Here is a 72,089-nt window from a genome sequence, read left to right on the forward strand (position 1 = left end):
AAGTGCATATCTGCAGTGCATACCTGCCAGCACTCATATCATGTTCTTCACTTGCTTTAGTCTTGAAAGTATATAAAGGAATTATGTGAACAGTCGTATTCCTTTGTTCTTCAGTTCACTTCAGTTCAGTTACTAAGTTGTGCTGGACTCTTTGCAATCCCATGGACTGCAGCATGCCAGGCTTCCCTGTCCAGCAGCAAATCCCCGGAGCTTGCTCAAACTCATGTCCATTGAGTTGGTGATGCCATCCAACCATGTCATCCTATCTTGTCCCTTATCCTCTCTCTTTCAGTCTTTCCCAGCATCAGGGTCTTTTCAAATGAGTCAGCTCTTCGCATCAGGTGGCCAAAGTATTGGAGTTTCAGCTTCAGCATCAGTCCTTCCAATGAATATTCAGGACTGATTTCCTTTAGGATTGATTGGTTTGATCACCTTGCAGTCCAAAGGTCTCTCAAGAGCCTTCTCCAACACTGCAGTTCAAAAGCATGTTTCTTGGAGCTCAGCTTTCTTTATAGTCTAACTCTCACATCCATGCAATGACTACTGGAAAAACCATAGCTTTGACTAGACAGACCTTTGTTGGCAAAGTGATGTCTCTGCTTTTTAATATGCTGTCTAGTTTGGTCATAGTTCTTCCAAGGAGCAAACGTCTTTTAATTTCATGGCGGCAGCTGCTATCTGCAGTGATTTTGGAGCCCAAGAAAATAAAGTCTGTCACTGTTTCCATTGCTTGATGCCATGATCTTCGTTTTTTGAATGTTGAGTTTTAACCCAGCTTTTTCACTCTCCTCTTTCACTTTCATCAAGAGGCTTTTTAGTTTCTCTTCACTTTCTGCCATAAGGGTGGTGTCATCTGCATATTTGAGGTTATTAATATTTCACATAGCAATCTTGATTCCAGCTTGTGCTTCATCCAGCCCAGCCATTTGCATGATGTACTCTTCATATAAGTTAAATAAGCAGGGTGACAATATACAGCCTTGATGTACTCCTTTCCCAATTTGGAACCAGTCCGTTGTTCCATGTCTGGTTCTAACTGTTGCTTCTTGACCTGAATACAGATTTCTCAGGAGGCAGGGGAGGTGGTCTGGTAACCCCATCTCTTTAAGAATTTTTCAGTTTCTTGTGATCCACACAGTCAAAGGCTTACCAGTCAAATATTTAGAGTGACTGTATATATTTTGACTGTGACCTTGTGGGCTGCCCATGATAGATTATCAGTCTTCACTCTTGTGTTGGTCAGGAAATATTAAAGTATGCCAGGCATTTTAACCAATATCCTGTTTAATCACTCTTCATCATCTCAAGAGTAATGTGGATCTTGGATAATTGTGGCCTGATTACTATAACATAGTAAGAAGGATTCTGAGGCTCTCTCTATCCAGGCTTCAGGAAAAAGAAAACTGGATTAAATGGCGATGTATGCTACGGTCAAGATAAAAGGAATGGTGAGGGGGTGAACCACATATTTAATATCCCTATTTTTAACAGAGTTGTTCATGTGTTAATTATGAGATGGGCAATTCAGAGTTCTAACAGGTTATTTCTTTGCTTTCTTTGCTCTCTGTCCTACCTCACCCTACCAAACAATACATGTCCAATTACATCCTAGAATATTTAGAACTCTAAACAATATAGCTTGAAAATCACTATTCTAGTTAAAATGACCTTATTTTATAGATGAAGGGACTATTTTATGAAAGTTAAACCACAACAACTATTTGCATGAAGAATGTACTCAAAACTAGGGTTGATGGATTGTTTGTAACAGATTACTTTGCAATGACAAAGGATACTAGGTGAAAGATTTTTCATTTCAGTGGTTTTAAGAACAAAGCTTCTGACTAATGAAATATCTTACAATTTCTAATTGGATTGGATGTCCCTAGTCCATCTTAGGTGAATAATATCATTTAAATATTTTCGGTAATTTTCCTTCCTTTAACAGGCTTTTAGACTTAATGTTTCTGCCTTGCTTCAGGACAACATCTTTTAATTGCTCTAAATTATCAGTGATGTTTGTGGCATTTTCACTGAGCATGGATTGATTTCAATTAACTCTCTCATGCTTTTGCATAAAAGCAGTCTTTTTCAATTTGCCTAATTGGATCACACAACCTCTTGGAGCTGAGGAATGACAGTCATTAAAAGGTTGGGAAAAGAGGACACAACCAAGGTTGTTTATTTCCTAATATCTCCATTTGGAATTTTCAGTTGTACTTGATCAAATAAGATGATTGGCTAAGATTGGGTTAGAGAATTGAAATAGACTATCCCCCCAGTGGAGGCCTTTGAATTCTCTAGGATTAAAGTTTACCTGCATAGGAATAACCCAATAAAATTTGTTTAAAGCCTGTTCAGACACCTCTACCACAATAAAAACACTATCTTTTTCCTTTTATCATCTCTTATGTATATGGTACAAGTGATAAACTCTCAATACCTGTGACCATGTACACTTCAGGTTGTGATTAGAAATATTTTGGTACTTTTATGCAAATTGATTCCATTGTGTGAGAGATTTGAGGTAAGCAGTCAGTGGAGAGCAATTGTGAAAACACAGGCAGTAATAAAAAGCAAGAGACCCAGAATCTTGGAGGTCACCGATATTGAGACAATACAATTCAAGGTGAGACAAGGGAGATGGTACAGAACCTAAAGAGTGAATGAAATATAGAGGAAAAGAAGTGAATGGAAAAAGGGTGAAGGGAGCTATTTTTTACTGGCATATTTAATAAACTCAAGACAGCCAACTTTAAAATACTAACAAGTTAAGAAAATTAACTTAGATGACTGGTTAAAAAATTATTGTTGTTGTTTAGTAGCTAAGTCATGTCCAACTCGTTATGACCCTATGGACGGTAGCCCTCTAAGCTCCTCTGTTCATGGGATTTTCCAAGCAAGAATACTGGAGTGGGTTGCCATTTTCTTCTCTAGGGGATCTTCTGGACCTAGGGATTGAACCCAAGTCTCCTGCATTGCAGATGGTTTCTTTACCTCTGTGCCACCTCAGAAGCCCAGTTACAACATTAGTGTGGGAAAAAAATCAATTTCTTAAACAGAAAACCAAAAGAATAATACAGTAGTGATAAAGATATCCTATTTACCTTCCCATGAAAATATAATACTATGAGTAAACTTTAAAAGATGTGGAAAATCTATACAACTGTAAAAGCCACACTTGGATATATTAAAAGACAATCATAACTTGAGGGTAAAATTCAATATTAAAAAAATATTCTCCTTAAATTGATGTAAAAATTTAACAAGACTGTAGAATCAGTAAGACTTGGTACTTTGAGATAAAATGGCTGATTGTAAGTAATAAACATATAAGAATAGAAAGAAAAACTTAGAAAAAATAATATGGGAAGAACTCATATTATCAGATAATAAGAAATTTAAAAACTACTATACATGTATACATATGTATCTACATATATGCTAATTAGCTATTTTATTATATGTAATATGTATTTAATTATATATGGTATAATATATACATATAATAAATTAGGCAATTTATACACATCCATTCTTACACTAAATTCCAGATTGATTATGGATTTATGTTTAACTAAAATTACAAATATTAGTAGAATAACTATAAATTATGTTCCATAATTGTAAACAGTGAAGACTTTCCTAAATAAGAAACAAATCCATAAAGTCATTTAAGAAAGATTGATAATGACTACATTAAAAAAAAAAAAAATCAACATTTATGTTTGGAAGGACAAACATGCCAACAGAGCATAAAGCTGAAAAATTCAATAGAAAGTTAAGAAAGTATCTCATTTTTGTTGTTCCTAATATATGATGAGACACATAGTCTAAATCAAAATTAAAGGAAAAAATATAACCAAAAAAGAAGGTATCATTTTACCACTTATTTATAAAGGCAATCCTCTTTGGTGATGATACAATAATCATCAATGCTAATTTAGATAGACTCAGTAATTTTTTAATAAAAAATAAAAAAATAATTTATTCTAACATTTTATCAAAATAATGGCATGTTTTTCTAATGTTTTTTTTACAACTGGGGCCTTACTAACCATGAGAGATTGCCCTCCTACTGTTAATCAGATACCAGAAATAGTAAAGAATTCACCTTTGAGCACATCTTTAAATACAAACTAACCAATCCAACGCCAACACTTCAGACCACACTTGGGCTCTTAATGTTACTCCACAACACTATTCCCCAGCCCAATGGCTCAAGGGTCAGGTACCAGTCAACTGGTAACCTTATGCCTCAGAACCCATTGAAATTCAAGCTAGCCAGTCATAAACTCTCTTACCTGCTTTGCTTTACCTTTCCATGGAAACTGCAATAAAAGCTCTTACCCACATTTTCTCCCACTCCTGCCCCTGATGACTCTAATGATTTCTCATGTGGCCTAGCGTTCAGTAATTTCACTTATAGAAATACGCCTATCGATACATTGTAATGTGCAGAGATGTCTTAATAACCTCATGCAATTTATTTTTTATTTCTGTACTTTTGTAAAGGTAAGAGTCTGTGTATTAGTTTGCTATGGCTGTCATAACAAAATACCATAGACTAAGGAGCATAAATAAGATAAAATTATTTTCGCACAGTTCTGAAGGCTGGAATCCAGGATCAAGATTCCACAGGTTTGGTTTCTTCTGAGGCATCTCTCCTTGGCTTGCAGGTGACCACAGGTGGTCTTTCTTCTGTGTGTGATCCTAGTGTCTCTGTGTCCAAATTTCCCCCCTTTTTTAAATATTTTAAGTCAAAATCACAAGGATTATACAAAGGTTTCACATTTTAAAAGTCAGTGTAATATAGCAGGTTTACAATCTTATATTAATTTTAGTGTTTAATATAGTAATATTTTTAAGATTCTATACCATAAAATATTATTATAAAATATTGATCAGATTTTGTGTGCTGTCCATTACATTTCTGTGACTTATATAATTTATAGCTTCTGGTTTTTACCTCTTAATCCCCTTCACCTATTTACCTGTTTCTCTCATCCTTTTCACATGTGGTAACCACTAGTTTGCTTTCTGTATCAGAAATCAGAAATAAGACAAAGATGCCCACTCTCACCACTTCTATTTAACATTGTATTTTAAGTACTAGTCATAACAATCAGATAAAATAGATAAATAAAAGGCACCCATATTGGAAAGAAAGAAGTCAAACTGGCACTATTTAGAAGTGACATGATACTATACATAGAAAAACCCTAAAAATTCTACCAAAAAACTATTTGAATAAATGATTCCAGTAATGTTTGTGGGATACAAAATAAATATACAGAAATCTGTTTCATTTCTATACACTAGTAAGAGACAATCAGAAAGGAAAATCAAGAAAATAGTCCCATTTAAAATCAAATAGAAAATAATAAAATACCTAGGGAAATATTTAACCAAAAAGGATAAAATTTGCATATATTGAAGAATCCTTACATCTCTGGGATAAACTCCACTTGATCATGATGTATGATCTTTTTAATGTGTTCTTGGATTCTATTTGCTAAAATTTTTTTGAGGATTTTTACATCTATGGTCATTAGTGATACTGACCTGTAATTTTCTTTTTTTATGGTATCTTTTCCTTGTTTTCATATCAAACATTGCTCATTATTAGAGAAATGCAAATCAAAACTACAATGAAGTATCATCTCACATCAGTCAGAATGGCCGTCATCAAAATGTTTAAGAACAATAAATGCTGGAGAAGGTCCAGAGAAAAGGAAACCCTCTTGCACTGTTGGTGGGAATGCAAATTGATACAGACTCTATGGAGAACAGTATGGAGATTCCTTTAAAAATTAGAAACAAAACTACCATATGACCCAGCAATTCCACTACTGGGCATATACCCTGAGGAAACCAGAAATGAAAAAGACACATGTGCCCTAATGTTCACTGAAGCACTAATTACAATAGCTAGAATATGAAAGCAACCTAGATGTCCATCGATAGATGAATGGATAAAGAAGTTTCGGTACATATACATAAGGGAATATTACTCAGCTATAAAAAGGAATGCATTTGATTTGATTCTAATGAGGTGGATGAACCTAGAGTCTATTATAAAGAGTGAAGTAAGTCAGAAAGATAAAGATAAATATAGTATATTAACACATATATATGGAATTTAGAAAGATGTTACTGATGAACCTATCGACAGAGCAACAACACAGATGCAAACATAGAGAACAGATTTTTGGACACAGTAGGGGAGAGAGAAAGTGGGATGATTTCAGAAAGCAGCACTGAAACATATATATTACTAGATGTAAGGTAGCTAGGCAGTGGGAATTTGCTGTATGATGCAGGGAATCCGAAGCTGGTGCTCTGTGACAATGTAGAAGGGTGGGATAGGGAGGGAGGTTTAAGAAGGAAGGGACATACGTATACCTATGGCTGATTTATGTTGATGTATGGCAGAAATCACTACAATATTGTAAAGTAATTATCCTCCAATTAAAAATAAAATAAAATTTAAAATAAAGGAGAAAGAAACATATTGTGAAAAGTAAGAGATTTATAAAGGTAACTGAAGATGATACAACTAAATGGAAATATATTCTGTGTTCATGGATTGAAAAAAATAAATATGATTAAAATGTCCATATTACCCAAAGCAGTCTACATAGACAATGCAATTCATGGTATTTTTCACAGAAACTAGAACAAATAATTCAGATTTCCTCTTCTTAAAGGTACACCAGTCAGGTTGAATTAGGGCCCAACCTAATGGTCTCATTTTAACTTTATTGCCTCTTTAAAGTCTCTATCCATAAAGACAGTAACATTCTGAGGAAACTGCATGAAATTCATGTTAACATGTGAATTTGGGGAGGGCACAATTCAGCCTATAACAAACTGTAAGCAATTCAAATAGCCATCAGTAGGCTACGATTTAAATAAATCATGGTGCATCTCTACAATAAATAATATATGGTTAATCTATACACGTTTACTTGAAATACTTCCTAAGAGACACTAAATAAGGAAAAGAAGGGGTTAAAAAATAAAATATGCTAACATTTTATAAAGAGACAGAGCCTCACACACACACACACACACACACACACACACACACGCACACACTATTATACTTTTAGCTTATCACAGGAAGGATAGATAAAGGGCTGATGATGGTATTTATTTATAGAGAGGACACAACTTAGTGCCTTAGGCATGATAGGGGAGACTATTTGGTATTGCTTATTATTTTTTAAAGTGTAAGCATTTTTTAAAGAGTGAAAATATTTAAGAGAAGGAATGATTCTAAGACTTGAAGCCTGTGTAAAAATTGATGGTGATACCCTTAACTAAGAAAATGAATGCAGAAATTTAAAAAAAAAAAAAAGTGTGGAAGTCAGCAGCCATGACACTCATGCTCTTCTTTCTAAAGACCTTTGCAATGATATTGTTATACCATCATCCTTCTGGTATTTCAAGTAATTAAATCTTCAGTAAGGTCATGCCCACATAATATTGAATTCCATAGTAACGTCAGTCCTATTATATTGAGCCGCCAATGTGTTACACCACTTGTGAGACCATATTCCGCTAGAATACACTACAGACACATTAAAATATGAGTGGAATATTAAATTGACCATCCCTCCATTATAGAGCATGCCTCTGTCTCCATTATAATGCAATGTGGCTTTCTTTAGGGGCCTGAAAAAGTTCTTGGTATTGTTAGTAAGTTTCTGCTGTCTCTTTGATGTCAGTAGATATTTAATTTAATTATCAGGGTTGAATGAACTTGGTGCAGCTAAGTGATAGCTAGCAACGCCATGGAACTGGAATAGTCCACAAACAAATTAGTTCTCCAAATGTGGAGACTTATAAATAACTACAGCAGCTATCTGTGGGTGTAAAGGGAAGACAGGCATTGGAATATTTTCTGAAATGGTGGAAACAGTATTTGGATGCAGACAGTAGTTCAGTTTTAAGTTTTGCATTTAGCGGAATATTCCTCAATTTTTTTTCTGTTTTTAACCTCTTGTCTAGTCACTCATTAATTCAGTAATTTTCCTTCATTCAATCTCTTAAACATGGCATGTGTCCATTTTCCAACCCACTGCTACTGTCCTCATTCAAGTAATTTCTTAACCATCTTCCCTTTCCCAGAAGCATCCACTGAAATTTTGCCACTAGATAAAAATTTATAATAAATACAACTAATAAAGTCATCCCTTTGCTCAAAATTACTTTGAGGCTTCTTGTTGGCTAAAGGAAAAAAAAAAAATTCTCAGCTCCTCTGACAGCTGTAAGATGCTTCATCAGTTCAGTCACTCAGTTGTGTCCAACTCTTTGTGACCCCATGGACTGCAGCATGCCAGGCTTCCCTGTCCATCACCAAATCCCAGCACTTACTCAAACTCATGTCCATCGAGTCAGTGATACCATCCAAACATCCTCTATCATCCCCTTCTCCTCCCTCCTTCAAGCTTTCCCAGCATCAGGGTCTTTTCCAATGAGTCAGTTCTTCACATCAGGTGGCCAAAGTATTGGAGTTTCAGCTTCAGCATCAGTCCTTCCAATGAACATTCAGGATTGATGTCCTTTAGGACGGACTGGTTGGATCTCCTTGCTGTCCAAGGGACTCTCATAAGTCTTCTCCAACACCACAGTTCAAAAGCATCATTTCTTCAGTGCTCAGCTTTCTTTATAGTACAACTCTCACATCCATACATGACTACTGGAAAAACCATAGCTTTGACTAGATGGACCTTTGTTGTGCTTCATGATCTAGTTCATATTTTTCACTCCATTAGCATCTGCTGCATTTTCTCCTTTATAACTTATACTCCAGAAATTCTGAAAAGTTTAGGTCTAATAGGAAAGGAGGAAAGAGATGAGATGTGGAATCAAGGTTCATGCTAGTCTTTCTTGGATGCTGCCACCCTCCAAGTAGAGTAGACCCTTGACTTGGAGCCATAAGTGGGAGAGAGATGAAAATAAATGAGCAGGAAATGAAAGTGTGAGAAGAAAACTTAGAGCTTGATATTTTATGCCTGGTATGCAGAGTTTCACTAACTTCTTACTTAACTTCTTATTGCCTCCCTACCTTCTCTGCATGATATTCAAAAGGAGCTTCTGGGTTTAAAAATAAATGAATTTCTAAACAATTTCATTTTCAAAAGAAAGCAGAGCAGATGGGTCAGTGGCAGAAGAACTTTACTACTGACAATACCACTGACTGAATATCCTCCTTGAGAAAGTTAAAACTTATTTACCTCATATGAAAAAAGGGTGTGTGTGTGTGACTAGATTAGATATGATAATGATTAATGATAGTAATATTACCTAAATACTTATTTGCTGCTTTCAATATGATAAAGACTGAACTAAGATTTTTAAACTCATTACTTAATTCTTAGCAGAACCCTTTGAGTCAGGTGCTGTTTTAATACGCTCGTTTTAGAGATGAAGAAATTGAAGTGGTAGTATTGGAATTTCAGCTAAGCAATTTTAACTTTGGAGCCTATATCTCTCTTTACAATCCACTCTGTGAACACTAATCATATATTCTTGTGTTTTTACAAAAATTCTGTTCAATTATATTCATTAGTCACATAAATATCAGACTTTTCACTGTTTGTATTTTGATTTTTAATTTGTTCTTGTTTTAACAACAGTGCCTCTGTTTGTATCTTTCTGTGCTTCTGACTTCTCAGAAGTGTCAATGGATAATGAGATGACTGATGACAAATCTATTAAATTCTTTTTTGGTGTGTTCATAAATTTTGCTAACATCTAGTTTTTAGTTAGACATTGACATTACTGATAATACTAATTACATAATCAAATAATAGAAGAAGCAGCATTTTAACTCAAGAATATTTTTGCCAATAGAATGCAAAACTGCTTTTCAACACTTTAAACATTTTCAAGGATTTTACATTATGTAACAGAGAATGATTTGCCCTCCATGGAGGGCAGATAAGGTGTTTAACATGAAGGCAAAGAGGCAGCAGAACTTAGAGTCTTGATTAAAAATCTTTCAAATGGATGGATTTTATCCAGTACTACTTCTGGTTCAGGGAATTCAAATACAGCTTTACAGGAATTAATTAGAAAGAAAATAATTTTAATCAGATGAAACTGATCCATTCTGGATACTGAAACAAACTTGGTTGGTATTCAGTAGACACAAAATAAAATGGTGAGGGTTCTTAGAAACTAAGCCCTTTGAGGAATTGTCAGAGGAAGAATGGTTTCTAACCTTCCAGTGGAACACAGAGGGGCTTAAGCAGACACTGGAAAACACTAGAGACAGAAAGTGCCATGTATCTGTGTGCGCTGAGTGATGTTCAGAGCAGGGTGTGTCAAGTTTGGCATTACTGATGTTTGGGATGAGAGAATTCTTTGCTGTGGAGTACTGTCCTGTGTATTTTACGATGCTCAGCATCAACCCTATCTCTACCAACTAGATGTTAATAGCACCCCACCTCCGATTGTTACTGTGACAACTCATTGTCAAATTTCCTTACAAGGAAAAATCTCTCAATGTGCCTGCAAACTTAGAGACTCTTAGTTAGTGATTCCTCTTTAATTTCAAAGCAACCTGTATCGATACATCAAATTTGGTAAGATATGCAGGATTTATATCAAACTAACAAGTGGGCCTTAGAAAGCATCACTATGAACAAAGCTAGTGGAGGTGATAGAATTCCAGTTGAGCTATTTCAAATCCTCAAAGGTGATGCTGTGAAAGTGCTGCACTCGATATGCCAGCAAATTTGGAAAACTCAGCAGTGGCCACAGGACTGGAAGAGGTCAGTCTTCGTTCCAATCCCAAAGAAAGGCAATGCCAAAGAATGCTCAAACTACCGCACAATTGCATTCATCTCACATGCTAGTAAGGTAATGTTCAAAATTCTCCAAGCCAGGCTTCAGCAATACGTGAACCGTGAACTTCCAGATTTTCAAGCTGGTTTTAGAAAAGGCAGAGGAACCAGAGATCAAATTGCCAATATCCGCTGGATCATCGAAAAAGCAAGAGAGTTCCAGAAAAACATCTATTTCTGCTTTATTGACTATGCCAAAGCCTTTGACTGTGTGGATCACAATAAACTGTGGAAAATTCTGAAAGAGATGGGAATACCAGATCATCTGACCTGTCTCTTGAGAAACCTGTATGCAGGTCAGGAAGCAACAGTTAGAACTGGACATGGAACAACAGACTGGTTCCAAATAGGAAAAGGAGTACATCAAGGCTGTATATTGTCACCCTGCTTATTTAACTTATATGCAGAGTACATCATGAGAAACGCTGGGCTGGAAGAAACACAAGCTGGAATCAAGATTGCCGGGAGAAATATCAATAACCTCAGATATGCGGATGACACCACCCTTATGGCAGAAAGTGAAGAACTAAAGAGCCTCTTGATGAAGGTGAAGGAGGAGAGTGAAAAAGTTGGCTTAAAGCTCAACGTTCAGAAAACTAAGATCATGGCATCTGGTTCCATCACTCCATGGGAAATAGATGGGGAAACAGTGGAAACAGTGTCAGACTTTACTTTTTTGGGCTCCAGAATCACTGCTGATGGTGACTGCAGCCATGAAATTAAAAGACGCTTACTACTTGGAAGGAAGGTTATGGCCAACCTAGATAGCATGTTTAAAAGCAGAGACATTACTTTGCCAACAAAAGTCCGTCTAGTCAAGACTATGGTTTTTCCAGTGGTCATGTATGGATGTGAGAGTTGGACGGTGAAGAAAGCTGAGCGCCGCAGAATTGATGCTTTTGAACTGTGGTGTTGGAGAAGACTCTTGAGAGTTTCTTGGACTGCAAGGAGATCCAATCAATCCATCCTAAAAGAGATCAATCCTGGGTGTTCATTGGAAGGTCTGATGTTGAAGCTGAAGCTCCAATACTTTGGCCACCTCATGCGAAGGGTTGACTCATTGGAAAAGACCCTAATGCTGGGTAGGATTGGGGGCGGGAGGAGAAGGGGACGACAGAGGATGAGATGGTTGGATGGCATCACCGACTCGATGAACGTGGGTTTGGGTAGACTCCGGGAGTTGGTGATGGACAGAGAGGCCTGGCGTGCTGCAACTCATGGGGTCACAGCGAGTCGGACACGACTGAGCGACTGAACTGAACTGAATAATGGCATTCCTCTACTATCCTCTCTTCTGTGTTTTTAAAAACTATTCCATAATAAAAACTGGCATTCACTTTTAATCCATTTATAAAACTAAGCAACTTAACAACTGTGAAATTATTGATTCAGAACAGAATGCACTTTGTGTAATCCTTAACAAAGTAACACTAATATAATTAGCAATAAAAAATGGAATGTGGGTAAAAAAATTTGAGTGCTAATTATCTTATTTGCATAAAAGGGATTCAATCCATACTGCCTCAAACATGTAGGGAAAATAATGATTCTAACCTTTTAATGATTTTAATAGTGTATTTTCTTAATTTCTTAGGGGTCTGCTAATAAATTATATTCCCTAATGTAAAAAAAAAATCTTAAACTTAGCGATTAATTTAGATTTTCTTCAGGTTCTTTTCTCTTTTCAATTCAAGTAGAATAAATGAAGTGCAGTTATTTAAAATATCAATCAGAGTAGAAACAGTCTGTTTCACAAATGTATATCTAGTCATCTTTGCATCCATCAGTATGTGCATCCATGAGTCTAGTCTCTATCTTCCTTTTGTCCTTCCAGTCATCCAACTATTATATATTTTTCTAACCATCCATCCAATCATCTTTCTATTTGTATGTATGGACAGACAGATGTCTGTTTAACCACTAATTTGTTCTACCACCATTGCTATCATCTAATCTGAATACTAGTCGCTTCCGGGTTGGTGTTATCCCTTGCTTTTGTCTTTCTGCTTTTATGTTACTTGAAATGTTAAATGAATATAAATGGTTTTAATAATATTAAAATGATAATGCTTTAATTGGGAAAACACATCAAAAAGAAGAAAATAGTAGTTGATATAGATTGCTGAGAATCTGGATTACAAGAACTATCTTTTGTCAAATTTGGGAAAATAATATTTCTTGAAATGAGAGATACAGGTGTTGTTCCTAAGTAGAATGAAAATACCTAGAGGAAACAGGAACTTTGAGCATTTTGTGGGTCTTTCACAATATTCAAACAAGTCGGGGTTTTGCATAATGCCCACTTAAATACATATAACTTCTATTTTTCTCTCTGTGCCTCTAAATCCCACAGTTCATATCACCCATTCCCTCCCTTATAGTCTTCCATTCCTTACAGTCTTGGCTCTGTTACATGACATACTCATCTCCTCTTGCCTCATTTATGTTTGATTTTCTAGATCCACTTTTATTTCCTGATTTTTGTTTGCTTGTTTCATTTTTTTAAGTAGAAAATGCTAGGTTTATTGCTTTGCCAGGCAAAGTGAGACACACTGGGCTCCTGTCTCGAACAAGATCTAGACTTTCAAAGATAACAGCCTGATCTCAGTCATGTAAGGGTGGAAATTTTGCACTTAGGGGTTACAAATGACTGAGTAAGAGGCTCTAGGAGTACATCAATGGATATATAATTTATGCATTTTTTATGTGGGCTCTGCTTCACAGCCAATATTATTTGAGGTAGCCTTTGTGTCCAGCATTGATTTTACACGCCCCTTCTTTTGGAGATCATGTCTTTTTTGCCTACACAATGCTGGCTTGTGGCATTTTAGTTTCTTTACCAGGGACTGAACCTGGACCCTTGACAGTGACAGCATGGAGTCTTAACCCTGGAATTCCAGGGAATTCCTTAGAGATCATCTGTACAACTAACATTGGTTTGTATCAGTTAAACTCTGGATGTGTGGGGAAATGTGGGAGAGAGTCCTTTAAGAATCTCCTTATCTAATCACTTAACACAAAATGGGATTTTTTTTTTTTTTTTTTAAGGAGTTGACACTGACACTTAATATACATGCTTTTTAAGGTCCCTCTTTCATCTTAGGCTCATTAACAGGGAGACCTCAAGGTATGTGGCATGAGATTGCTTCCTTCCTTCATTCCAGTGAAGATCCAAGTTTGTCTTTATTTCCACTTTCTTTGGATGTTTAATTTGGTTTTATTTGGATGGAAGCAGTGTACAGCTCTCCTGCTCCCACCTTTTACAAAGCTCATTCAGACTGTGTGCCAAGAAAAATAAATAACTAACTATGTGGTTTACATTTTATAGAAATAGGAAAGTCAGATCAACATGATATAAGACAATTTTTCTTAAAATTGTGTGTCCTTCCTATTCAAAGGGAGGATTATTTTAGTAAAAACTTAGATGCTATGTCATAAATAGGCAAACACTGTATTAAAATTAGCAAACATATCATTAAGGGCCCTTCTTTTAAGGAAACTAACTTGTTAGAGAAACTTACTTTTGAAAATGGAGTACTTAGAGAATAGGCCAGAAAAAAAAAAAAAAAAAATATATATATATATATAAAAAACAGAAAAAAAAATCCTGCTTAGATTTTTTTTTTTTTTTTTTTAAGAAAATTGTGGCATTCAGTGCCTGTAACGGACAGGACAAAGAGGAGGAGAGGAATTTGAGAAGAGAAGAAACAAATGACTATGTTGTAAGTCTGGAGTCAACAGACAAAGATGACTAGTGAAAAATTTTCAAGACAAAGTGGTTTCAAATTATTTGAAATAGGTGTGTTTGATATTTTGTTTTCTAGCATGTTTAGTCTTGTAACAAGATTTTAATGTTTTCAAACTTCAAGAAAAGGTCCCTACACACAAAGAACCCAATGGAAGAAGTATTTGGGTTAATGAATAGAGTCCTGAAGGTCACTGCAACTTTGAAAATGGGATAGCAGGTATAGAAAAACCAATAAATTATTTAATTCAGCTGAAGAAAGAAACTGTAGGCAGGAGTCTGAATGTAAAATTCAATCAATCCGTAAATGGTCAGGTGGGCACAGAGACTTGAATCTTCCTCTGAATGTGAGATGGCAGCTCAGTCTCATTTTAGTTGGATATCAAAGGACTGTTTGACCTAAGTGATATACAAATTGTATACAGCATCATTATTGACATTTTATAAATGTAAATGAAAGGAAAACTGGATCAACATACTGTACCAGAAACATCACCGAATGACAATTAGAAAATATGGATTTTAATTGATATTCTGGCACAAATTTTCTCAATGATTTTGATGAAGTTATTTGCCTTCTTTGATCCCCAGATGTAAATGGGGTTATATGACTAGGTGTTCATTCAAGGATTTTGAATATCTACAGAGGTTCTGAAATGTGTCAATTTTGACACAATCAACCTATCATTCACAGAATTCTTCTCCCTCTCAGCATCATCTCTGTAAAGATTTTTCTATTTAATTTGTAGCAGTAATTTTCATTATAATAGAGCTGTTATGAATCATGAATAGTGAAGCAATAAAGTAAATCATTTTCTATGTTTTTCTTTCTCTTACAGTAGCAATGGGTAAGGTTATGAGACCCATTATAAGCATATAATATTTTATGCTGCATTATCTCATAGCCATCATGTCTATGTGGAGGGTGAGTGAGTTTCATGAACTAAAGCCAACCTCTGAGTCTGGGAGCTGAACAGCTTTTCTCTAGTTTAAAGACATCTTCTCACTAGGCCACTGGTGTGAATGTCCCACTTACCTCCTTTGCTGCTACAACTGTCTAGTAACATGGAGCTTTCTGTATGGTAGCTCAGCAAATTCTGCTCATTTAAAAAACATCAGTCTCCTGGCTGGGTTTACCTTTCCTTCAAAGACTATAATTTGATTGTCTTTATGCTGTGAATTGATACATGGAATATTCACAGGGGTACTGGCGTTCTGAGTACAAGTGGAAGACTCTAACAGTATGGCTTTTGTCTGAAATGAGAAAACTATTAATTAGCTTGCTCTCTTTTCCATCATGGTTTCTTTCCCTACATTAATGAGAATCTTAAAAATGATGAACAGATGCAACAACTGTATCTAGACTAGGTCTGTAAGGCACCACTGCATGTTAAAAGGCAGTATTAAGTGATGGTCAAGGCAAGAAACCAAGAATTTGGTATTAAATAGAAGTAGGTTTATCTGTGCTTAGATGCAAGAGATGTGGGTTCAGCCCCTGGGTCCAGAAAATCCCCTGGAAGAGGGCAAGGCAACCCACTCCAGTATTCTTGTCTGCAGAATCCCATGGACAGAGGAGTCTGGTAGTCTGTGGATCATGGGATTGCAAAGCATTGGACATGACTGAAGAGAATTAGTACACACAGACAGAAAAGTAGGTTAAGTCTGGTTCCGCTACACTGTGTGACCTTGGTCAAGACACTTAGCCCCTTTAAACCCACTTTTTGGAGCAGCAAATCACACACCTCTGGCACCTGATTCACAATATAGTTTTGAAGATTAGATCACACAAAATATGAACAGTGTTCTAAAACAGTGCCTGCAACAGTGTGACTCATCAGTTAATACTGTTTATCATTATTTTTTCTGTCTTATGTGGATTGCACCATTCTATATAAGTGAATTATGGGAGGGTGTTAACAATTTGTGTATTTAAACACTCTTTGTATCTGCTATTTTCCCTTGGCAACAGACATCCTATTGCCTGTCTCCTAGTCAGCTGTTAATAGCTGCCCCAATCTGAGTTAGGAACTTTTTGCTGAGATTCAATTACATGCTTGATGTTAAATACCAGGTTGTTAGACTGTTCCTCTTGCAGATCTTACAGAAGCGTGTATTCACATAGACAATCCTAGTACATATCATTTACTACAAAGTGTAGATCTTTCCAAATATATCTTCTCTGATCCATCCAAATTCAGCAGTATTCACTGTGTTATCCAAATGTCTGTCCTTAATTAAATAAAATATTTCACAAGCTTAAATACTGTTATTAAAACTGCTCAGGACTTTTAAAAAGCTATTTTTAAAATAAAATAAAAAGGGGATAAGTCCTCTCAGGTATTATTTCTCTATTGCATAAATTATATATTTTTGTTAATTACATTTGTTTCATTTTAATGCAACTCTACATTATACAAAGTTGTCTAACTTTGATGTTCTTGAAGATCATAACAATGCTCTACTATCCTGAATCACCTATGCTAGTGTCTGGCTTACCATAGGTGCTGAATAAATGATAGCTTAATATATCAGAGTTGAAATAAACCTAGCTATAAAACTCTTAACTCAAAACCTCTCATTTTAGAGTTTTAATCAAATCCACTACTTTTTTCTAGGCCTTTTACGTATTTTACAGCGTGAATAAAGAAGACACTGCAGATGCATTTTGTCTGAAGAAGAAATCAACATGACTGTGTGTAATCAGTCATGTCCAAAAAATTCCATGGGTGTGACTCATCGTGGCTGGTAAAAATACCCTTGTCGCAGGAAGTGAAATAAAACTATTGAACTATAGAATACTTGAGAAGAAAGTTACCTTAAACTGCCTTTTCCAATATCTCTCATGCTAAAAGCATCAAGATCAAGTACTACTGAGTCAGAATACATTTGCATGGGGCTCAAGAATTTGCATTTTGAAAATTTCCCTTAGTGATTCTTATGCAAAATAAGTTAGAGAACTACTTGTCTTGTTCAACAAACTCATGATACAAATAAAGCCATGAATGAGACCCAGGGAAGAGAAGATACTTAGGTAAGATTATTTTGCCTAGTCTCTCTATCCCCAGCACCATTCGAATAAAATTTGGCCAGTAGGTATCATAAAATTGTTCCATCTTCTCATGTCAATTGCCTGTTGTGAGCTGATCTTTCAGGTCATGCGAACTGTACCCCAAATGTCAGGAAACATTTCTCAGTCATGCTGTCCTAGGATGTTAAGCAAACAACAGAATTCAGCATTATAAAAGTAACAGTCACTGTCTAGCCTTAGAATCAATGTCTTTAAGGAAAAAATACACACACACACTTTGAATGTTAGGAATAAAATATAAAATTTTGTTATTGGACTTTGTCCCGTCTTTATCAGTCAGACCAATTTGTTCATAAATCTTTAGATAATTGGCTCTGCTGTGTCGTAACTCCATGAGACCTGGCTCTCAGCAGGGATGCTTTTTACCGTGTGACCTCCCTGAAGATATTTCTCTGAGTTTTGCTCTTACATTTTCTCTAAAACTTTCCAGCCTAAAAATAATTATAAGAGCTGATGGGTAGAAATATAGAATTAAACTCTTCCTTATAACATCATTTTGAAAGGGACAGTTCTTTTGATTGTTAGATTTAAACTACTAAACACAAAACCGATGACTTCCAAATTTACATTTCAGATCCAGACTCTTCTCAGACCTGTCTCCAAGAAACCTAAACCTGGGAACACCAAGACATCATCTTCCCTCTAAGATTATTTTGTCAGTCATTTTTCAGAAACAACTTGTGTGATTTGCCGTCTTTTTCTTTTTCTCCTTTCCCCCTCCTTCTCTCTCTTTCATTCCTTTCTCCTTATATTTTTCTCTTTCTTCACTTTCTTTATTATTTCTTTCAGAGGTTCCTATAACTTTAGGAATGAAGTTCCCTTCTATTAAGGGGAAATTCATAAACTATAAAATCAGCCATTTTAAAGCAAGCAATTTAGTGGCATGTAGTAATACTGCGTGGAGAAGGCAATGGCACCCCACTCCAGTACTCTTGCCTGGAAAATCCCACGGAAAGAGGAGCCTGGTAGGCTGCAGTCCATGAGGTCACTAAGAGTCGGATACGACTGAGCAACTTCACTTCCACTTTTCTCCTTCATGCACTGGAGAAGGAAATGGCAACCCACTCCAGTATTCTTGCCTGGAGAATCCCAGGGACAGCGGAGCCTGGTGGGCTGCCGTCTATGGGGTCGTACAGTCAGACACGACTGAAGCGACTTAGCAGCAGTAGCAGTAATACTGTGCAAACACCACCTCTATCTAGTTTCAAAATATTTTCACTACCACACCCAAAAAGACCCCAAACCCATTAAAAAATTACTTCCCATTTGTCTTCTTACCTTAGCCCCTAGCAAAAACCAATCTGTTTCCTGATTCTATGCTGTTTGTGTTATGCTTTACTTTGCTTCTTCCTCTCTCCATTAGATTTCAAATTTCTGAAGGGAAAACTCATCATCTTTCCTTTATGTAACCACACTTTCCAAATCTGATCATGTTAATTACTGTCATCTTTAACACTCCAAGTGTTTTATACAACCCTTACCGAATGTCCAAAAATCTGATGATTTCCAGTGCTTTGACTTTTCTAGCCCCAAATACCTTACTCTTTCTCACCTCAACCCTCTTCCAACATACTTTCCTCCCTCCTTTATTCTTCCCTTTCTTTTTCCTTCCTTCCTCCCTCTCTTCTTCCTTTTTTCTCTCTCCCCTACTTCCCATCCCCTGTCCATCCCTATCCATTTCTTTCATCCTTTTTTCCTCTTCTCTCATAATTTTCATTCTTCTCTTTTCCTCTTCTCTTCATATTGTATGTATCAGCTTCTCATCACTCACTATTTTGTAAAAATTTATTTGGTTGTGCCAGGCCTTAGCTGTACCATACAGGCTCTTAGTTGTGTCAGGCAGGCTCTTAGTTGTGGCATGTGGGATCTAGTTTACTGACCAGGGATGAGACGCGGTCCCCTGCATTGGGAGTGCAGAGTATTAACCACTGGACCACCAGGGAAGTCCCATCACTTGTTATCTTACTCAAGAGTTCTCTCTCTCTCTGTCTTCCCACCCCGTTACTCTCAGTCACTCTCTACTCTCCTCGCCACCTGCTCCATGTCTTTCAGTCCCTCTAATGCCCTTTGTTCCTCTTACTTGTCTCTCTCTGCTGTTTCCTAAACTAAGGAGACCCTCCTCCCATCCCATCTCCTATATAGTTAACTATTTAGCATCCATCACAATTCATCCTGTGCTACCTCGGGATGCCTCTCCTGAAACTCCTAGGCTAAATTAATTCCATTGTAATATTCTATCTCATATTTCAGCATCAATTCAATTTGTTTTTAAGATCCTCTCTTGAGAAAAATCTCTAAGTTAGGCTGAGCCAAAATGCAAAGAGCTACAGATTTCTTCCCTGAAGAGCAAATGGGTTGTGGGATCTAGGCTGCAGCACTTGATAAATGAAACAATAATCAAATGATACAATACACTGTGCTGTTCAAAGATGAGGTGTAGTACAAATGCCAGGTATGAGTAACATTATCTCCTAAATCTGTTCATCTGATTACTCTTTGAAAGTGCTCTCCAATGGTAATATTGGGAATGCACCATTAATTCAATAATAAGGTTAAAATCCTAATTTCTATTCATTTGACCTCTATTAAGTCTATCTGTTTATGGAGACTTCTACAGAGAAATATGAAGAAACATGTAGTTATTGAAGACAGAGTTAAAAGGTTTATTACATCACTGATACCATTCAAGTAACTTGTGAGAAACAGTTTTGTCAAAGAAGTCATTCATTTAGCTTATGGGATCTTTATCATACACACAATAAGAAACACTTAGAGAAATTATAAAGCAAACAATAAAAGGGAGCCTTGTACCAAGGGTCTGGGAACCAATAATCTGAAAGTAGATAAAGAGAACAAAAGGGTACATTCAGTTCCCAATCAGTCCTCCCTCCGTTTGTGTGCCACCCAAGGTCCATGTCAGGATCAATAGAGAATAAAGTCAGGGTTGTGTTTCAAGCAGATAAGTGCAGCAAGTTGTTTTTCCAAAGACCTGGTAATCTTCTGAAAAATCACTTGCCCCCTGTACAGGCTATCCCTGCCCCAACTTCCATAGAGCACATCAGAAAGTGACAAAAAAGCAAAATAAAGAACAATGTGCTTTTGCTCCTGATGCAGACAACCCTAGGCTTGCTTATTATTTTGTTTAATGATAATCATTTTCCAATACACTGATTTGCCCACAAAACAAATAGTGATATCCTCTCAGTGATGACAGTTGTAGAAAATTACAGGAACTCAGGACCAAACCCTTCTCCCAGATTATGTTAAGACTGCTTAAAGATACAAGCCTTATGTATTATCTACCTGCTGTATGCAGACACCACTCCTGGTGATGTCAAGTACAATGTTCCATTCAAACCTCAGGGTAAGCCTATATAGTAGATGTTAACTCCCTCTATTTTCATGAGTGATTCAAGTGAACCTCAGAGAGGTTATACAATAGCAGAAAGTCTATACACTTTCTGTCTGACTCCCAACCCCAGCATGCTATAGGGGAGAGTCCCAAATGAAGTGCTGATAAATTTCATTTATTGAACAAAGTCTAAGGTTATTATTCTGAAATTATTATTCTGTGGATATTTAAAGTGACAGAGGACTTTAATTTTTTTTTTTTTTTAAAGTGATTTACAGGAGGGTTTAGGTATAGATTTCTTTTCTGGTCCATGTCACATACTTTTTCGATATGAAAGAAGTCACCAATACCGAGCTGCTGCTGATGCTGTCGTGTCCGACTCTGTGCGACCCCATAGACGGCAGCCCATCAGGCTCCTTCGTCCCTGGGATTCTCCAGGCAAGAATATTGGAGTGGGTTGCCATTTCCTTCTCCAGTGCATGAAAATGAAAAGTGAAAGTGAAGTCGCTCAGTCGTGTCTGACTCTTCGCGACTCCATGGGCTGTAGCCTACCAGGCTCCTCCGTCCATGGGGTTTCCCAGGCAAGAGTACTGGAGTGGGGTGCCATTGCCTTCTCCGAATACTGAGCTACCATATATTATACTGAATAAAGACAACTAAAACACACTTAAGCCATGAAAGTCACTTTACTAGCCAATGACATACTATTTGGGGACTTACTGTTAAGAATCTCTCTTTGGAGTAAATTCCAAATAATCTTCACTTTCCCATATCATTGGGAGGCACCTTTGAAAAGAGCAAATGGCTCTTGGATTTAATGTCTAAGAAAATGTTTCTAGTTTAACTTCATTTCAAAAAGATAACTTGCCAACAACTCACTAAAATCTTTGAGTCAGTTTCTTTGGTGTGTGGCTAAGCAATGCTCATTTGGGGGAAGAAAAAGAAAAACTTCATAACAATGTGTTTGGATCGGTTTAAAGCAAATATATGCAAAACCCGGGTGACTAAGGATACTTATTTTTTTTATTGGATTGAAACAATGCAAACTACACACTGTGTCTAAATGTTTAATATAAACATTTACACTGAATATATTTGCAGATCAACAGCTGCTCAAACAAAAGCAGTGAATCTAATGGATTTCATAGTTGAAGCCCCCAATCAAAATGGAGTTTACGTTCACTACTCATGGCTTATTCAATTGCACTTGTGTACAGGCCTTTGTTTCAAAATTATTATCTACTTTTAATCTTCTTCCAAGAAACAATCAAAAGAAAGTTACTTAGTTCACATTTCTAGACCAAATGAGGTACAGGGCAACTAATTTTATTCCCCAAACAAAATCCAGTTAGTATTATTGATATGGAATAATACTTTGCTATCATAATGCAATTATGCTATGTATGCTCATTTCAACTGAACATATACAAAGACATTCCAAACACATCTGAATTCTCTATCCCTGTTCTATGCACAATTCAAAGCACTTCAATTAAGGGCACTTGCAAATGCTTGGGGATCATGCACTGAACACCTCCCTTTGTAAGCAATCAGGAACTCCATGAAGTAAATTGGTTTATAATTTTGCAGGAATTTGAATCTTACTGGAGGAGGCTGATGTGTAGGAGTCAGTCACTTAGAATATGTACAGATTCTGAAATATGTATACCATTTCAGCTATATTATACTGTATTGTTCATTGTGCACATAATAATCTCTGGAAAAGTGATGGAAATGGAGTTTGTTTCTAAAAATGAGTAATGAGTAACAACTGTTAATGTTAGCAATAAAATTCAGGAGAAAATAAAGACATCTTTATGAGTAATGGTACTCTAAGAAGAAATAACAGCACTCCACCCATACAACTTCTGCAAGAGGGGGGACTATAGACTATGTTGGTAGTCATTAAGTCAGTTATTCTTTAACGTAGTAGAGTGTATTTCTCATAAATGAAAAATGATAAATTATAAAATCACATAATAAATGTTATTAAATGAAGGTATAACTATTTAGTTTTATATAACATTTCCTTTGGAGATAATTTTTGGATCTGGCTATGCCTTAGTTAAAGGTGGAGATACTAAGCTAAACTCTTGGAGAAAGTACAGTGCATCAACTCTTTCATGTCCTCTAGTAGTAAGACTCAAATATGTTACAAGTGACTAATCTTACTCAGTTAGGTTTCACTTAACTTCTTTCTTATTCTGAGCAGAAGCAAGGCTATATTTAGCTCTTTGACCCCCAAATAATTTATTTTATGTCCTTTCTTCCCCCTTCATTTGATCTATAAAACAACATTCTTTATTGAAATGCTAATGAAAACAGTTTTTCTTAGTGATAAACATATACAACTTTATGACACCTTTCTTTTTATCTTGTAAATAAGGTATTCCAAAGCCACTCTGATGCCAAAACTCTTTCCTTCATAGCCTTGTGTTATTTTTGTTGTTGTTGTTGCTATTTTGACAAAGAATTCTTATAAACATTTCTATTACTGCTGTATCTTCATGCTAGAGGCCCATATTCACTCTCAATCTACCTTTTATAATGCTGACAAAATACATTTTCTAGAGTATCATTTTTTATTATGGAATTTCCCAGCTCACAAATTTTAATGGCACCCTAATGTCAACTTACAGGGATCCAAACAGTTTGTTGTTGCTATTTGCTTTGTTTTAAATAAGAATCACCATCTTTAAATTACTTAAGCTCAAATGTCATCAAGTCTAACAAGAGGGAAGGGTTGAAAAATATAACGTGTTATATATACCTCCTTGCTCTTTGGAACCGTACAAGATGCATCACAGAAATCATTTCACATAATCTTTTTAATAATCCTGGAATGTGAAGGGAAAAAATGAGACATGGGCAACTTGTTGCTGCTGCTGCTACTGCTAAGTCGCTTCAGTCGTGTCCGACTCTGTGCGACCCCATAGACAGCAGCCCACCAGGCTCCACTGTCCCTAGGATTCTCCAGGCAAGAACACCGGAGTGGGTTGCCATTTCCTTCTCCAATGCATGAAAGTGAAAAATGAAAGTGAAGTCGCTCAGTCGTGTCCGACTCTTCGCGACCCCATGGACTGCAGCCTACCAGGCTCCTCCGTTCATGGGATTTTCCAGGCAAGAGTACTGCAGTGGGGTGTAGTAAGTGCCAAAATTTGAATTTGAACTAGCCTCTCAGTCTCCAGTAGTATTGTCTGTGCATGGGAGAAAAGGGGGAAAAAATGTTACAGGGATTCATGGATAAGGTGAGGATTGCTGAGGATATAACACCTCAATGTTTTATTCTCACATCCCTGTAGAATGGCATCCTTGTAGATTGCTACTGTTTAAAGACAACTGGCGCAAAGCTGTGGCTACAGATACACATGTATTTGAGTATCATTTTCATCCTAAATCAAGCCCAGTTATATCATCTCTTCAAGTACAGGCCTCAGATTGCTGGCTAACTCTCAATTGCTCATATCTAGGAGTTCTGCTCCAGAGGCATGGCCTCTGTCCCATAAGCATGTACTGCTAATACTGCTGTAGGTATCACTGAACATTGGTATTCCAAATAAATATTTGCTGCTGTTTTTTTTATAGTTTATTATGTTCTACTACAATCCTTGTCTAGATATGGTAACAAGAAAGAACAATGTCACAATATGTATTTATAGATATTAATTCGTTATTTCAGTCTCTCACAGATAATTGAGTTGACACCATGTGGCAGAAATATTTCTAGAGCTTGGAGCTATAAAGGTGAGATACACTCCGTGCACCCAAATAACTCATCAATATAATCAGGATCAGTGATTCAGCAGCTGTTCTCTTTGGAATACTAGAAGTTCAAAAAAACATATCAACATGTACCCACTGCTTTTTTATTTATAAATAATTAATAATTTAAATATACACCAGTGGAAATAAAAAGAAAGATAGATGGAGCTACATCTATGGGAGGGAAGATTATGTAATCATGTGTAATTGTGACATCCAGAATTTTATGCATTGTTAACATAAAACAGAATTATATACATGTTATATTTTCCTATGTGAATGAATTATAATATATGCATAAAATGAAATTATATATGATATATTCTATCAATTATTAACAATGGTTCCCTGTGATGGATTGTGAATGAATTACTTGTGGTAATTTTCCTGAAATTTCAAATTCCAAAAATAATTGAAATTTTACTTTCTGAAAAAGACAAACACCAATTACAAAAATAGATTTTATTCTGCCTTCCTTGTAGTGTATACCATCTCTGACTATTTTTAACAAGCCCCACCCACATCATTATATATATATATACACACACACACATACAATATATATACACATATTTCTTCAGCTTTATTGAGGTTTATTGACAAATAAAATCCATATACTTGAGGTATACAACATGATAAGTTGATATACATATACCTTGTGAAATGACTAGTGCACTCAAGTTAGGTAACACATCCATCACATCACACAGTTATCATTCTGTGTGTTTTGAGAACATTTAACATCTTTTTTGTTTGCCAAGTTTACAATACTGTAAAATTAAGTAAACTCACAATGTTGTGCATTAGATCCTAAGAACTTATTCAAGTCATAAATAAAAGTTTGTACCCTTTGACCAACATCTCCCATTTGCTTTTACCTCCTAGCGCCCAGCAACTATGGTTCTATTTTGCTTCTATGAATTTAACTTTTTTAGATCTCAAATACAAGTGAGATCATATAGTATTTGCCTTTCTCAGTCCGACTTATTTCCTCAGCATAATGCCCTCAAGGTCCATTCATGTTATGAAAATTACAGATTTCCTTCTTTCTCACAGTTGAATAATATTTCATTGTTTATATATAGACCACAGCTTCTTTATCTGTTCATCTGTCAGTGGACACTGATGTTGTTTCCATGTCTTGCTATCGTGAATAATGCTGCAGTAAACATGGTAATGCAACCATCTCTTCAAGATCCTATTTTCATTTCCATTGGATATATACCCAGACATGAGATGACTATCACATGCAGTTCTATTTTTCTTTTTTTGAGGAACCCTCATACTCTTTTCTATATGGCTGTTTCAAATTATATTCCCACCAAAAATGCTCAAGTGTTCTCTCTCTCCTCATCTTCTGTAACACTTGTTATTTGTTGTCTTTTTGATAATAGTTATTCTGACAGGTATACAGTGGTATTTAATTGTGATTTTGATTTGAATTTCTACGATGATTAGAGATGCTGAGGATCTTTTCTTGCATCCGTTGGCCATTGGTACATCTTCCTTGTGAAAAGCCATTTACTTTGATGTATGACTACTTTGTTTATTTTTGCTTTTGTCACCTGTGCTTTTGGTGTCACATCCAAGAAACCACGTCACGACAAATGCCAAGTTTTCTCCCCATGTCACTTTGAGGAGTTTTATAGATTCAGGCCTTACATTTAAGTCTTTAATCCATTTTGAGTTCATTTGTGAGTGATGTAAGATAACGTGTGACTTTACTCTTTTGCATGTGAATATATAGTTCTCCCAACATCATTCATTGAAGAGGCTGTCCTTTCCCCATTGTGTATTCTTATGCCTTGTGGAAATTTGGTTGACCATATACGGGTGGGCTTATGTGTTAGCTTCTATTCTGTTTCAATGCTCTATGTGCCTGTTTTATACTGGTACCATACTATTTTAATTAATTTGGCTTTTTAGTATAGTTTGAAATCAGAAAGTGTAATGCTTCAAAGTTTGTTCTTCTTTCTCAAGATTGCTTTGTCTATTTGGGGTCTTTTGTAGTTCCATACAAACTTTAGGATATTTTTTTTCTAGTTTTGTAAGAACTGATACTGGAATTTTGATGCTGCTGCTAAGTCGCTTCAGCCGTGTCCAACTCTGTGCAACCCCATAGACGGCAGCCCTCCAGGCTCCCCCGTCCCTGGGATTAATTTTGATGGGGTGGCATTAAATATGTAGGTCCTCTTGGGTAGTATGGGCATTTTCACTATATTAATTCTTTTTATCCATGAACATGAAATGTCTTTCCGTTACTTATGCCTTATTCAATTGCTTTCATCAGTATTTTATACTTTCAGTGTATATATCTTTTACTTCTTCCAGTTAAACTTATTTTTAAGTATTTGTGCTTGATGATATTTTAACTGGAATTGTCTTAAATTCTTTTTGAGACAGTCTATTGTCAGTGTGTAGAAATAAAACTAATTTTGGTACATTGATTTTCTATCCTCAAAATTTACTGAATTCATTGATTAGTGTTCCTGACAGGGTGAAACCACTTGGTTGGACTTTTCAACTGAGTGTGTTCACAGCTAGGCTCCTTAATTATCCTTGGTTGAGTGGGGTTCCAGGCTGTGCTTCCTGGAAGACTGGCATTGTTGTCTTAACTCTTCCTTCAAGCAGGCCTTGCAGGCTTGACTAAGTAATTGATCACAGCCAAAACCTGTACTCTATAGTTGAGAAAGATCACTGTCAAGGTTATCTGCTCAGACAATGCTGCTGACTGTGCTCTGCTGGAGGTTTGGGTTGTTACCAAGGTACGAGTTTGGGCAGGCTGCAGGTTATGCCTCAAATCTGGTCAGGGTTGCTGATTAAGTTCCCTGGTTGACTTGAGGCTGCAGGTTATGCCTCAAATCTGGACAGGGCTGCTGATTAAGTTCCCTGGTTGAGTGAGGCTGGTGAGTGTATCCCAGAGTTAGGTGGGGCAACAGTTAGAACTGGACATGGAACAACAGACTGGTTCCAAATAGGAAAAGGAGTACGTCAAGGCTGTATATTGTCACCCTGCTTATTTAACTTATATGCAGAGTACATCATGAGAAACGCTGGGCTGGAAGAAACACAAGCTAGAATCAAGATTGCCGGGAGAAATATCAATAACCTCAGATATGCGGATGACACCACCCTTATGGCAGAAAGTGAAGAAGAACTAAAGAGCCTCTTGATGAAGGTGAAAGAGGAGAGTGAAAAAGTTGGCTTAAAGCTCAACGTTCAGAAAACTAAGATCATGGCATCTGGTCCCATCACTTCATGGGAAATAGATGGGGAAACAGTGGAAACAGTGTCAGACTTTATTTTTTTGGGCTCCAGAATCACTGCTGATGGTGACTGCAGCCATGAAATTAAAAGACGCTTACTCCTTGGAAGGAAGGTTATGGCCAACCTAGATAGCATATTTAAAAGCAGAGACATTACTTTGCCAACAAAAGTCCGTCTAGTCAAGGCTATGGTTTTTCCAGTGGTCATGTATGGTTGTGAGATTTGGACGGTGAAGAAAGCTGAGTGCCGAAGTTTGATGCTTTTGAACTGTGGTGTTGGAGAAGACTCTTGAGAGTCCCTTGGACAGCAAGGAGATCCAATCAATCCATCCTAAAAGAGATCGATCCTGGGTGTTCATTGGAAGGTCTGATGTTGAAGCTGAAGCTCCAATACTTTGGCCACCTCATGCGAAGGGTTGACTCATTGGAAAAGACCCTAATGCTGGGTAGGATTGGGGGCGGGAGGAGAAGGGGTCGACAGAAGATGAGATGGTTGGATGGCATCACTGACTCAATGGATATGGGTTTGGGTAGACTCCGGGAGTTGGTGATGGACAGAGAGGCCTGGCGTGCTGCAATTCATGGGGTCACAAAGAGTCGGACACGATTGAGCGACTGAACTGGAACTGGAAGGTGGGCTCCACAATTGGGTGTGGTTACTGTCTGGGCTCTCTGCTTCCATTAAGCTACAGGGTATCTTTTTCATTTCATTAGGATCATTGCCTTGGCTTCTTGCCTGGTTAAGCATAGGCTATGCTCTGCAGTGGGGCAGAGTCTCTGATATGGCTTCCTACCAGGATGAGGCCAACAGCTGTGCCCCCTGCTAGGCTGGGTTGCTGGCTGGGAACCCAAGGCAGGCAGAACTGCCAACCAAGCTCCCTGGCAGACAGAGACACCAGGTCAGCTCTGTGAGTGAGTAAAGTAGCTGGATGGACTCATTGGTCAGGTGAGGCTGCTAGCAGGGCTACGGAAGACACCATGAAAATCCATGTGCTGGTCACTGTGTGTCATATTTCTTTTCTTTCTTTCTAGCTGACTCCAGGTGACTTAGCTTTGTCACCTCCCCCATGTTCCTAATGAGACAGAATTTGGCCTCTTAGGAAGAGCCTTGGATGTCGGGGACACTGAATATATACCTTGGGCTCTGTATCTCTAATCCCTGTCAGTGTGTGCATGGGTGACACAGTCAAAGTGAAATAACTCTTCTTACTCTTCTAATGCAGACTGGCTTTTTTGTAGTCCATGGGAGTCCTTTACTCTTAACCCTGTTCTGAGATTTTTATTAGGGCATTCTTTATGTGGATAACTGCTAGTTGCTCCTTCTGTGAAGAAATAATGCCAGGGACTTCCTACTCTATCATCTTTCTGGCAAACCCAGTCACTATGTATATTTTAACCAGACCCAGCCAGGTAGACATTATCATTATGATAGAAATACAGAAAAGGATTTGTGGCCAAAACACAGAAAAGGCAGCGTTAGCAATAATAGCATATATAGTTATTTTTGTTTGTTTTGGAAAGGTGCAAGGTTCATGATTTTCAAGAAACAAAATACCTCTAAAATAAGAGACAAGCAACATGTAAGCCAGTTCTTTAAAAACATCACAGACACAATGAAGTCATGGCAGAAGCTCATGAACTTATTAAGAAAGATGGAGGAAGACACTTTCTTCCACGGTGAACTCAGTAGAGCCCATTAACTTAAGATACACTTGACAACAAACTGACTGGAACCAGAGCACGCCAGATTTGCAGAATTCCATTATTCATGCACTGGTTATATAGAAGTTACTAAGAGTAAGCTAGTAAGAGCTGTTCAGTTCGGTTCAGTTGCTTAGTCGTGTCCGATTCTTTGCAACCCCATGGACTGCAGCACACCAGGCCTCCTTGTCCATCAGCTGTAGGCCATTCTAATAATCTTATCATCCCATAACAATTTAACAGTGAATGCAAACATGATTTAAAGATTTCTTTAAGATGGAGAAAGAAATGAACTTTGGCTAAGTAATAAAAGAGATGATTACAGACCAAATAAGAGAATATGCTGAAGCAGACTTAAAGACAACTTACAGGCTTGGCGATGGTGGGGTTCCTCTTCCTTGTAAAAGTAGAAAGTGTTTCTGAGAATAGACCAAACCACCAGCTGTCTTTCATTTCCTCAAGCTCTACTCTCACTGTATAAACTCGGTGATGGAAAAAGGAAGTTTTCTCTTGGCTTACAAATAGATAGCTGCCTTTTGGAAGAACTGCAAGGAAAAGAAAGGAGTGTCAGTGACAAAGTATTCATATTTCTTCAGTCTTATACTTGTACGACATTGCTTTAGGTAAAATATGCAAATTTATTATTTCCAATTCTTCTTTCTTAATAATCTTACATGTAGCTGAATTACACCAGATTTGAGGAGATGTTCAGTTATAACATGTACAGTAAATCTCTTCCTTCATGTCAAAGGTAATGGTAATAACATTGAAAACCTAATGTGTGTCAAGGTTTTATATGAGCTTACTCTTTCTGGCCTCACCACCATTCTTTAAGGTGCACATTATTTTAAAGAGAACTGGCATCCAGGGAGATGTTCTGAGTATCAAAACATGTCACTTGTAGGTCTTGCAGGAGAGTTATGAAACTAGCTGTCTCTAAGTTGAATAGTCTTTCAACTTTATAATATTGCCAGAAAAAGGCTTAAATGTGTGCTGCAGGAATAGTTGATTCACTTTAAAATAAACTCTCATATATTAATTATAAGATGTTTCACAATCAAAGCATGCCTTTTAAACTGTCAACTTAATATGTACTTTACAAATTAATCAATTAGCAGCTTACAGACTCAAGCCTTATAAACCAAACATTGAGTCAACCTGATCTCTCAAGATTAATTTATATGATTTGTCTAAAGTATCATATACCACAAAAACATATTTAAGAAGTGGATATTCAAAGAACAGAATGTTATTTCTTTATTTATAGGATCACCAAAATAAAGTAGATCCGATTAGAAGAAATGATTTAGGAGGTATTGGGTTAGGATAGTATTGTTCTGAACTTAGAATCAGTAGCACAGGCTGGAAATTAAGCTTTACCATGAATGAAGTGTCCTCAGAAAACTCAGTTAAAATTACTGAATTTCAGTTTCCTCACCTGAAAATTGAGGGTAATAATGACCAACTTGCATCACTGTTATAAATGAAAACAATACATAGTAGAATAAATGTTTCATAGTATGTTCAAAATTGTGTTAATAAAATAATTAGGGCAAAGTTCATTAGAAACCTATGAAAAACCCCTTTCTAAGTTTTACTCATTCAACACATTTTTGTTGACTGTCAATAATTACCAGTCTGTAAAGCTGCCATAACAAAATACCACAGACTATGAGGCTTAAGCAACAAAAATTTATTTCTCACAGTTCTGGTGTCTGGAAGTCTAAAATCAAGACTGTTGACTGGTTTGATTTCTCCCAAAGCCTTTTGACCTGCAAATGGCTCTATTCCTGCTGTGTATGTTTATGTGTGTACATAAGTATATATATATATATATTTTTTTTTTTTTCTTCTGGTTACACATACTCTGGTGCATCTTTTCTTATAAGGACATCAGTCAGATTGAATTTAGGCCCACTCAAATGACTTCAAGCTTAATTATCACTTTAAAGTCTCTCTCTCTCCAGATACAGTCACATTCTCATATATTAAAGGGTAGGACTTCAACATAGAAATTTTGAGAGGACATGGTTCAGCCTATAACACCAAACATTAGGGTAAGGAACTGACTTAACTATGCACAAAACAAACTTGTTATTTGACCTCAAAGAATTTTAGTCTAGTGGAGGTATAGGTGAATTAAAAGGATACTATAACACCATGTGATAAATGCCCTTAGGGAAACCATAGGGTGCATGAAAGCAGAGAGTGGAAACATTCTATTCAGATTTAGAGATCAAGGAAAGATAACCATGGAATTTCTTCTAAATTGTCAACTGATAAAGAAGTATGCATCAGATTTATAAAAATCAAAGAGCTAAAGGGTACTCCAGGTATAGGAATCAATCTGTGCAAAGTCATAGAACTGAGACTATCCATTTAGGGAACTTAAGTGATCCTGAAGTGTGGGAGGAAGAGAAAAGAATATGCAGAGATTTAAAAAGCATGGTGCTGCCACAACGCTTCCTTCAAGTCAAATCAGAGCTTTTGACTTAATCCTAAATGCACTGAGAGCCATATAAAAATGTGTTAGATAAGAGCGACGTATTAGTAGGTTTGTCTTTTAGAAAGATTTGTGATGCATAAAATGGGCTGATGAGAGACAAAAATGAAATCAGAAAACTCATTTATGAGATTCCTCGGTGTAGCAGTCATGATAGCCTGAGACAGGGAAATATCAAAAAGGATGAAAAAAATTGTGAGTGATCTGTGGGACAGAATTTATACTTGGATTGGTTGAGGAAGGATGAGAAAGAATGCAGAGGAGTCTAAGACGACTGTCAAGCTACTGACCTAAGTTCGTGAGTTGGTGGTAGTAATATTGCTTGGAAGGGAGGGTTAAAATGAATGGAAGGTTTTGGAGGGAAAGGATATATTCGGTTTAGATGCACTGGTTTTCAGGTGGATATCTAACTGAGATATCAAAAACACAGCAGGTTCTATGGGGTCTGGGTGTTGATACTTGCATTTTAGTAAACCATCTTCAACCAAATTCATTTCTACTAAGGCAAAATTCATTCATGTCAATTCTTTGTTTTTTTAAGATACAACTAATAACTACTAGTTTTCTTTTACCTCCTTTGGAGAAATTACGGATAATAAGAGATAATTGGCTTTGACTTTCTGACCATTATTTAATGAATCTGCAGACATCAGGTCAGCTTAAGATATGTCTGTGTATTTTGTAATAAAATATGTTTATTCCACGCTGAAAGATGCAAGGAGACAAGCCATGAAAATTTATGTAGGGAAGTCTCTGTTGTTGCTGTTAAGAACAACTTGAATAAAGTCTAAAACCATGCATTTAGGAAAAAATAAGAAAATTCATTTAAGAACATGAATTATTCAATAATAAAGAACTAACCTGTTTTAAAAAATAGGCAAAGTTTTTGAATAGACATGTCTCTAGAGAAGATCCACAAATTAACAATAACCACATAAAAATTGGCTCAATATCACTAATCATTAGGGCAAATTAAAACCACAGTGAAATAATACTGTATACCATTAGAATGGTTATTATCAAACACACACACACATCCCCCAGAAAATAGCAAGAGTTGACAAGACTGTGGAGAAATTAAAACCCTTACACATTGTTGGCAGAAATGTAACATGGGGCCGCAGTTTCAGAAAATAGTAAGACAGTTTTTCAAAAAAATTAAACATTGAATTATCATATGTTCCAGCAATTGTATTTCTGGGTATATACCCAAAAGAACTGAAAGCAGGGACTTGAGCAAATACTTGTACACCCATGATCTTGCAGTATTATTCACATTAGTCAAAAGAACGGAAACAAATATACACCTATAGATGAGTGGATAAACAAAATGTGGTATTATGCATAAAATATTTTATATTATTTATTTTTTAAAATTGTATATTTTAGATTATTTAACCATAAAAGGAATGACATGCTGATATATGCTACAATGAACATTGTGGAATTTGAAATAAGCCAGTCAAAAAAGGACAGTTACTAAATGATTCCACTATCTGGAAGAGTCAAATTCATAGAAACAGAAAGTAGAATGGTGTTTGTCAGAGTCAGAGGAGAGAGAGGAATGGGGAGTTATTGTTTAATAGGCACAAAGTTTCAGTTCTGCAATATGAAAAGTGCTGGAGATGGATGGTGGTAATGGCTACACATCTATGTGTGACTAAAGCCACTAAACTGTATACCTAAATATCACTAGAACAATAAATTTTACCAAAATTTCAAAAAACTTTAAAATAATTGTATAGTATTCCCTTTACTTATGAATTAAATTTAAACCAAAAATCTCCGTCATACAGCATGCATAATGGTATTAAGACTCCATGATATAAACAGCAATAGTGAATCCTATCAATAATACATCAGAAGGTCAACTTTTCTTGCAAAGTATTTATGTGATATGCATATGTTAAAAACATTATTATGAAATAAATGTTAACTTTTTAGCACAGATGGAGAGTTATAAATCCTGGGATCTTCTCTGTCCTGACTAACAGAAGCATAACAATTAGATGCTGAGATTAGAACTTACTAAGACTTGAATGTAAAAAAAAAGAAAAAAGGAATAAAATAAAAGTCAATTTATAAGCAATATTGGTATGTCTATAATTTATATAAATATTTCAGAGGATATTTAGAAAAAGTCTCATGATAATGAGTTTCAATACATCAAAGCAGAAATAAACACATATGTTCACAGTGTCTTGGAGAATAATACAAATAAATTATTACAAAATGAGAAAAAGATTGATTGGACTGATACTCTTTGTAGCTGCTGTTTCTTTTTGGTTAATATCATTTATTATATGAAGTTGCTTGAAACTTCTTACAAGTCTGTTTAATATTAGCTTGTTAAATATTGTCATAAATGTTTTAGAGTTTGGTTATTGCTTTCTTCAGATCCATAACCTTGCTTTAATAACCCACATATATTCACATCCACTTAGTAAGCACATTACATTGTGTCATTAAGTTACACAATGAGTATAATTGTTTTACTTCCTACTGATTCTCTCCTAGGTCTACAACATGAGCAAAGTATTTTCTCTTAGAGCCTTATAGTCTGGAAACCCCCTGGCAGCTGAGGGATCAAGCCAGGTGAGAATCATCATATCCCTCTTAACATCTTAATTATTTATTACCGTGCTCCAGGCAGGTCAGGGCTTTTTCTGGGGACACTGTCAATCTGTCTGACTTCAGTCAGGAAAAAACAAAACAAAACACAAAAACCCTCAGAGCTCACTCTCAGTTAAAGAGGCCAAATGCCCAATGTCTGAGGAGAGCTCCAAGGAGCTTCAAGCCGTCATTAGGGTATAAATGGGATTTTCTGATCAAATTTGTATACGAAAAGTCAAATCACTTAAACAAAAACAAATAAATGTCTTGATTACATGCTTCAAATTCTTTAGATTCACCTCTTTAGATTTCCTGCTTCTTCCTGACACTATGCCATTTTCACAAATTCTTAGCATGTCCTCAAGAGACTAAAGGGAAAGGATAATGTGAAACTCGAATGACTGTTTTGGACTTTAGCTTCAGTCAGAAATTAAATGTGAAGAGAACTTGAAACTGTTGGCAAAATGATAATCTTGGAGAATCAGTGATTTCAGTTACCTTTGACCACCCTAAACACACTTTACTACCCACGAATGTTTTCCCTAAACAGCCAGTGGAACTGAAACGCCTGTATTCACCATTTGTTACTTGTTAAAAGTGGTTCTTTCTTTGAGGTATATATATTGTGTTCATAAGAGACACGGAATATCCAGTTGGGAATCCAGGCATGGGTTGTGTTAGGGAGATTAAATATTAGTGGGAATCTCTTATTGCAGCAAGTAAAGGCTTCCCTGATAGCTCAGTTGGTAAAGAATCTGCCTGCAATGCAGAGACCCCGGTTCAATTCCTGGGTTGGGAAGATCCACTGGGGAAGGGATAGGTTACCCACTCGAGTATTCTTGGGCTTCCCTTGCGGCTCAGCTGATTAAGAATCTGCCTGCAATCCAGGAGACCTCGGTTCAATCCCTGGGTTGGGAAGATCCCCTGGAGAAGGGAAAGGCTACCCACTCAAGTATTCTTTCCTGGAGAATTCTATGGACTGTATAGTCCATGGGGTTGCAAAGAGTCAGACACAACTGAGTGACTTTCACTTCACTTCAAAATAATCTAGTTTGATTCTGAGAAGGCCTTTGAAGGACTATGTGACTGCAGACCTTTATAAACTCTCCTTGTCTAACTTTGCTTATCAGTAACATTTAAATCTACAAACATTCTCCAACTCTCTTCTTTCATTCAGTGCTATAAGAGGTGTACCCAGTGTTTGAATGTATAAGACCAAGACTGAGCTATCATCCAGATAACTATTTAGATAACAGAGATCATCAAACTCTAATGTGTATGAATATCCCTGGAGAACTTTCTGTACATGAATATTTCTGCAGAATACAGAGAAATTCTATCTAGAGATGTTTGAAATAGCCGATTAATCTTTCTTAAAAAAAAAAAAAAAAAACCTGAAGATTTTCATTCATTCAAAAACTTGTTTTGCTCCATGTGTTCTGATAAAGTATGTGTCTGGCAGTGATTTTAGGTCAGCCCTCTGCCTCATGGCCATGCTGTGACCATAGCAATAGGAAAATTTCCCTTAAGCATTCCATAGTTTACCTAAAAATGAAAGGGGTCTCATTTTATCATAGTCACATGCCTACCATGTATGACAATGGTATACATTGGTGATTAATCAAAGATGGTGCTTTTAATTTTTGTTCTTTTGAGGATACTGACAGAAAATATGCATATTTTCACCCTAAATTGTAAATATGATCTTATCATGCCTCTTCTGAAAGTCTTTTAGCTACTACACAATTATTAGAGGTGTTTTTCAAATTTTGGGGAGGATCTTCAGAGAGTACCAGCCAGAAAGGAAGCTGGGGACAGACCTTCAGTGTGTCAGTCTCCCTTCCCCTCTGCACTGCCTCGCACAACTAGAAAATTGAAGTTTCAACATGTTTTGTTTGTTGGATTTCTGAAGAAAGTTTTGATTGGGTTTTAAAACGAATCAAAGACAGAATCAACGCCTCAGATTTACACTCCTTGACACAAAACACAAGTTCCATTATCAACCAGCTCCAGACGTCTTGTCAGGTTTGCCTGTCCCCACTTCTCCATGTATCTCTCTACATGTAATTAGTTGCAGTTACCTGGATTCGACACACTTTAGAAAATCTGAGCCTGTTTTCTGTTTCTCATATAGTTCCTTCCTGTGGGTATAATATCTAGTTCATTTCTACCCATTTCCTAGGATGCCTAGAAACATTTTAAGGCTATATTTGGGGCCGCTTTTCTGAGATTCTTCTTATGAATAACTTTGCTATAACCCAAACTGCAGTGCACTATAATCATAGGTTTACCTCTTGATATATATATAATATATATCTTATTCATGGAAAAAAAAGCCCTTTGAGTACTGATACCATGTCATGTTTAGTTTTAAATTTCCAGTACCTAACATCTTGCTGGATATATGATATGTGCTAGTACTTGTTTATGAAATAAATGGAAATATAAAACAATTTCTCTTTGATTTACTCTCTTTTAATGTGTTATTAATGGTTCTGGCTTTATTTTTATTTCTCATGTAGATACCAGCAAAACAAATTCAAAAGATTACCTGGATTTTGTTAGATATAAAAGAAATTAAGTCAAATAATATGTAAATCTTTGAAAGGATCTGGCAATACTTCAGGGTTTGCTACATTAACAAGTTTTTTTTTTTTTTTTTTTAGTTCTTTTATACAACTATTTAGACATCAGGTGAAGGATATATAGCTTAACCATGTTCAGCAGTTCCCTACTCTCCTCAATATAAAAGCATTCTTCTGCCCTGGAAACTCAGTTCTTTGAAATTGAGATCTTTCCCCATTCAAGTTCCACCTGATTCTATATCTTTCTACAAATTTAAGATCCAGACATAAAGGATCATTCAACTCTCCTTAAAAATGCCAGGATACTGTAGGTGTTCATGGCTTTCAGAATGGGGTTGTCTACACCTGGAAAGTTAGATTCCTCCTATATTGGTCAATACTGACTAATACTTCAAGACCCACTTCAAATTGTTATTAACTACACAGCCTGTCTTGGTAAATATGTTCTGTTAAAGTGCTTGCCTGATCTCATAATTTTAAGTCTCCCTTCTTCCTCACTGACATGATGTCATGAAGGAAGTTTAAAAACTTTACATTAAACACATCCATAATTTATCTCAAAATAAAATATGCATCATTTTGTTACAGTTAACACCCTTGTATATGTGAAGATGTTAAACACTGGTTATCATTTAAATAAAACAGGATGCTTCCCTCAGTAATTTGATTGATTATTGTTGTGTGGAACTGATTTATTCATTTTACCATTCTATGAATTTTAGAATTTGTAAGAATCATGTATACAACAAATGGGATGAAGACAATTACACTGTCTCCAAAAGACCATTTCAGGTTATCCCGTTATAGTCTCATCATTCCCCCAACCTTAACCCTTGGCAACTGCTGACTTGTATTCTACCTCTATAGCTTTGTTTTTATTTTTTAGAAGATCATACAAATAGAATCATAAAATATTTAACCTTTTGAAACAGGTATTTTTTTTTTTTTCCTCAATGTAACACTCAATTTATATAAACATATGGAAGTCACATTACAGAATAAGCCCCACTGGAGGGGGAGAAGTCAACATTACGTTTTTGTTAAACCTACCTCTGCCTTCTAGGTTGAGCCCCAGCTTAGGGACCTGCTGCTTTGGGAAGGCTGGGGCTGCTGCCAAGAGGCTTCTGAAGAAGCTGCTGTATGGCCAACCCCTAGGCCAACCCCCTTTTTTGGTATGTGGTACATGATAACCTTCTCTGGCCCTCCTTAGCCTAGGGCAGCATTTTGGGGAAGAGGGTTCTGGATAGCAAGACCCAGGAATCCTGGGGGAACTTAGAAATAGAGTGAGGAGGACCAAGCCACAAAGTAGAGTCTGAAGCTTACAGCTTGCATCTTTGGAGATGGGGGCACAACAGTTACAAGTAGGAGGAACCTGGGCTGTCAGATCAGCAGGAAGTATTTGCCTCCTTTTTTTTTTTTCTTCTGGTCCAGGTACCCAAGCCTCTTCCCCTGTTGGTTCAACTCCTGCTGGACTCCATATTTCCAGGGATAAGCCCTGGATTCCTGCCTGTTCCCTCACAGCTCTTGCCCATGCAGTACCCCCTCACCTCAGAGTGGCCAGACCTTAGGAACACAGCACTGGTCTTAGAATTTAACCAGGAAGTGGGCTTATTAGATGAGGCACCCCTGTAAAAATATACAAAACATCTGGGGGGCTATCTGGAAGGGGAGATAAATATGTACCTGGAATACCTTTCATTTAGCTTCTTGTCCCCTAGCCCTCAGAGAGCCTGAGGACTTGGGTGGTAGATGAAAAGGAGGGGGGCATTTTCTCCTTTGGCTTACTGCGCCCTCAAAAGCAGTGATGGTGCACCTCAATAAATCATGAGATACGACCTCTGAAACGGCCCCACTCTCATGTACACACACATATATCCCTTTGTAGAGGCTTGTGATCTCTGCCCTCCACATGATTCCAAGGTCCAACTGATGCTTAATTTTGTGGTGGTTGGGACTTCTGTTCCCAGATTCCATGACTTCACAGGTGGCTGGTCAGGTCATGACCTCTGTCCTCCAGCCTTGACTTGAAACCTCTAGGACCTTGTCAAAAGGAAGGGGGGATGGAGTTATGCCCCTGCCTCTCCCCTTCCCTCACCTGTCAGCCTGGGCTGGGCCAGGCGTGCAAGGTGGGAAATTAGGCTGAGGGATGGGCACAAGCAGAGGTGGTGCCCCCAAAAGGGCTCCTGGTGGGTCTTGTTGAGAAGGTAAGGGATTCTCTGGACCACAGTTGGTGGCCTGGTTCTCTGCTTGTGAGAACACACATTGGTGCAGCCACTATGGAAATCAGTATGACTTCTCCTCAAAAAGCTAAAAACTGAACTATCATATTAACAAGCAATTCCACTCCTGGATATATATCCAAAGAAAATGAAAAACACTAATTCAAGAGATACATTGACTACAATGTTCATAGCAGCATTATTTACAATATCTAAGAGTTGGAAGCAACAGATGAACAGATATAAAAGACATGATTTATACATGCGATGGAATAATACTTAGCCATAAAAAGAATGAGATCCTGCCATTCTCAACAACCTTGATGGACCTAGAGGGATTATGCTTAGTGAAATGTCAGAAGACGAAAGGTACATAATGTATGTTGTCACAGATATGTGAAATCTAAAAACAAATAAACAATAATGACTATAACAAAACAGAAACAGACTCACAGAAATAGAGGGCAAACTAGGGGTTACCAGTGAGGAGAGGGAAGGTAGAAGGGGCAATATAGGGTTAGTAGATTAAGAGGTTGAAACTACTATGTAGAAAATAAATAAACTTCAAGGGCATATTGTATAGCACTGGGGATATAGTCACTATTTTATAATAACTTTAAATAGAGTATAATCTATAAAAATACTGATGAGATGGTTAGATAGGAACACCCACTCAAGAATATGAATTTGAGCAAACTCCGGGAGATAGTGAAGCAGTGGGAAACCTGACAAGCTGTAGTCCATGGGGCTGTGAAGAGTCAGATACGACTTAGCAACTGAATGACATCTGAAACTAATATAACATTGCAGATAAATTATACTTTAATTTTTTAATTAAGTAAATAAAAATACGCATGGGCTCAGATATGACCAGAAGAATTTAGAAACAACATGCCATGGTAAGAACTTCTCTTCCTACTGAGAAATGGATGATCATAAGTGTAAGTGTTTGTGGGTCAGGATATACAGAAAGACACTTGGGTTCACCTTCAAGTGTCTGACAATGCCTCATTGTTTTTAATATTCTGAATCATAAGGCACTGACACCTCCCGGCAATCAGGAAGCTTATGTTCTAGCCCAGATATGAATCCTCAAAACTGATCCTTCAGCCTTCAGTAGATACAGCAGATTGGATATGTAGAAAGAAGGGTTACCATAGCACTCAGATGGGATGACATATTGCCAAGGATGTTGAACTGCCCTTTATATACAGTGAGTTGATTAGTACATTTATCTTTGTGTTCAAACCAATTTCCAAGGCAACTGCCAAAGGAATATGAGGTTATCTACCAGAATTTCCAACTTGTAAAAGATTGGCAAATTGAGTATAACAGTCCCTTCCCTCCAAGTGAGGTTTTTAAATATGTTTTGATCTGTGTAGACACCACGTCTGGCCTAACTCAAGCTTTCTCCTGTTACCTAGCTACAAACATTAGGGCACTAGAGGAACTTAAGTACCACTGTACAGACATCCTCATGGAATAGACAGTGATCAGGCCTCATATTTTAAGGGTCATGGCATGCAAGACTGGCCAAAAGAACACAACACTGAATGGAGGTTTCCTCTCTGCTATAACCCATAGGCATCAGGGTTGATAGAAAGGAAAAATAGAATATTATAGCAGGAGATTAAATTAGTAACAAATACAACCGCTTCGGCCTGGTGGACCAACGTATCGTCTCAAGCTTTCACACATCTGGATGACCAACCAGTATAGCCTGCTACACCAGTCGCCAGACTGGAACCCGTGCCAAGACACTCAACACTGTAAAGGTATGAAAATCATAGGGAGATGGTCACTGCTCAGACTCACCTTGTGATAAACCTGTTGAGAACCCTAAGCCCCATGACGCCTAGGGAAAGCCTTTCTATTGGAATTTTTTTTTAAACTAACTTATTTATTTTAATTGGAGGCTAATTACTTTACAATATTGTAGTGGTTTTTGCCATACATTGACATGAATTAGCCAGGGGTGTACATTCTACTGGAATTTGCAATGGAATATCCCACAGGGATGGTGCAGCCAGAGGGCCATCAAATGAGCCATGGTCGTGCAAATGAAACCCATGGCGGACCCCTTAGGGCACATTCTGGAAGAGGAGCGAAAGAGGAGCACATATAAGAGCTAAATATGAGGAATGAAGCTTTGGAGGTCATCCAGAGAACGTGACCGCTGACTGACCTGTAAGTCACCGGAGGCCCGGAATTCGGTATTCCTCAACCCCTCCCCTGTCCTGGGAATGTATCTTCTGCCCACCTTCCCCACAGCTGCAGCTGTTTCAGTGAATCAGCCTTGAGGGAGCAGCTCAGACAGTGTACGTGACTGAACTCCATTAAGGCCTCTATAGGAACTCTGAAGATTCTGCGGGCAGGTGCACACAATTACTCGTTTCACAGTCTCCCCAAACATGTCTCTCATATATGTTCCCTTGCTTATTAAAAACACCACCTACCAATTTGGGGTGGGTTGCCGCTATCCCCAGTCACTCCTTGAGCTCCAAGTTTAGGCGCCAGTTTGTGAACTAACGCGGACTCGGCCAGGCCTCGGCGCGGCTGAGGGGCCCTGGCTGTGGTGTGCACCGGTGGGGCGGCACAGATGACTAGCCGCAGGCTTGTGCGCGGCAGTGGACGCCACTGACAGCAGTCGGAGTCTGCAGCGTGGAGACGCAGAGCTACAGGCGAAGCTGTGGGCACAGGCGACAGTGCTGTGCCGGGAGCGCGGAGTCCAGCCTCCTCAGGGCCCGCTAGTGTCTGTGAGGATCCCCGCAGCTGCGCAACCGCGTGGACTGGCTGTGGGCATGCGCACAGCGGCGGAGCCGGGTGGCGGGAATCTCGCAAGATCCCCCACCTGTGCAGCGGTCTGAGGCTAAACTGCCTCCCAGAGAGAGACTGGATGGGCGCAGGTGCAAATTCTCCGCTCCCAGGTGTCCATGGTAGCACTGGATGTGACAGCTGGTGAGGAGGAGGACAGAAGCAGGTAGAGACTAAGTCACTGGTGTTTCTAAATGTGAGAAAACCTGTGGAGTCCTCAGTGACAGGAGCGGCCTGGATCTGTGGTGGCTGCCCCAGCCGCTGTTTTCTTCAATGAGGAGAACGACAGGTGTCCTCTGCAGAGCTGTGCCCTGGGCTCCACAGTGAGGTCCTCAGTGACAAAAGCTTCAGGGGTCCACTGGTATCTGCAGTGGCTGTCCAGACCCTCAGAGACAAGGGCTTGTGGAGTCATTGGTGGAGCAGGTGACTGGAAACTCTGGGCTGGTTTCTATAGCCTCTGCTTTCTTCCTTGTTTCCTGCTGTCTCGAGACAGCCTGGAAGTGCCAGTCTCTGAATGGGATGAAACCAAAGCCGGTCCTCCTGCAGGGCCCTGAAAGGTTGGGAAGCTGGTTGCCCTCCCTGTTTGTTTTTTTCCTGGTGAAGGGAATTCTCTGGGGTCTGGGACTTCCTGTCAGCACCGAGCTGTCCCACCCTGGGGGACGGGATGAAACTGGCAACTCGAAACTGTTCCCCCTTCTCTTTTTGTGAAGTCATTATCGGACTTTCTCTCCAGTCTGTTGCTGAAGCTTCTGAGTGGATCCCTGAGCTCTACCAGAGCTACTTAAATTTGTGGATAGCTGTCTAATTGTAGTGCTTTATGAGGGCATGAAGGCTGCAGTCGGCTACTCCACCATCTTGGCAAGATAGCCCTTACCCACTCCCCCATTTTCTTTTCTTTTCTTCTGTATATCTACAAAATATACTCCTTCTGTATATCTACAAAATATACTCCTGTAATTTTGATATGAATGAAATCAAATATGTAAGAAAAAAAAAGGAATGGCATTTTTACCAGGTTGAGTGTTCTAATCCATAAACACAATATGTATCTCAATTATTTTAAAGATCAAATTGATTTTATTGAGCAGTTCATGGATTGGTAAATAGAAAGATTATCTCTATGCATCTCTGCTTTTTGGGGTCTTTGATTCTTTCATCAGTGCATTTAGTTTTCAGAATACAGTTTCTATATATGTTTTACATAGTTATACATGAGTATTTCCTTTTGGAGTTAAATATTTACATTGTTGCTTTTGAATATTTACATTGTTGTTGACTTTTGAAAACACAATTTTAAAATTGTATATTACATTGCTAGACATAGGTATACAATAGATTTTTTATGTGTTCACCTTGCATCTTAAAGCTTCAATAAATAATTAGTGTGAGAGGTTTTATTCTGTTTTGTTTTTATTTGTTTTTAGACTCTTTGGGATTTTCTCCTTAGACAATGATGTCATCTGCAAGTAAGAACAGTTTTATTTCTCATTTCAAGTGTTTATGACTTTTATTTTATTGTCTTGTTACATTTTTCTGGCTGGAGCTTCCTGTTTAATAGGATGGGTGTGTGATTGCTGTGAGTTGATACTCTTACTAGGTCTTTCACTACTCTTTAAGGGTGAAATTAGTTGTAGTTTTGTTTTTGGTAGATGTTCTTTATAAAGTTGAGTAAATTATCTTCTATTTATGATTTGTTGAGAATATTTATTAGCAGTGGATGTTGAATTTTGTCAAATGATTTTGGGCATGCATGAACTTTAATGATCATGTTGATTTTCTTTAGGGTTTCCCTTGTAGCTCAGTTGGTAAAGAATCTGCCTGCAATGCAGGAGACCCAGGTTTGATTCCTGGATTGGGAATAACCCCTGGAGAGGGAAATGGCAACCCACTCCAGTATTCTTGCTTGGAGAATCCCATGGACAGAGGAGCCTGGCAAGGCTATAGTCCATGGGGTCGCAAGAGTCGTACACGACTTTTAGGCTGTGATTCTAGTGGGATGTTTGTTTTCTAAATGTTAAGCATGGCTTGCATTCTCATAATAAACCACAGATGATTTGGGGTTATTATTCTTTATGTGTTATGTTGGATCCTATTTGGTAATATTTTGTGGGATTTTTGAGATTTTTTTTTGTATTTCATGGAAAACCAACTTTACATGAATAGAGTTTTAAAAGCAAATGTTGATACAAAGGCTCCAGTTAATTGATGGTGTTGTTCATTTTTTCATATCATTGCTGATTTTGTATTAATTCATACTGATCCTGGTTTTTACTCAGCAAGCGTGTTGACATTTCTGATGTTGATTGTGGATTTATCTATTTCTCCTTTCATTTGTTTTGGTTTTGCCATGTGTATTCTAAAGCTCTGTAGTATGTATATTTAAAATGCTAAGCTTTCTTAGTGAGTTGACCCTTTTATTATTTTGTAGTTTCCTTATCCTTAGCAATTTTCTTTGACTGGAAATTGTCTGATATTAATATTCCCACTCTATCTTTCTTTTGATTAGCATTCATGTGTTTGTTCTTTTTGCCAGGCTTTTTAACTTTAGCCTACTTATATCATATTTGAAGTGAATTTCTAGTAGGCAGCACATGTTTTTTAGATGCATTCTCCTAATCTATGTCTTTTCTTTGGTATATTTAGATACTTTACATCTAATGTAATTATTGGTATGTTTGGATTAATTTCATAATTTTATTAATTGTTTTCTGATTTGTCCCTTGGTTTTTTGTTTCCACTTTCCTATCTTTTGTAGCTTACTTTAACATTTTTAGTATTTCTTTTTCTCTATTATATAGTTGATTGTAATCATATGGCATTTTGTGGATTATCTTAAAAATTACAATATAGTTTTGTAATATATTTACACTATAATTGTATCAACATTTTATCATTTCAATTAGGATGTAGAAATGTCACCACAATATAGTCTCTTTACCATCTTTGCTTTATGTACCTTTTCTTTATGTAGCTTTTCTTATAAATTGAAGCTACATTATGTTAAAAAACTGATGATACAATATTATGATTTTTTTCTACCAACTGTAAGATATTTTAAAGCTCTTAGAGGAGAACAATGTATTTACCTAAGATATCAACCATTTCTGTTGTATCTACTTATTCCCAATATTCCAAATTTTCTTTGGATATAATTTCTTTCTGGTGGAAGAATTTTCTTTAGTGATTATTTTAGAACACATTGGCGACAGATTATGTTAATTTTTCTCTATCTGAAAATGTCTTTATTCAGCTTCTTGAAGTATAGTTTTTCTAAATACAGAACTCTAGGTTAATTTATTTTTTATTTTAGTAATATAAAAGTATTATTCCACTTTCTACCCTCCAAATTTTTGAAGAGAAATTTTAATCATTAAGATTGATATTTCCTTATAATAGTTATTTTTCTGCTTTCAAGATTTTGTTTTTACTGTCTTCCATTTTCAATACATTTTAAGGCATTGATTTTTGGAGGGATTCCACTGACTCTATGAGCCCATAGGTTTATTTCTCTCTCTCTTTTTTTGATTTTTTTTTTTTTTTTGGCATCAAACACTTCTTTCTTTATCTTTTCTTGGACTTTGATCACTTGAATATCTTACCCTTTGGCATTACTCCACTGGTTAGTGAGGGGCTATTTATTTGTGAAAAAGAAGGGGAAAAGTAGAAAAAAATTATACTTTGAAAATAAAAACTTCTTGGTTAACATAGAGATGCTACTAGATTGAGAAAATTACCTAACATCAAGTAGAAATATGAGAAAAAGCACTGATGTTTCTTTAAAGAATAAAAGGATATTTCTGAAAACCAAGATAGAAGTATGCAGAAAATAAACAATAACTGTCTGATAAGTCAGTCTTCCTCATAGCTGTCGCTGTGCTATAAATAAATGTGCATAGTGCTATCTGCCACTGCAAAAGGTGAGTCATTCTTGCAAAAAATTAAATGTTAATAAGTTTAGTCATACAGTATGTTTTAAACAAATTTTTGAGTGGTATTCCAAGAAATAACTTTTGGAAAGAAATAAATATTTATATTGACAATTTTAATGCATAATTATGTGAAGTTCTATTAGTTTTGCTAGGAGTTCTACATGTTACATCATTTAACTACTACCTAATAATGTTTGCTGGGGTTTTTCAGTGCTTGGATATTCACTTTATAGTATTGATCTTTGAAAAAAGAAATGCAAAGAGAATATATGAATGTTACTGTGGAGTACTCCAACTGAAAATTAGAAACTGATGTAAAATATGAAGCAGAAAAAGAAATATAGATTTTAATGGAAAAATAAAAATCAGGACAAGTAGATAAAATATTTTTATTATTTAAAAATGAAATGAACATCCAGAACATCATTCATCATAGCATTCAACTTGCAGCTGTTTTGGATGAACTTATGACAAGTTAACTAACATCAGTGCAAAAGGAAGGAAATCTTTCAATGTTTGGAAAATTTATTGTGAAACAAAGATTAAGACAACAGGATAGAACAATTAAGTTTTTTGTGTTTTAAACTTTAATTTTTAATAATAATAACTTTTAAATATCAAATACTTATGCTATTATATTTTACTTTTAAATTATTTTACTTGCCATTTATTAATGGTAATGTTTCCTTCGTTGATGTTTTGATTATCAAATATTTCCTAATCAGGCAGAGTTCATTTTGCTTACTATTTAACTATATAATCTTGTCATAATATATTTGTTTATAGTAATATTCAATTTTTATAAAATCCTCCTGAAATATTTAATCTTTTAGAATCTAAAAGATTCATTCTTTATTTTTTAGCCATTTATTATTTTAAGACATAGTTTCAAAGTGCATAAAATACAGAATTATTTATGATTTTGGAAATTCTTAAGAATTCTGGGGAATTTTTACTTCTGTTTTCAAATTCCAAAGGTTAGTATCTTTGGGGAATTTGGAATAAGGAGGTGGACACCAAGACTTCTGTAGAATCCCAAGGATTCCAAGGAGTAGTGTGTAAAAATACATAAACGAGGTGCTCCTACAAACTTTGCCTGTTTTAGATTTGCCATCTTAATTCTAACTTCATCTGTATGCTCAGGGAGGAAGTACTCCATGTCTAAACGTGATTATATTTTATGCTGGAAGGCCTCGTCCTTAATTCAGGGCAGCTTTTCCTTTTGTGGCTTTTGAGGTTTATGTTTCTGCTGAGTGTTAGAATTTCAAAGGTAAGAGACTATTTATTTACATTATGGGCAATTTGTCTAACATAAGTCTGACAGTTGTAATAAGTCTGTTGAGCCTTAAGAGATTTTAAAAAGAAAAAAAATAATAAATAAACAGACTCTCATTCTGACAGAACAGCAGTGGGAAACCTTGCCTTGATTTCTGAACTTGTTTGTTCTTTGAGTTTTATGTGCCATATGGAAGAACTCTTTTATATGAAAGGAGATTTAAGAGCAAGAGTTAACATAAAAGCTCCAAGGTAGGTGTATGGAGCCAGGAAACACAAGTGAAGTGAAATATGCTTGAGTTGTTGGTAAAACATTTGCTCCTGTTTAATAGCTTGGTGAATGGATCTCCTCTCCTAATCCTTCTGACCTCTGGTATGGGTTCTGAGTGTGAATTCCTTGCAGGGAAACAGAATATATACTACCTACAATGCTGTAGATTAGGAGAGAAGTGGAATCTGATTTTGTTTTTAACAGCTTAATTTCTTCCTTTTTTCTACACATTTAGTTTCCTGCTTCCCACTCTCTAAGGAGGAGGAAATTTTACAGAAAAAGAAAGAAGTTAGAAAGAGAGGGACCAATTTTCTGTTAATTTGTTTGTGAAGAATTTCTAAACAGAGAGAGTTATCAATGTAATGATAAGGTACTCAGAAAGAAGGAGACACCTATGCTCAAGATCCTGAGTTCAGTGCTTTAAGATAAACATCAAGAAGCTCAATTGTTGGGTCATATGGTTGTTTTTAATCTTTTAAGGACGCTCCATACTGTTTTCCATAGCAGATGCATCATATTAAATTCCTGCCAACAGTTTATTCACATCCTCATTAAATATTGTCTTTTTTTTTTTTTTTTTCCCAATAATAGCCATCCTAACAGTTGTGAGGTGATATTTCACTGTGATTTTGATTTGCTTTTCCCTGATGATTAGGGATGTTGAACATTTTCCATATATCTGTTGATCATTTATATATTGTCTTTGGACTCTCATGTTCTTTAAAGCATTATTCACCATAGTCAAGAAGTAGAAACAATGTAAATATCCATCTACAGATGCCTGGGAATATGTGGCATATGCATACAGTCAGTTCAGTTGCTCAGTTGTGTCTGACTTTGCGACCCCATGGACTGCAGCACGCCGGGCTTCCCTGGCCATCACCAACTCCCAGAGCTTATTCAAACTCATTTCCATTGAGTTGGTGATGCCATCCAACCATTTCATCCTCTGTCACCACTTCTTCTCTCACCTTCAATCTTTCCCAGCATCAGGGTCTTTTCCAGTGAGTCAGTTCTTTGCATCGGGTGGCCAAAGTATTGGAGTTTCAGCTTCAGCATCAGTCCTTGCAATGAATATTCAGGACTGATTTCCTTTAGGATGGACTGGTTGGATCTCCTTGCAGTCCAAGGAACTCTCAAAAGTCTTCTCCAACACCACAGTTCAAGGGCATCCATTCTTCAGCGCTAAGCTTTATTTATATTCCCACTCTCACATTCATACATGACTACTGGAAAAAACCATAACTTTGACTGGACGGATCTTTGCTGGAAAAGTAATGTCTCTGCTTTTTAATATGCTGTCTAGGTTGGTCATAGCTTTTCTTCCAAGGAAAAAGTGTCTTTGTCACCATCTGCAGTGATTTTGGAGCCCCCCAAAATAAAGTATGTCACTGTTTCCATTGTTTCCTCAACTATTTTCCATGAAGTGTATGGACCAGATGCCCATCGGAATGTTGAGTTATAAGCAAACTTTTTCACTCTCTTCTTTCACTTCCATCAAGAGGCTCTTTAGTGCTTCTTTGCTTTCTGCCTTAAGGGTGGTGTCATCTGCATATCTGGAGAAGGCAATGGCACCCCACTCCAGTACTCTTGCCTGGAAAATCCCATGGACGGAGGAGCCTGGTAGGCTGCAGTCCATGGGGTCGCAAAGAATCAGACACGACTGAAGTGACTTAGCAGCAGCAGCAGCATCTGCATATCTGAGATTATTGATATTTCTCCCAGCAATCTTGATACAGCTTGTGCCTCATCCAGCCTGGCATTTCTCACAATGTACTCTGCATATAAATTAAATAAGTAGGGTGACGATACACGGCCTTGACATACTCCTTTCCCAATTTGGAACCAGTCTGTTGTTATATGTGCAGTTCTAAATGTTGTTTTTTGACCTGAATACAGATTTCTCAAGAGGCAGGTCAGGTGGTCTGGTATTCCCATTTCTTTCAGAATTTTCCACAGTTTATTGCGATCCACACAGGCAAAGGCCTTGGTGTAGTCAATAAAGCAGAAGTAGATGTTTTTCTGGAACTCTCTTGGTTTTTTGATCGTCCACCGAATGTTGGCAGTTTGATCTCTCGTTCCTCTGCCTTTTCTAAATCCAGCCTGAACATCTGGAAGCTCATGTTTCAGATACTGTTGAAGCCTGCCTTGGAGAATTTTGAGCATTACTTTACTAGCATGTGAGATGAGTACAATTGTGCAGTAGTTTGAACATTCTTTGGCATTGCCTTTCTTTGGGATTAGAATGAAAACTGATCTTTTCCAGTCCTAAGGCCACTGCTGTTTTGCAAATTCGCTAGCATTTTGAGTGCAGCACTTTCACAGCATTTTCTCTTAGGGTTTGAAATAGCTCAACTGGAATTTCATCACCTCCACTAGCTTTGTTCGTAATGATGCTTCCTAAGCCCTACTTGACTTTGCATTCCCAGATGTCTGGCTCTAGGTGAGCGATCACACCATCGTGGTTATATGGGTCATGAGATCTGTTTTGTATAGCTCTTCTGTGTATTCTTGCTACCTCTTCTTAATATATTCTGCTTCTGTTAGGTCCATACCATTTCTGTCTTTTATTGTGCCCATCTTTGCATGAAGTATTCCCTTGGTATCTCTAATTTTCTTGAAGAGATCTCTAGCCTTTCCCATTCTATTATTTTCCTCTATTTCTTTGCAGTGATCGCTGAGGAAGGCTTTTTTATCTTTCTTTACTATTCTTTGGAACTCTGCGTTGAAATGGGTATATCTTTCCTTTTCTCCTTTGCCTTTAGCTTCTTTTCTTTTCTCAGCTATTTGTAAGACCTCCTCAGACAACCATTTTGCCTTTTTGCATTTCTTATGCATATAATAGGATATTATTTAGCCTTAAAACAGAAGAAAATCCTACAATATGAAGAAACATGGATGGAGACATGCTAAGTGAAATAAGCCAATCATAGGACAAGTAATGTATGGTTTCACTTATAAGGAAGGTGATCTTATATGGTGATCTTAAATCTTCAAATTTATAGAAGCAAAGAGTAGAATGGTAATTGCCAAGGTTGTGGCTCCAATGGTAAAGAATCTGTCTGCAGTATGGGAGACCTGGGTTCAATCCCAGGGTTGGGAAGATCCCCTGGAGAAGGGAATGACAACTCACTCCATTAATCTTTCCAGGAGAACCCCATGGACAGGGGAGCCTGGTGGGCTACAGTCCATGGGTTTGCGAAAAGTCCTACACGACTGAGCGACTAACACTTTCACTTTCATAGGGAAGGGAGAAATGGAGAGCTATTCAGTTTCCGTTATGCAATATGAATACCTCAAGAGAGCTGATATATTGTGTTATGCCTAAAGTTAACAGTACTGTAGTTTACACTTAAAACTTTGTTAAGAGGATAGATCTCATGTTAAATGTTCTTACTACAATAAAAAATTAGGAGACCTACTGAGAGAAAAGAGATCCATGCATGCCTGGATGCTCTATATGAGCATCTTTCATGCAGAAGTACCTACAGAATTTGGGGTGCATGATGGAATAAAAGAGAAGAAATGCAATTTCACAATATAACACTATGAAATATGAAGTGAATAAACTTTGATCTACTTTGAAGTCATTAATAATATTTGAATTGAAAAACTTCTGATTGTGATTGACCTTGGAACAACTCACAGCTTAGGGACATTGACCCCTGTTCAGTTGAAAATCGGTATTTCACTTTTCACTTGGCCTGTCATCTTTCATATTCACAGTTTTGCATCCATAGATCCAACCAACCCCAGATCATATAGTACTTTAGTATGTATTTATTGAAAAAATCCCACATATCAGTGCAGTTCAAATCATTCAAAAATCAACTGTATTTTATTATTTTAACACAGTTGCATTAGATTGGTGCAGACTAGGACTGTAAATTTATCTGTATGGATTATATCCATTTGGTAACATGTCCAAATAACTCCTGTCTTCTTCAGGAAAATGTAAATTGACCTAAGTCTAATTTTTGTACTTCTACCAGTAAAGTTTCTAATAATTCTTTAGGACTTATATTATTATCACTTCCAAGAAGGAATTTTCTCTCCCCACCCCCTCAGGAATAATGTTAACTATTCTGTTGTGTATGTGCATTGATTATTTCTTAACCCTTGTCAGAACATTTGTCGTACAGTTCCATAACCAGCGATTTCCTCTGTTTTATGTTCTTTCCTGATCCTCAGAGTTAGCATAGGGTCTGGATGGATGACAGCCCCCCATCCTGCCTCCCCCTGAAATATATTTTAAATGAATAGAGAACTAGATAAACTTATCTTGCTAAGATAGTTAGTACAAGTGGTATGGAAGACCATGGTTTTTCCATAGGATATTATTGAAAAATGAACTTTTTGGCCAATCCAATAGTTTAGTACTTATATTTAGGGAGAAGAGTCTAATCTGGAGGAAATAATACCACTTTGAGAGTTAAAATGAAAATAGTAATAGTACAGGTGAGAAAATTTCCTCTTCTAATATCTTACTTACAGTCCCACCCAAATTGAAAAGAGAAGTATTTGAGGACTGGTCCCGAGTGGGATAACGTTTAAAAACAAGTTTAGTATGTAGCAAGTCCTCAGTTTCTAAGGGGACATATGCAGTAGAGTGTGTGATAGGGGTCTGGCTCCTTGATGGGATATTCAAAGCAGAACTGTCTATATTTTTTTTCATACAGTTTGTATGTGGCTTATATTCATCAAAATATTCCCTTATATTTTTATATATCGTCACTCTCTCTCATGCTGTGAGAATGTATTTCACACTTTACACATTTTCTTTTATCCTCATTTGTCATAGATATCTTTTTTCCCCTCCCTAATGGTATATCCATTGTTGAATACTATATTTTCTACTTTATACATTTCATTTTTCAGTTCAGTTCAGTTCATTCGCTCAGTCGTGTCCGACTCTTTGTGACCCCATGAACGGCAGCACGCCAGGCCTCCCTGTCCATCACCAACTCCCGGAGTCCACCCAAACCCATGTCCATTGAGTCAGTGAGGCCATCCAACCATCTCATCCTCTGTCATCCCCTTCTCCTCCTGCCCTCAGTCTTTCCCAGCATCAGGGTCTTTTCAAATGAGTCAGCTCTTCACATCAGGTGGCCAAAGTATTGGAGTTTCAGCTTCAACATCAGTTTACCTCAGTTATTTCTCATATGCAGAACAAAAGTAACATTTACTATAGTAGAACTTTATTGTTGTATATATAATTTCATCACAGTTACCAATTCATTTAAATAAATTCTATAGAAACTTCCTTTTGATAGTATCAAGTTTGACAAAATTATTTTCAGTTTCCTGATTTCAGATAAACTTTAAATGGTAAAAAGTATGATAATAATAAGACTCTGTTAAACTAATAGTTTAAATACAATAGACTGTTTTCTCCTAAACAGAAGAAAATAAAAGGGGAATATGAAAGTGTGCATTCTTATTGTTTCCCACTGGCTGTATTTACTTGATTTCATGCACTTCATGTTTTTCCTTCTTGGTGTTCACTGTGATTAGCTGAACAACATGCTTGAAATAATGCATTTTAATAAAAACAATTATATGAAAGTGCTTTTAAAAATCAGTTGACAGTCTAATACAGCATTTCTCAAACTGTGCTCTTGGATATGTTATTAAAAACACCTTATGACTTTAAAATAAAATTTTGAAAAATGCTGAATTACAAAAAGTCAAATGAGTGTTCAGTAGTGAGATTTTTCAGAAAATATTAGTGTACAAGAATCCTAAGTAAAGATACATTTGGTACTACTTTTGAAAGTATTTTTACCATGTGCATATTCTCTCTTTATTTTGTTTTTACTTTTTAACATTTTTAACATTTTTTAACATTTTTAACATTATATATGTAACATGTAGAAATTCAGTTTTTTTATGTTAATTGAAAAATAAGATCTAATACAGAAATTGTGTGTTTTCAGGGAAAACAGGCAGACATCTTTGCATCTGTACAAGTTATGATTTCTCTGTGATTTGAACATAGAAAAATGGCTTAAACCTTGACTGGTATGCATAGTGGAGTCATGAAGAATTCAAAGGAAAAGAAATTAGGACGCTACCTCACTACTACACATGACCTCATATTCCTCATTAAATTAATTACTTGTGCAACCATGTTTGTTTTAAGCTATGTTTCTGGCAGTTTAAATTGTATTATGAGTATAAAGATTTTATACCTATACTACTGTTTGTATATATTTAAATAAGTTTGTAGTGTTTTAAACCAATTCATAGGATATAGTTTGTTTGTTTTTCCTCTGTAAAGAGTTTTATAATTCAAGGTTTAGAAACTTTGTCACATGATGGGTGTCATCTAAAGGTGCATTTGATCAGTAATGTTCACATTTCATAACTATTGACTTAGCGCTAACAGATCATTTGTATTATAGAAGATCATGTCAGGGATAAAAGTAAGTTAATAATTATAATCACCAAATAAAGTATCTCCTAAAAAACTTAAACTTTTCAAAAGAAAAGCTTCACTCTACTTAGTATCACAAAGTTTCTTAAGAATAGAAATGTGATGTCACCTTAAAATAAGTAGAGATTTTAGCAGTCTCTGGTAGAATGTTGCTGATGCTGTAACCTATTCCTTGTTTTTATTTAAATATTTAATGTTATTTAATATGTTTAAATATTTAAATATTGTTATGGATGTTATGGACTTATATATTTTCAGAGACCATATAATCTACACGAGACTAGAAATATATAGATTTTGAGAACAAATAGGGTAGAAATACCTCCTCTACCAGTTATTAATTTTGTGATACTGGGTAGTCAAAGAGAAGATCCTCTGGAGAAGGAAATGGCAAACCACTCCAGTATCTTTGCCTGGAAAATCCCATGGACAGAGGAGCCTGGCGGACTTCAGCCCATGGGGTTGCAAAGAGCCTGGCTGGCAAAGAGTTGGGCTGGCAAAGAGTTGGACATGACTGAGTGACTAACACTTTAACTTTAAAACACTAAATATATGAATTAAAAAAATTTCAGAAGATGTGTGAGGATGCATAAATCTCATAAGTCTCATTTACTGAATTACTGATGTTTTTTCCTCTCACTAAATATTCCCTTTACAAATTTAATGGTTAAAATATTAAGAATGGCCACTTTGTATAATTATTTTATGGACTACAATTGCAAATCCATTTCTTCTGAGAAAATATTTCATAATATGCCTATAGGAAGAAATGTTTAAGTGCTAAGTCTTACTTAAGGTATCTTAAGAGGAAAATGTTTATGAGTATCCCCTATCCCCAAGTAGTTTTATGGCATACATGCAGTTTTCCTGTCTAAATATCTTTTGAATGAATTTGATAGTCAAGTAAATATTAACACAGTTTACATATGATACTCATTTGAAAGATTATTCAAATGAAAATTCAAGAGAAAATTTTAAGAATAATACATACTCAAGTGAACTAGTTCACTGCCATAGAGTATATTTTCCTTCTCATATGAATCATAGTTGTTGTTTTTTTTTTTTTCCCAAAGCTATGAACAATTCTCACGTTTTCTAAAGATTTCCTATTTTATGATGTTTGTAAAAGTTACAAAATAGGGATAAAATTAGTGAAAATTACCAGCTACTTAACCTCTTAGTCATTTTATGTATTTATACTTTGTTTTGGTTAGAATTAATTCATGCATTCATCCACTTTTCTATCCAATATTTTAGAGATAAAAGAACATTCTTTATAGAGTACTGCATGTACTCACTTTGATGAGTTTTGCCTGGCTTTTTAAACAAATCAACGGTCTTCAGTTGTTTATGATATCATTATCATCCCTTTCTTTTAAGTGAGGAAGGAGCAAATAGCATTAGCATGTGCTATCGGCTGTGCCATTTTATGGAAAATATTATTCATCATCAGGAGAACCTCAGGAGAAAGGTACCACCATGTTCATTTTATAGTTGAGTTAGAATGTAAAGGGGAAAGTCACTAGTTGTGTAGTAGTTAGGTGGGTGGCTCTAGATCTATTTGCTGCCCACAGCTTTGGTCCTTTTAAAAGCCGGGTGTTTAGTATGATCTTATCATATATGCCATTGCTCAGTTTTTTCTCTGTTTAGAAAATTCAGATTTTAAGCCTCTTTGACCTATTTTACTGGGATTCATTTCATGTTGTTAAAAAATCTCTTTTAATTGATGTTAATTACAATCCTCCTTGCTTCTTCCTTTGACTTAGTATAAAATGTTTCAGTTGCAGGCAGCCTCATAAAACACATGACTGTGTCCTTACCGGTTGATTCCTGTCTGTGAATGATATTCTCAGTGATTCAAAAACTTAGACCTAATTAAATATACTCTGTTCAAAGCTGCTCCCTAAGGACACTGATTTCTTCCTAGAGAAAACTGGTTTCTGAGCTCCTGAGGAGACTTTGACAGAGATTAGACTGCACAGGAAGGTAAACTGTAGTGGCCCATCTGGAGGCAGAGGGAAAACAGAGACAAAAGCCAGGGGGAATGTAGGAGATGGTTGTTAACAAGGAAAATGTCAGACCCATACCTGGAAATGTGCTAACTTTTGAGATTTGCCATTCTATTCACCAAACATGCTTTGAACTTTGAACATATGCCAAACAATATGTAAGAGAAAGATTAAAAAATCAGAGAATGCAACTACCATTACTTAGCATGTGACAAACATTGCAGTAGATAGACCCTGTTTAAGTCTTACATTCTACTGATGTATTTTTTCTAATAAATATGTGTTGTGATAGCTAATTTTTGGGGATATGTGATGGTTAATCGTATATGTCAACTCGGCTAGGTCATGAGTGTCCAACATTTGGTCAAAAGCTCGTCTGTGTTGTCATGAGGGTATTTTTTAGATGAGATTAACATTTGAATCAGTAGACTGAATAAAGCAGATTGTTCTCTCTAATGTGGCTGAGCCTCATCCAATCAGTTGAAGGCCTGAATAGTTGTCTTCAGTTAGTAAAAGCTTCAGTTCAGTTCAGTTCAGTTCAGTCGCTCAGTTGTGTCCGACTCTCTGTGACCCCATGAATTTCAGCACACCAGGCCTGTCTGTCCATCACCAACTCCCGGAGTTTACCCAAACCCATGTTCATCGAGTCAGTGAAGCCATCCAACCATCTCATCCTCTGTCGTCCCCTTCTCCTCCTGCCCCTAATCCTACCCAGGATTAGGGTCTTTTCCAATGAGTCAACTCTTCACATGAGGTGGCCAAAGTATTGGAGTTTCAGCTTCAACATCAGTCCTTCCAATGAACACCCAGGACTGATCTCCTTTAGGATGGATTGATTGGATCTCCTTGCAGTCCAAGGGACTCTCAAGAGTCTTCTCCAACACCACAGTTCAAAAGCATCAATTCTGCGGCACTCATCTTTCTTCACCATCCAACTCTCACATCCATACATGACCACTGGAAAAACCATAGCCTTGGCTAGATGGACTTTCGTTGGCAAAGTAATGTCTCTGCTTTTAAATATGCTATCTAGGTTGGCCATAACCTTCCTTCCAAGGAGTAAGCGTCTTTTAATTTCATGGCTGCAATCACCATCAGCAGTGATTTTGGAGCCCCAAAAAATAAATGCTTAGTCTTTATCAATTCTCTCCATGCTCCCCATCAATTAGAGAGATATTTCTGGGAGATCAATCCATTGCTATTGATCAGTTTTCCAGACTGCAGTCATTTCTTGCTGTGTCCATGGTTTTGTCACAACTAAATGTTATCTGCAGTATTGACTTGATAATTTAATATACTCACCGTTTTTACTTCAGTGCTTGTACTAAAGAGGTTTGAATATAGTGGTATTTTACAAGGAAAACTAGTATCACTTGCTATAAAGAGAAGGTAAAAATAAACCTAAGAAAACAAGAGAATACTCTTATATTCTAATAAGATCTATTGCTCCCAAGGCTCTGAATTTGAGCCAGGTTTCTCTTTGTTTTAAATTAAAATCAGCAAGTATTCAAAAATTGAAACTTTATCCTTGATGCAATCAGCATAGTTTAAAGACAATTCAAAAAGGAGATACTTCTTACTAATCAGTGTTATAAAGATATAGTTTGGGGAGTTAATCTGTTTGCAGAGTGGCTGGGATTCTGGGCTTTTGCTGCTATGGCCCAGGTTTAATCCCTCATAGGCAAACCAAGATCCCACAAGGCACATGGTGCGGCCAAAGGGGGAAAAAAAAGGTATACTTCTTACTATCCTTAATTACCTCTTGTAATTAAGAGATAATTACTTAATTACCTCTTAAGTAATTAAGTGCACATATTGTGCTATGATATGTGCACTGCATTTTGTGGGATATTATTATTGAACATTTCCATCTTTAGTGGTAAACTATACCTTCTGATCATTTTGTTCCTAGCCTCATACCTCCCTTCCTCTTCCTCATGCTAAATTTTCTGCAGATAGATACTTCCTAGGGAAAACCTTCTTGTGTTGTGAATACCTATTTTCCCCAGCTCCATAAAGGTAAATAAATTATTGATATATAAGTATCACCTAGAAAACTTTTGTAACGTCACTGCTTGAAACTCCCTAATGGAGTGAAACTGTCTCCATAGTTGGAATCTAGAAACCTATCTTTTGAAAAGCAGTCTTCATCCTCGTCAAGCCATGAAACAATCTGGACTGAGGAAAGCAGTCTGTTGCTCCCAGGGTCCATCAAAGATCAAAAGGTGTTGACCAAGTGGAACCAATATCGAGAACACAAGTTTATTGAAATAATGAGAATGTGCCATTAAGGAACCACAAGAAACACTAAAAGCACAGTGGAAGTCTTAGCAGCTACAATCAAGGATTTCAAGAGAGGTTAACTTCCCACTTTGTGGATTCAGAGACATGATTTACAGGCAAAGATGGTGGAACATTTCAGTATAATATATAAGCAAATAAAACTTTTTATTTATTAGAGGGCTCAATAATGTGTTCCCTCATTTTACCATTTTTGGTTTTCACTATTTGCCAAAGTATGGATTTAATATGCAGATATAAAGTTTCTCTTGAGAAACTTGTAGTCAAGTAGGAATGGCCTAATAGTGAACACTTATAGGGATATGGCAACTCACTCCAGTGTTCTTGCCTGGAGAATCCCGGGGACGGAGGAGCCTGGTGGGCTGCCGTCTATGGGGTCGCACAGAGTCGGACACGACTGAAGTGACTTAGCAGCAGCATAGGGATATAGCAGTGGCTGAATGACCACTCTTGAGAGTTCCTTGAACTGCAAGGATATCAAACCAGTCAATCCTAAAGGAAATCAGTCCTGAATATCCATTGAAAGGACTGATGCTGAAGCTGAAGCTCCAATACTTTGGCCACCTGATGCGAAGAACTGACTCATTTGAAAAGACTGATGCTGGGAAAGACTGAAGGCAGGAGAAGAAGGGGACGACAGAGGATGAGCTGGTTGGATGGCATCACTGACATGATGGACATGAGTTTGAGCAAGCTCCGGGAGTTGGCCAGGGAAGCCTTAGCGTGCTGCAGTCCGTAGAGTCGTGAAGAGTTGGACACGGCTGAGCAAGTGAATGACTAAACTAAACTAAACTGAGCTAAACTGAATGACCACGTGATCTGAGGTAACTAAGCCTGCTGTATGGGTGAAAGATAAGACCTGAGGAGATGTGGGGCTTCTTTTTCTCCAAGATCTCAAGTACTATTACTGACTTATTGTAGAGGTATGTTATAAATGTGAAGTATATATAATTTATGTATATTATACTTACATATCTATATACATACGTATCCATTTGAAAAGCATCACATGCATCCTTCACATAGCTTTCAGCAAGCCCTGTTTAATCCTCCTTTTCTTGCAAGAGAAGAACACATTCAGATGTGGAAAAGGCAATGTTTTTTGGTTTTGTCCCTCATTCTGTTTTTGTTCCTATTTTAACTCTTGGTTACTTTATTTCTAGGAAAAGTAAGTAAGGTAGCTTTGCTCTGGCTTTGGTAATTCTTTCTTATTATTTGCTGTGGATGGAGTAATTTCTAGTTAGTGTGTTAGGGATTGATTGCAAGTTCAGTGTCCTGTCTCTACCTTTCATGTTGCCTTAGGGTGAGTATGAGGAAAAATTGTGAAGAAGGTAAAAGTAGTGTTGATGCCTTCTCTCCTTTTCTTCCTTGGTCTCTATAGCCTCATTTCCTGTGGTCAGAAACTTCCACTCTACTCCCTGACATGTTTCCAAAGGTCTGAGTTTCAATTGTGAAACCTGAATTGTCCATTTTTTAATGCATATTTATGGATTCTGTATGATCAGTTATATCCTGAACACAGAAAAAGGTAGCTCTTTACCCTCCGAAAGTTTATTGTGACACAGTTATGCAGTGGGGGAAAATACTTGCGAAAACATCCTTTGGCCCTAGGATATCAAAGGAGAGAGATGATCTCTGACTGATGGGAACATTTGATTTGGGCTTTGAAGTATTGCGTTGTAAAAGTGATCTCATATGGGGAGAACAGGCAAAGCCAAGATACGAATTGAACTGCAGGTGATGTATACACAGGTTGTGGTTAATGGATCACATGATCAGGAATATATGATGATGGGGGCAAGGAATTTGTGTATAGATACAGATTGATACAGAGAAATCACTAGATGATTCCAAGGTGATCTTTCCCCTTAATATGAAACATTTAAATAAAAATAAACATTTTAAATAATTTTATGGAACTAAGTCATGTATAGGTAAATAGAGCATTCTGTGTGTATATGTCTATGTGTGTGTATTAAATAGTGAATATCAATTGTCTGAATATAGTAGCAACATAAAATTGTTAATATGTTCTTTTTTCTTTCTATATGTTTATAGTGCCCTGGCTAGAGGTAGCTTCTTTTTTTAAAGTGAGAAATTAAGTTTGGCATGTTTGTAAAAAAGTAATGAAAATAAGAATGAAGTGACAGTTAGAAACAACGTAAAGAAGACCCTGAATACTAAAAAGGAACAGAGAACTGTTGGGCAGTCCACGAGGAACTTGCTGAATCCTGCCTTTTTAATTTATTTTATTCAATTATTTTAAAGTCTTTATTATATTTTTATTATACAGAAAAAATGTGGCAACTATAGGAAATTTGAAGCCATAGAAAAATATATAAGAGAACATGAAAGTCATCCAAAATCCACTACTCAGAGATAGTAATTATCTAATTCATATGTTTCCTTCCAGTTAAACATGAATACAAAGCACCCCCACCAACACAACACATTTTAACATCAATAGAATTAGAATCATACTGCAAGTATTTCTGTGTACTTTTTGTTTAACTGACATATCATATTCTGTTAACCAGCCTATAAAAATAGAAGTTTCTGAACAGCATTAAGTTATAAGGCTGATAGCATTTATCCTTTGGTGTCTGGATGATGTACCTTTCTATGGTCTATAATATGTTTCTAAAGAGATACAAAGACAGGCAGATAGATGGATAGATTTAATATACTTTCATTTCACTTTGGTCTCCTGAATAAAGAGCTGGAGTTTGCCAACCATTCTGTTATATGGAATGCCCATGGAGTTCCATAGCTGGACGTTGGTTTTTGTAAATAGCTGTAAGCCCACTTCTCAGTACAGACCCTGTTTAAGTTTCCTGGAGAGCTGTTAGACTGAAGAGATGTAGCCTTACCCCAGATGTCAGGTTTTCAGACAAGCTAGCAGATGGAATAACTGACAACAGCAATCTCTTGCATGTGTGCCTACCTGGAGTCTCTCTGCCACACCTCTGTAGACCACCTGCCCCTGTAAACTGCTGCTTACTAGCCAGCTGTTTTCTGGATGTTCTAGTCTAGGAATAGAAATAGCAATTGAGATTGTTATGTGGATGAGAAAGGAAGAACCCTCAGGGTTTCTCAGTTAAAAATTCTATTTATATGCGAGACAGAATAAGAGACACAGATGCATAGAACAATTTTATGGACTCTGAGGTAGAAGGTGAGGGTGGGACGTTCTGGGAGAATAGCATTGAAACATGTATATTATCGTATGTGAAACAGAACACCATTCCATGTTCGATGCATGAGACAAGGGCTCAGGGCCGGGGCAATGGGATGACCCAGAGGGATGGGATGGGGAGGGAGGTGGGTGGGGGGTCCAGGAAGGGGAACACATGTAAACCCATGGCTGATTCATGTCAATGTATGGCAAAAACTATTACAATATTGTAAAGTAATTAGCCCCCAGCTAAAATAAATAAATTTATAAAAATAAAATAAAATAAAATAAAAGAGGTTCATGGCCAAAAAAAAAAAAAAAAAAAAAAATTCTATTCACTGATGGAAGCTGATTCCAGAGATGATCAACACATTATTTCTGAACGAGGTTTGAAACAGCAGCAATGAGATAAAGGGATTTCCTAACAAACCTGATTGATGGATTTCTATGATTTGTTGCATAACAAATGTGAGTTACCAGTTTCTCATTCTCATTCTCGTTCTTATCAGTTTCACTGTTGACACTTTTCTGGCAATAAGTAGACCTGCCATTCTATATAGTTTTGATTTTTTTCCTGCAAGTTTGGATTAGCATCTATCATATGTACTGAGACCCTCTTTAATGGAGCCAAATTTTAATATGGATATTTCAGGGATTTGTTCCGGGCTGAACCTTTCTACTTTTCTACTGTTCCCTCAACCTGCCATGAAACACGTCCTATATTTCAGGGACTGGATGAAGGTACTTTTCTTTGTATTTGGGTTTTCTCTTTGCTTAAATCACTTTGAAATTGATGTTTTATGAGAGAATCCCTTTGGTTTTATGACCTTACCCTCATCCATGGATGCTGTGATGCCTTTTAGACCCAGGTTGCATCTGTATTGCCTCAGTTTCCAGAACCTTATATCAGAGTGTTTTGGTTGCTTGGGAGAGGAGGTTGGGAATTTCTGTGGGTTTCTAATTATTTCATCAGGAAATTGAGAGCGGCTGAGCCAGTTTCTCTTAGTTGCTCTAATGTCATTTAAAACTGGAAATAATTCCAATGAAGTTTTCTGAGGAGAAAAATGAATGATTGGTACTATACTTAGAGATAATAAAAGTTTGGCTTCAGTGTATGAAAAGCTTTAAAGGGGAACTAAATTCGGGAAAACCAGTATAAACAAAACAAAACACTGTAAACTTTAAGCCAGAGGCACTGAAGACCTGAAATAGGGCACTGTTTGTTACAACAGAAACACTGACATTATTTGGCTCTTGACTCAGTCAGTTCAGTTCAATCGCTCAGTCATGTCTGGCTCTTTGTGACTCCATGGACTTTAGCAGGCCAGGCTTCCCTTTCCATCGCCAACTCCTGGAGTTTACTCAAACTCATGTCCATGGAGTACGTGATACCACCCTACCATCTTATCCTCTGCCTTCCCCTTCTCCTCCTACCTTCACTCTTTCCCAGCATCGGGGTCTTTTCCAATAAGTCAGTTCTTTGCATCAGGTGGGCAAAGTATTGGAATTTTAGCTTCAGCATGAGTCCTTCCAATGAATATTCAGGACTGATTTCCTTTCGGATTGACTGGTTTGATCTCCTTGCCGTCTAAGGGACTCTCAAGAGTCTTCTCCAACACCACAGTTCAAAAGCATCAATTCTTTGACGCTCAGAAAAATTTAGAAGAAATTCCATGTTTTTAGATGACTTGAAAAAAGATGGTGGTGGTCAACTTAGTTAAACATGCCAAGCTTCAATTTATATTTTTATTTTCTTTTTGAAAAAAAAAATGAAGGTTCAAAATAATATTACCTATCTAAAGAAAATTGTGATTATTAAATCAAATAATCTATTGAAAAGAATCTGGAACACAGTAGGTATGAGATAAATATTAGCCCTTTCTTTGTCATTTTTAGAACTATTTATACTCAACTGATTCTATTTGACTATTTGTATATTTATCTACCCACTGAGTTAAAACAAATCCTTCCGTTGTCTTAATTTTCTTAAGCTGGATAAATTCTATGTTGCTTTGTTAACTTGTCCCTGCATCAGAAATAAATGATGAATGTTACTATCTCTGGGACCTTTGGGTATTATCTCTGGTCTTCAGAATTGTGCATTTTCCTCATGTATGTTTTCAAGCTGATATGTCCCACTAAGATAACTCAATGTGAGCTGCAGAATTTGTATCATAGTATCACTGAGGCTTCCTATCATTTTCCATGGCTGAAACAACCTGACATGAAATATAACACTATAACATGTCAGGTGGAAAATTTAAACATTGCTTTTTCCCAAAGACGAATAGAGTCTTTATATTTTAAACCACACTGTTTCAACAGGGGGGAAAAACTTATGATACAGTATTGATTCTTCTAGGGAGCTGAGTTAGCAAAAATCCCTTCTACTTAAGAATTGTTCATTTCCCTCTTTTGACACAAGAACAATTCTAAACAAGCTCTTTCATGGCTAACTAAAATGCTTTAAAAAATATCCTAGGAACACATTCCAATAAGTACCAAACCTGTAAAACTGTTGTTTATGAGTGTCTTGTTAATTTCTGCTCTCATATTTTTTGGGTAAACTCTAAGTAATCAAAGGGATACAGACATACCTCATTTTATTGTGCTTTAAGTTACACTTTACAGATACTGCATTTTTTTTTCCTTTACAAATTGAAGGTTTGTGGCAACCTTACATCGACCAAGTTTATTGATGCTGTTTTTCCAATAGCATTTGTTCACTTCTTGTCTCTGTGCAACCCACTCCAGTATTCTTGCCTGGAGAATCCCATGGACAGAGGAAACTGACAGGCTACAGTTCATGAGATCGCAAGAGTCGGACACCACTTAGCTCTATCTTTCTTTCTTTCTTTGTCTCTGTGTCACATTTTGGTAATCCTAGCAATATTTTAAACTTTTCCCTAGCATCATATTTATCATGGTGATCTGTGATCAGTGATCTTTGATGTTACTATTGCAAAAAGATTATAACTCACTGAAGGCTCAGATGATGGTTAACATATCTTAGCAACAAGTTATCTTTAAAGTGTGCACTTTTCTTAGACATAATGTTTTTGTACACTTAATAGGCTGCAGAATAGAATATACCTAACTTTTATATGCACTAATAACCTCAGATATGCAGATGACACCACCCTTATGGCAGAAAGCAAAGAACTAAAGAGCATCTTGATGAAAGTGAAAGAAGAGAGTGAAAAAGTTGGCTTAAAGCTCAACATTCAGAAAACTAAGATCATGGCATCCGGTCCCATCACTTCATGGCAAATAGATGGGGAAACAGTGGAAAGAGTGGCTGACTTTAGTTTTGGGGGCTCCAAAATCACTGCAGATGGTGATTGCAGCCATGAAATTAAAAGACGCTTACTCCTTGGAAGGAAAGTTATGACCAAATTAGACAGCATATTAAAAAGCAGAGACGTTACTTTGCCAAGAAAGGTTTGTCTAGTCCAGGCTATGGTTTTTCCATTAGTCATGTATGAATGTAAGAGTTGGACTATAAAGAAAGCTGAGCGCTGAAGAAATTGATGCTTTTGAACTGTGGTATTGGAGAAGATCCCTGAGAGTCCCTTGGACTGCAAGGAGATCCACCCAGTCCATCCTAAAGGAGATCAGTCCTGGGTGTTCATTGGAAGGACTGATGTTGAAGCTGAAACTCCACTACTTTGGCGACCTGATGTGAAGAGCTGACTCATTGGAAAAGACCCTGATGCTGGGAAAGATTGAGGGCGGGAGGAGAAGGGGATGATAGAGGATGAGATGGTTGGATGGCATCACCGACTCAATGGACATGGGTTTAGGTAAACTCTGGGCGTTGGTGATGGACAGGGAGGCCTGGCGTGCTGCGATTCATGGAGTTTCAGAGTCAGACACGACTGAGCAACTGAACTGAACTGAGAAACTAAAAGAATTCTATGACTCACGTTATTCCCGAGGTCTTGAACCAAGCCTGTGATATCTCTGGGGTATATCTGTACAGTCAGTTACAGTTTATAAGTCTCTCTCCTTCCTATTTTCAGTAGAGAAAAGCAGAGTTAAAAGCAAAGTGTTACAAAGCAAATAAGAGTTAATTATGCAAGAAAGCTGAGTTGTAGACGGTGCATCAGTTTCCCTGAAGCATTCAGTCTCTAGTAATTAGCATGCTATAAAGAGAGTCTAGTAGAAACTACCACTATTTATCTGACTTTATTTCTTTCTACTTTTTTCTTTATTTTGCTCTCTGTCTCCTTTCACTCTCTTGTCTGCTACAGATTCTTTTTGGCTCAATCAGAAAACAGATTTCCTTTTAATAAAAATAATTTATAAAGTATACAGTGTTTCTGAGAGCTTACTTTTCCCATACCTGCCATCATTCTGCTTTATATTGACATTTTTTTTTCTTGATCACAGGAGTACTGAAGGTGAATAAATTAGCAAATAATCATAAAATGATGATAAGGTTAATGATGACATTGACGATGATGATACAGATAGTTCACATATGAATTTTTACTATGCACTGAAAATCACATTAAATGATCCCAATCCAGGTTTGGACTGGTGGTGGGAAACATGGCAATTCTAGGTGGTAGTTACATTTAATGTTTCCATTTCCTTAGAAGGTGATTGAAATTGATACAAATTAAATTATCCTTCTGAATTACTGTTTTTAGTAACAGAACCAAAACGTGGACCTTATTAATTCTGACTTAAAATCTCATGTGTCTACCCCACATACTGTAGTCTTTGGAAAATGGACTTGCACTGATAATATAGGATTTAGAGTACTAGCCAAATTCTACTTAGTCGGAACAGATCCAGGAGGTTTCTCAACATGAATGTCATTGTTTTAGTGATGCTGCTTTTATAGAAGCATATATGGACTTGTGGACTCATCCCTGTTCTTTGGATCATTGGGCGTTTGGACTCTTAAGATATTTAGACTTCACACACAAAGGCAGCAAAAGTAAAACAACATAATTAACTGGCATAGGTGGGTTAAAATCAAACTACTGATGAAAGATTGATAGCATCACAGCAGAACAGATATGGGTACACATTTTTCAGTTGGACAGTTGTGAGTTTTAGAAGACAATTCATACTGCACCCTTTTTGTGACTTCGACCATTTCATTCTACCTTGGTTTCTCTGTCATGCACTTTTATATTATCGTTCTTACATGCCTACTGTGAAGTTTAAATAGATAATGCATATAAAGTGCTCTGTGTTGTAATTATAAAAACTAAACATACCACAAATGTTGTGTATCTGTTTTTCCTGTATCTGTGGAACTCTGGTCTTTTCTTGGTCACTCTGGGGAATCTGACAGGCACCAGACCATCAACACTAGAACCAGAACAGACACTATTGTTGCTGACAAATAATCCTGCATTCAGAGACTCCTCCCTTCAAAATTTAAGAATGTCAAAGGCTTAGCCAAGGTGGCAGAAATTATTATTCTTTCTGCTATCTCATAAGAACTTGGAATAAGATCACATTTGAGGGGGCTTGTTAAGATTCTTCTTTGCTTCGAAGACTGAGATTTTATGTATGCACCTAATACCTTGTTTGGGATGGTTAGATTTTTACACCCTGGTGTGAAATTTTAGCAGCATATTCTGTGTTCTAATTATTGCCTTGAATTTGCTCAGTCCACTGAAGTTGTAGAATATAGGTTTGTGGTGCCCAACAGTAAGTTAATTATGGGAAGAGAAATAAGCTTTAAATACAGATTCATAATGGTACTGTTCCTACATCCTGTAGTCCCCTGTCTTCTTGCAGCATATCATATTCTCCTTCAAGACCCAAGTCATTTCCTAACACCTCCCATCAGTGTGTGTGTATATATATATATATATATATATATATATATATATATATATATATATATATATATATATAGTTTGTTGTTTAGTCATCAAGTTGTGTCTGACTCTTTGCAACCTTATGGGCTATAGCCCATCAGGCTCCTCTGTCCATGGGATTTCCCAGGCAAGAATACTGGAGTGGGTTGCCATTTCCTTTACCAGGGGATCATCCTGACCCAGAAATCGAACCCATGTCTCTGGTGTTGGCAGGCAGATTTTTAACACAGAGTCACCAGGGAAGCCCTGGAAATATATATTATTTCATCCCTATAAGTGGAAATAATATTGAATAAAATAATTATTTATTGAACACTCTACATTATCTGCCAGACATTGTTCTACCTCTTTAATATACTTTATCCCATTAATCTTTCCAAGAATCTTTTACTAAAATACATTATTGCTAGGCCTATCTTAATGATGAGGAAATGAAAGCTTAAAGATGTAGTTTTCCCAATGTTGCTAAGCTAATCTTGGGTTTTCCTCAGAGAAGATGGATGTGCTTTGCCCAGTCAATGCATAAACTAGGCTCATTCCAGAATATTAATGGAGTCAATTAATCTTTTTATTATAACCTCCCCAATTCTCTGGAAATGTTTGTCAAATACAGAATATTAATAAATAATTAAAATGCAATATACTGAATAATTAAACCCACAAAGGCCTGATTTATCTTTAATGCTTTTAATGATATTTTTAAAAAGGGAAAGTTTTGATAACATATGTTTAGGGCAGCATATGAAAAGATGAACAAGCTGTTCCTTCTTATTGTTTATTCTTAGAGGCTGTTGGTGGGGAAGCAAAATGCCAAGGACAGTGATACTGTGGGTATGATTCTGAGTGCCTGTGTCTGGTGGTGTATCATATTTTTCTTCCTCTGTTAAGTTTTATTTTTTCCTCCCTGCTCAAAAGTCCTTTTCTCAGTTGTGCTTATATATATATATATGAAAAATATTTTAATTTTTAGGTTTTTTTTTTTTTTTCCTTTTTTTTGGGGGGGTTCTATTTTGTTCACTAGATTAATACTTTCAAAATCCTACATCACCAGGTTCAAAGGAATTGGCATCATGACACCCTTGCTGTATAGCATAAATCTCTCTTTTAAGAATAAACATAATAAAAAGTAGAACTATAAAGAAATGAGCTATCAAAACTTGAAAAGACATGGAGGAAACATAAAGGCTAAATTACTAAGTGAAATAAGTCAATCTGAAAAGGCCGCATGCCGCTTAATTCCAAATATATGACATTATGGGGAAGACAAAACTATGTAAAGAGTAAAATGATTGGTGATTTAGGGGCGGGGAAGGATAACTAGGTAGAACACAGGATTTTTAGGATGGTGAAACTATTCTGTATAATAAGGTAGATATACATGTTCAAATCAACATATGTTTGTCAAACCCATATAATGTACAACACAAGAGTGATCCATAATGTAAATTATGGACTTTGGTTGATAATGATGCCTCAGTGTTGAAGTGTACAAAGTTGGTATGGGAAACATTGATAGTGGAGGAGGCTGTATATGTGTGTGAATCTGTGTGTGTGTGTAGAGGGGCATACATGGGAACTATATGTACCTTCCACTGAAGTATGCTGTGAACCTAAAACTGCCTTAAAAAATAAAATATGTTCATTAAATAAGAAGGAAAAGGGATAAAACACAGTGATTCCTTTACTTTTTATATTTATCCTATCAGACAATCCCAATTTCTGTGATCCTTCAGGAAAGTGGTGATGAAAAGTTTGGGGAAGAATTTCCAGAAATGGGAAAAATTACTAAAAATAGGAAAATTACAAGTTCACAGTGCTTTTCCTTCTTCTGTAGCTAACTTTCCCATCTTCTCCCTGCTTTGCACAGATAGCTCTTTCTTGTGTTATAAAGCACAGCTTAAATATTGCCACCTTAAGCTTTTCCTGACCACCCCATCAATCCCAGAAACATGGATGGTGCCTAGCATATTCACCCACTCTAGTTCTCCACATAACACATACTACTGTTGTTCTTCTTATTTATAAATCCCTTGACTTGATCTTATCTGTCCAGATCTCCCTGCCTTACAGTTAGTTTCCTTTGGGGCAGATTAGACATGGATATCTTCACTTTCTGTCTAGGCCACTGTTTTCATTATGGAGGACAGCAACCATAAGAGATACTTTTATGAACTTCTAGATACAGAAGACCCTCAGAAATGAAATAGGGCTCTTGGGGTCTAGGAAATTTGGCTACTCCAGCTGATCCTTTAGCAATTTTCAAATTGAGTCCGATATAGCAATGATTTATGTTCAAGCACCATTTGTTAAGCCCAGATGTTAAGCCCATTTATTTACTTAAATGAGATTAAACACTAGGGGAAAAACAACACAAAACACTGCATACCTTCTATGAAACAAACTTGTTAGGAACTGAAATACAAAGATGAATAAAACAGAACCCCAAGTCTTTCAGGTTCAGATAGAAGCATTGATGTGAGAGGCATGGTTATATTGTTGTACTACTTCACAGTGTCAGTTACAATAAAAGTGGTGTCAATATTTGAAATGAACAGTAATTCTGATATTTTGATAAAGGTCATAGGAAACTTTACCAAAGTTTTAAATTAATAACAGTGTTCAGAATTCTGTAAGTGTTTGGAAGAGAAATAAGGAAGAGATTCACAAGTAGTTACCACATGACCTAAGGCAGAGTGGTAAAATAGCGCGTGGCTTTTGTAGGGTGATAAGCAGTTCAGACAATGGGAGATGAATCAGAAAGAATAAGGAGCGATAAGTAAGGTGAGCATGAATCTTTATTTACCAAGGGAAATGTCACTTTATTACTGTTGTCCCAGATAATTATTAGTGGTGATACTCCATTTTATTTAAAAAAAAAAGTATGCAATTCAACAATAAGAAAACAGCCCAGTTAAAAAGTGGACCATAGACTTTAACAGATGCCTCAGTGAAGGAGATATACTGATGGTAAATAAGTATATGAAATGATGTTCTACATCATTTGTCATGAGGGAAATCCAAATTAAAACAATAATTAAATACTGCTATGTACCTATTAGGGCTTCTCTCCTAACTCAGTCGGTAAAGAATCCGCCTGCAATGCAGGAGACCCAAGTTTGAGTCCTGGGTCTGGAAGATCCTCTGGAGAAGGAAATGGCAACCCACTCCAGTATTCTTGCCTGGAAAATCCAATGGACAGAGGAGCCTGGCACGCTACAATCCATGGGGTCGCAAGAGTCGGACATGACTTAGCAGCTAAACCACGTATTATGATGACCAAAATCTAGAACACTTACGACACCAAGTACTGTCTAGGATATGGAGCAGCAGGAACTCTCATTCATTATTAATGGGAATGCAAAGTGGTACAGTTACTTTGGAAAACAATTTGGTGTTTTTTAAATAAAATTATAATATACTCTTACCATACAATCCATCATCATACTCCTTGGTATTTACCCAAATAAACGGAAAACATATGTCTGCTGAAACACCTGCACACAAATGTTTATTGGACCTTTATTCATAATTTCCAACACTTAGAAGCAACCTAGATGTCCTTAAGTAAGTAAATAAATAAATTCGCTGTGGTGCACCCAGACAATGAAATATTATTCAGTGCTAAAGAGAACGGAGCTATCAAGACATGAAAAGACATTTGTTGTTGTTTAGTCGCTAAGTCATGTCTGAGTCTTTTGTGACCCCATGGACTGTAGCCCATCAGCCTCCTTCAGTCCATGGGATTTCCCAGGCAAGAATGCTGGAGTGGGTTGCCATTTCCTTCTCCAGGGTATCTTCCTGATGCAGGGATCAAACCCATGTCCCCTGCTTTGGCAGGTGGGTTCTTTACCACATAGCCACCAGGGAAGCCCTAAAAGACATAGAAGACATTTAAATGCATATTACTGAGTAGAAGAAGTCAATATAAAAAGGCTATATGCTGTATTATTCCAACTATGTGACTCTGTAAAAGGTAAAACTTGGGAGAGAATAAAAAACATCACTGGGTGTCACGGATTGGTGAGTGGAGAGTGCTAAATAGGTGTAGTTCAAAGGATTTTTAGGGCAATGAAACTACTCTGTACATTATAATGATGGATGCATGGATGTCATTACACTTTTGTCCAAACCCATAGGATGTACAACAAAATGAATGAACTCTAATGTAAACTATGGACATTGCTGTTAATGTAAGTTACTTAATTGTAACAAATATACTGATTTGGTGGGGAATGTTGATAATGGGGGAAGATATGCATGAGTAGGGGTCAGAAAATATGTGGAAAATCTCTGTATCTCCCTCCCAATTTTTGATGTGAGCCTAAAACTGCTCTTAAAAA

General features: G+C 36.8%; 2 long non-coding RNA genes across 2 annotated transcripts; one reads left to right on the top strand and one right to left on the bottom strand.

The window, feature by feature from the left end:
• Window positions 1-26,064: 26,064 nt before the first annotated feature.
• LOC145515058 (uncharacterized) lies at window positions 26,065-42,983 on the bottom strand. Its single transcript, XR_014060655.1, has 2 exons — window positions 42,150-42,983; window positions 26,065-30,318 (listed from the first exon to the last, which is right to left on the bottom strand). It is a non-coding gene; the product is annotated as an uncharacterized LOC145515058 (long non-coding RNA).
• On the top strand, window positions 42,495-46,775 carry LOC145515060 (uncharacterized). The gene is made up of 2 exons (XR_014060657.1): window positions 42,495-42,673; window positions 43,932-46,775. It is a non-coding gene; the product is annotated as an uncharacterized LOC145515060 (long non-coding RNA).
• The last annotated feature ends 25,314 nt before the right edge of the window (window positions 46,776-72,089 follow it).

This window comes from Giraffa tippelskirchi, chromosome 7 (genome assembly GCF_054371585.1).
Source record: "Giraffa tippelskirchi isolate mGirTip1 chromosome 7, T2T-mGirTip1v1.2.pri, whole genome shotgun sequence".
Classification (NCBI taxonomy): Eukaryota; Metazoa; Chordata; class Mammalia; order Artiodactyla; family Giraffidae; genus Giraffa; species Giraffa tippelskirchi.